At 33.2% G+C, this 72,089-nt stretch overlaps 2 protein-coding genes across 2 annotated transcripts in view; both read right to left on the bottom strand.

Annotated features, from left to right (window-relative positions):
* Window positions 1-13,725, bottom strand: part of LOC148955721 (uncharacterized) — a 49,157-nt gene extending 35,432 nt beyond the window's left edge. Inside the window, exons 1-5 of the mRNA XM_089103663.1 lie at window positions 13,580-13,725; window positions 11,356-11,467; window positions 10,478-10,703; window positions 5,503-5,738; window positions 1-30 (exon numbers count right to left, since the gene is read on the bottom strand). The exon at window positions 1-30 is cut by the window's left edge and continues 196 nt beyond it. Of these exons, the coding sequence (XP_088959789.1) occupies window positions 1-30; window positions 5,503-5,738; window positions 10,478-10,703; window positions 11,356-11,467; window positions 13,580-13,619 (644 nt within the window). The 5' untranslated portion in view covers window positions 13,620-13,725. The remainder of the gene's footprint in view (window positions 31-5,502; window positions 5,739-10,477; window positions 10,704-11,355; window positions 11,468-13,579) is intronic.
* Window positions 13,726-25,752: 12,027 nt separating this feature from the next.
* Window positions 25,753-67,913, bottom strand: LOC148955720 (uncharacterized). Its single transcript, XM_089103650.1, has 23 exons — window positions 67,813-67,913; window positions 63,298-63,409; window positions 60,680-60,905; window positions 55,456-55,691; window positions 54,312-54,537; window positions 53,381-53,616; window positions 51,858-52,033; window positions 50,607-50,785; window positions 47,769-48,115; window positions 46,878-46,998; window positions 44,647-44,771; window positions 42,652-42,877; window positions 41,348-41,580; window positions 38,656-38,827; window positions 37,034-37,238; window positions 36,086-36,176; window positions 35,132-35,357; window positions 33,567-33,811; window positions 31,381-31,612; window positions 30,274-30,518; window positions 29,400-29,622; window positions 27,119-27,244; window positions 25,753-25,889 (listed from the first exon to the last, which is right to left on the bottom strand). Exons 1-23 carry the CDS (start codon window positions 67,850-67,852, stop codon window positions 25,845-25,847), a joined length of 4,293 nt encoding a protein of 1,430 aa, XP_088959776.1. The 5' UTR covers window positions 67,853-67,913; the 3' UTR covers window positions 25,753-25,844.
* Window positions 67,914-72,089: the final 4,176 nt, after the last annotated feature.

Below are 72,089 nucleotides of genomic sequence, written 5' to 3'. Positions count from 1 at the left end.
TGTTGGTATTCTGGGTTAGCGTTGATCAATCTGACAAAAGATAGTAAGAAAGTTCTTGAAAGTTTTATCGTTCTAAAGCCTATCTGCGAACGGGCTTTATAAGTGACTAAGGAAAGTCTTAAAATAAAATTTAATGAAATAGTTTTATTCAGAAATAGAAATCAAGGACCAGTTACATGGAAGGCTCATGGCCACAAAACGAGGGAAAATGAACATATTATTTAAATACTGATTCAAGATCATAAGGAAAGAAAGGAAAGAGTGAAGAAAATGTAAATTGAAGAAAGGTGGTAACTTTGAAGGCTGCATGGTACAAAAAAGCCATAGTAAGAAACTACTAAAAATAAAACTTATTTGCCACCACCTCTCCTCTTAAAAATATTTTTGTATTTTTTCTTATCGTGGATCTCTATGGAGAGTTTCTAGTGTTCAGATGGGAGGAGGGAAGTTGATAAAAAAAATAACTAAATAAATATAAAAAAAAAAATAGCATGACCCAATGCCTCTGTAAAAGTTGTTATTCATGGTTGGAAAAAAAGGCCTTGGTCATTTATAACTCGAGTATAGTTTTTTCATGAAAATTAGTTTTGGTTTAGTTTTCAACGCACTAACAATTGCCTTGCGACAATCAAGAAAATTTTCGATCTTTGGACCCTTTAAGAACAACATTCAGAGCCACAGTTGACTTGACGGTAGTCACGCAAATATAGCAAACTACCGTAGTTGAGAGTACAAAAACACTCAGTTTTATCTTTAGTTCGCTCCCAACTATAAAGCGTAAATAGTTTTTTTTTCTAGACCCCCACTGTATTGCATTGTGTATAATTTATGCCATAACAAACCATTTTGTCTGCTATCAAATAGTATCAATTCCGCCGTTTTAACGAATTTTGAATTAAAAACAAGACATTCAAAAAGTGCCATCCTTTGACAGCTATGTTTATCCTGTAAAATAACTTTCTTCAGTTTCTAACAGATATATTTGTGCGATATAAAATATAGTGATTCGGAAAGGGACTTGACAACACTGCATCAAGCAACCAACGTCTCACAGCGTCTCCTTCTTTTCTTGTATGGATGCACAATTTCTTATAGAGCACCGTCGGCGCTTTTGTTGTTAATCATCCCTCCTCTCTTAGATTTAGTTTATCAGATTTAGTTATAATATTTCATGAAATATTAGAAAGGTACACTAGTTAGTCGAATTACATAGCCCCTCATTCCTCATGACAACAGCCGGTTCAAAATTAAAACTCCTCATGTTTCTTTAAATTCTAAAGATAAACAAATTTCCATAAATTTCTAACCCCTTAACCAAGAAGGTGCCCTGCTCTAATGGTATGACCTATCCTGACCTGGATGACCCTCTGTATACCTGACATGAATCCAATTTTTTTTTTCTATATGAAAAATCGGCTTCCCATGATTGTGGAGGATGAAATTAATTTTATGTATTGTAATCAGACTGATCAAAGTATCTAGCACATTATACCACATTTAGAAACAAGAAAAATAATCAAACAGTTCGTTGTAGCGTATTGTAAGTAAGGAGCGACCCGGCTCAATAGTAATCGAAACTCTAAAAAATGGAACTTTGATACCAATAGATATGTCAAAAGAATCTCCTTTTTAAACTAATTTCAAATATATAAATTTCATTAAGTTTAGTTTTACCCATCAAAGGTTACGAGCCTGAGAAACTTTTCGGAATTTTCGAAAAAAGGGGAAACACTCCCTAAAAGTCAAGTGATCTTAATGAAAACCGCGCCATCAGATTCAGCGTAGCAGAGAACCCTATCGGAGAGGTTTCAAGCTCCTATCTGAAAAAATGTGGAATTTTGTATTTTTGCCAGAAGAAAGATCACGGATGTGTGTTTATTTGCTTTTTTTCCCCTCCCTACAGCCCCAGGGGGAAGGTCTTTAAGCTAATTTGCCCATTATTTACGCATAGTATTTGTTGTTGGAATGTATGCATACATTTTCGGGAGGGGGAGCAAATTTACTGCTGGGAGTTTTTCTCCCAAAATTAATTTATTAATTTTTTTATTAATTTATTATATTCTTTATAAAAAAAAATCATAGCAAATTAACAATGTAATATTGTTTTCTAGTGTTAAATAGCTATAACTGAAATTCACAATAAAAACTTAGTCATTTAACTTCGACATTTAACTTTATTCAGAAAAATTAATTTATCTGAATCGTTATAAACTATCCATTCAACGGGCAACGATTTGCAATCATTGCAACGATTAATATGGTTATTCAACATTTTAATCGCATTTTAGCCCAGACCAGATAAAGTGTAAATACGTATTCCATTTGATGTATAGTAACATTAAATAAAAACCTATCCGACAAAATCAAGATAAAGTGATGACAAGAGTAAATAATAATGCAACATACAGGCTGTCGTCGCTTTTCGAACTATAACGTTTTATATTTAAAATTTCTATTTATATAGATAAAGTAAATTCTTTAAGTTGATATTACTTCAATAAACTAAGAGCATGAACAGCTTTATATGCACCATAATGAAGCATCGCAGTGTGTTGATGTGTAGAACTTCAAACACACAGATTAACCGGAAGGTTTAATAATAAACTGAACCAAGTTCTATTTTCGTTATCCTAAAAAATTGTTGCCCCAAAATGGCTGAAATTTATTTTTCTTTTTCGATGTTTAAAATAGCCTATTCACCAGCCTAAACCTGCTGCGGTGCTCCGGATATAGTCTGCCTTATTTCCTTTTGAGAATAGCAGGGGGGATATTGAATTGGCTTTGTTGTGGTTTATTGTTCTCTGATCTAACCAAACAGTTATTTTACTTATCATAGCAAATTAACAATGTAATATTGTTTTCTAGTATTAAATAGCTATAACTGAAATTAACAATAAAAATTTAGTCATTTAACTTCGACACTCTTTAATGCAAAGATTACTTTAATTAACTTAGAATAATTCAATTTTGAAGTCTACAAATAATTTGAGGTCAAATAATTTAATAGCATTTGTAATTACTTTAGCTTTCAGAAATATGGATGTTTTTCTCCATAATTTCTTATATTTTTAGTTTAAATCTGAGTAGTAATTCAATCACTTTTTTCTGAAGCATAAGCAACAACCATAAAAATGTATGATAATTTTTCTAAAGAACAACAGCAGCAATAAAAGAGATACTTCCACGTGAGCAAAGCACCAATGATGCTATTTAAATATTGCCTACCGCAACAGTGTTTTTTTTTTTTTTTTTTTTTTTTTTTTTTAATGTGAACCTTGAGAGAACGTTATCAGCACACATAGCGGGAAAAGTGATATCAGAATAAAAGAAAACGTTAAACTCAAGAAATATATTAAACCATGAGGAGGACTAGGCGTGCATGCTGAAAGAAGGCGGCTTTGTGCCTTTATTTTAAGCATGTTGGTTACATGTGTTTTTAGTCAGTAATTTAGCCTTTCCATGATTGGGTTGATCTAGATAAAAAAAAATATAAAAAAAATGCAAAAAATGGCTGATAGCCTGTGTATCACCTGCAAATTTAATCTTACACAATAGAAATTACAGACTTCCTTTCCTTCTTCACAAATGAAACATACAACTGGGATTAACCGAAGGCTAAAAATCATTGTAAGTAGTTCAGTCATCATCTTTTCTGGATTCAGATATTATACATACCTCAATTAATGCCAGATATCACCAAGCTGACTGAGGCCATCGCAGCTGCGCAAGTTTGTTTCCACCCTACTCTGTGCATACATAGCCTTACTATGTACTTCTTCCAATGACGTTTCAACTCTATGGAGCAACAAAGTATAAGCGATTCGACTTCCCGACAGAATTCTTGCACAAGTGCCAGTGGCTCTGACTTCTGTCCAAGTCAGATCTTTTACATTCAGTTAAGACTTATCCCGGTTGTGTACTAGGTTAAAACGCACCTTAGACTTGGCTCTGCACCAAGATTGAAATTATTGCTATATTCTTGCTCAAACATGGTGAAACATGATCCTTCTGCTGAAAGTTGGCTATTGAGTTAGAGGGGCTATGGATGCATTTTGGATGGCCAATCATAAACGCTAAAATCTCCTTGACGATTCAGGTTTTAACGAAGCGCAACATTTTAACGATCTTTAATAAAATGTGCAAAGAGCTGCATAGTTTTGACCCTTGATTCTGAGACTGTGTGAGCCACATCCCCCTCCCCCCAGACGAAGACACATTTCTTGGAGGTTTTGTTGTTCTAAATCAAATTGCTATTTCAAAAATATCATCAACAAACATAACTATGCAACTGAAGTAAAAATTTCATCAATGTTTATATAATCGGTAATTTTCCTTAAAGAGAATGATCTCTTGAATGGGGGCTATATATTTTTTTTTCTTTGTTTGAAGCTATTTATCAGATCCCCCTCAATTCTCTTATGAACATGAGTGGTTCAATGGCTGTGGTTCAGTGGTTTCTGTACATTTTATAATCAAGTAAGTGTTCGGTCTTCATTCAAGCGCATATTGTTGCTAATTCAGTTAGAAAAGAAACTCCCTTTGCTACTTATAACGCTTATGTTCTCTCTGAAATATGCAATTCTGCGAAAAGCTAATACCTGTATGCACTCCGAAAGGAATGAGATGAATCCATTATTTTTAGATCTACCTTTCAAAATGCCAGAATTGCAATATTATTTAGGCTGTTTCTTAGAGAATGATCTAAAGATGTCTAAGAAATTGGAAAATGTTCATTTTTCAACGATTTTAGACCATTTTTTTGCAGAGCAAATTTCAAAGTGTAAACCCGAACACGGTTAACCTGAATTCTACCAATCAAATAAATACACAATTCGTATCTTACCCAGGGGTGAAGCTAGGGCTTTGAGTTTGGGAGGGGGAATAAATAATATGTCAACAAAATCGTCCAGTGTGCCGACAAATGCGTCACCACACTTCGAATTAAGACGTCGAAGACAGTTAAATTTCAAAGGTGTTTTTGGGGGAGTCACCCCAACCCCTAGATGCGCCCCAGATCTTACTTTAAAACGTTAAAACTGTAGTACAGCAGAAAAATAACATGTCAAAACTTCCAAAGGGAACGGAAACCTTAAAATCCTTAATCCCTTTATTGCCTAATTATCTAAGTAATCTTTTTATGCTGGATTCTTGGTTTTCAGGTGGGACACCTACTCTGAATTCATTTGGATGCAAAAGTACATCATCAAATCGTTGGTCAATATTTTTATATAGACTTTTGTCGACTATTAAAATTGCTCGGTTCTTTTTGGTTCTCCAGTTTCAGCTTTAATTCTCCTCTTGATATGAAAATTGTCCAAGACTACCTATTTATGATCTTTTCCATTTATTTAAAAACAAATTCAACTAACTAATCTTCTTGTTAAAATTCTGTAATCGCCTTCTAATAATAATTTAGGTATATACTAAATGATATTCCATGACTTGATCAAGCCGCCTATCTGCAACCCCCCGGCTAATTTTCTAACAGTATTTTTGAATTACCTCTGGAAAACAACTGATCCGGTGGTTTTGAGGTCTCCACTGATTTTTGACCAGCTTTCCTGAACGTTTGTAACATCCAAACAACTAAGCCCGGTGACTTCGAGGTCGATCTGACGTTTTAAGAGTCCAGCCTCAAGAACATCGATGATGGTATCCCAGCCTCTTCTCCAAGCAGCAAGATCAGCTGAGTCAACTCCTCTTTGCTTCAATTCATCAATGAAGGCATAAGAAAAAGCCTAGAAAATTTGGCATCATAAGAAAAAATCACTAAGCTTTAAGAAATTTTTGTGTTGTTAAGATTATCCAATTTTCCCTCATATTGATAACCCTGATTAATATAATCTTAGAAGTGAGTAGGATAAGTGATTATGTTTGAAATTTTTAAATGTTGGTGTTTATTTCCACCATTTTCAGTTCAATATTGATCAATTTTGATAACCTCTGAACTTCCATCCAGGTTTACAACTATTCAGAAAAAAATTGAGCAGACAGCGATTAGTATTTTATCTTTTTGCCTGTTTAGAATCCATAAAACAAATAAAACATATATAACATATAAAACCCATAAAATATAAACCGGGAAAAATAAAACTAGGTAGACAAAATAAATATCACTGAAAGGAATCATAAATGGTGACGGCTAGAAACTTCGCGCTTCACACACCGATAGGATAGGTTTTAGTGTGATTTCTGAAGATTTTCAAATGGTTCGTGGTAACGAACCATAAGTAAGGAGCGACCCGGTTCAATAGTACCCAAAACTCTAAAAACGGAGTTTAGATACCCATAGATATATAAGAAAATCAGATTATTATGCGGATTTCAAATATATGAATTTCATTAAGTTTAGTTTCACCCATCAAAGGCTATGAGCCAGAGAAAAATTTGCCTGATTTTCTAAAAAAAAGGGGAAACACCCCCTAAAATTCATAGAATTTAAATAAAAAACACACCATCAGATTCAGCGTATCAGAGAACCCTACTCTAGAGGTTTCAATCTCCTATATAAAAAAATGCGGAATTTTGTATTTTTGGCCAGAAGAAGGATCACGAATGAGTGTTTATTTGTTGGTTTTTTTTTTGCTTGTTTTTTTCCAGGGCTGATGGTATAGACCCATTGGTCCTAGAACATTGTAAGAAGGCCCATTAGAATGAAAATTAATAGTTCTAGCGCCTCTTTTAAGTGACCAAAAAGATTGGAGGGCAACTAGGACCCCTCTCTCGTCCCTTTTTCCCAAAATCATCCAATCAAAATTTTGAGATAGCTATTTTGTTTGTCACAGTTAAAAGGCCCAATAGCTATGCCTTTGGGTAAGACGTGGCCCCCTCCCCACAGCCCCAGGGTATTTGTATTTAAGTTATAAAATCTGTCCATTGCTTACACATAGTATTTGTTTTTGGTAAGTATGCATACATTTTCGGGTGGGGGGGGGGACAAATTTTCTGCTGCGAGTTTTTCCACGGGGGAATTTTACATGGAGAGGGAAGTTTCCAGGGGAAGCTTGTCAAGGGAAATTATACACTGAGGTATTTGCCAAAATTTCTTTGCAAAATTCCTTTTTGTATGTCCTGCTTTCTCTTTTCCGTCCAGTGTAAATTTTCACTGAGATTGAATTGTTTAGAGGATATATCCGTTGGGAGGGGGATTTCTCCATGGAGGTGGGGCCAGATTTCCTGGCATTATTTAAAAAGCGATCAGAAATTAAATAAAAAACAAGTTTTTCCAACTAAAAGTAAGGAGCAACGTTAAAACTCAAAACGAACGGAAATTATTACGTATATGAAGGGGGTTTAACCCTCCTCAACACCTCGCTCTTTACGCTAAAGTTTTAATTTTGACCCAATTCTTTATGAATGATTCCTGAAACACAACGGTTGTTTAATTAGAACAATAAAAAGCTTTTTTAAAAGTACTAAAAAAAACTTTAGCGCAAAGAGCAAGGTGTTGTGGAGGGGGCAATCCCTTTCATATACGTAATGATTTCTGTTCGTTCTAAGTTTTAATGTTGCCCCTTACTTTCAGTTAAAAAAAAACTTTTTTTTTTATTTAATACATTTTAAAGCGATAATTTCTGGGATGGAAACAGTAGAAAAATGACCCCCTGATCTTAATAGAGTACTTTGTAAATCCTATTCTGAAATTCATCTTCTAACATAGTTGACATAGTTTTAAAATCACGTCAAATATAAACACAGCCATAGAAAACTTTGGGAAAGTTAGTATATTTTATTGGGGAAGGTGGTATCAAGAAATATTAAAATCCTTGATCCTGTTCTCCATTTCGTCTTTTAATATAGTTGATCTTGCTTTAAAACTGCTTCAAAAGCGATTTTGCTTTTTTGTTGTTTTTGTTTTTTTTTAATTTATTTTTTTTTGTTCTTGATGTACTCCGCTTCTTTTTTATAGTGGGTAATAAATAAATAATTATTATTTTTAAATGTGAACACAGCCATAAAATATAATGGGGGGAGATACAGATTTTTATGGAAGGAGAGGGGTTGCCACTTAACAATTCCTACTTCTAGGTGCACATTTTTTTTTTTATTTTACGTTTTAGGATTATGTCCAAGGATTTATCAAAGCACATGGGGTATTTGGGATGTATCCCAAGTTTTTTCTCTTAAAAAATATTTGGTGTTTATGTAACTCAGCCCCAGTTTAATCCAGCCCCGTTCAACACAGCCCCAAATTTCAACCGTTGCTCAACTCAACTTCTATTTGAATCAGCTCCAATTAAACTCAACTCCCGATTAAACTACTGTATATAAATTTATACAGTATAATCAAACTCAGTAATTTTTGGCTACTACATTATTGGCACGTACAAACAGCTCCTCCCTTTTAATCAACCATCAATGGTCCTGTGTATACTACCTCAGGACGCGTGTTTTGGCGGGAACTTTTTCAAAATGGCTTCGAAATCAGCTCGAGACTTCGAAATCTACTTGTAATTTCCAAAAATTCCTAATAATAACATTACACTAGTAATTACCGATTTTTATATATGTATTGGAATAAATTAATTTAAAATTAGATTCTTTAAAAGTTAGTGTTACAAAGATGAAGCAAGTTTCACGTTCAAGAGAAATCTGAAAAAATCTTATGTCGATTATGTTTCTACTTGTTTAATGTTCTCCGGAGCGCGTGCATCTCGGTCCGGCTTTGTCTAATGGTTGAAATAGGGAATGATTGTACTGTCTAAATCCATATACAGTGGTTTAAACTAACCCCCGTTTAACACAATCCCATTTAATTCAGCCCCTATGAAACCCAGCCCCTGTTTAACTCAACCACATTTTACTTAACCCCTCTGCAATTCAATCCCATTTCAATACAACCCAAGGTTCGACTGAAAATTCATTCGAATTGGTTTAAGAATAAGTTTGAACTAGAGCTGATTAGAAGCTCAAAATTTGCTTCTCGCTTCACCCGCAGTTCCCTGTTTATATTGCAGTGCCCTAAACTTAAGGTCAAATCTGACGTTTCAATGATTCTACGGGGTTTAAGCTTTAAGTGAAATGAAGATTTTATGGTTTTAATGGGAAATGTTTTATCGGTAAATTTATCCAAGTTTCAATTAATTTGCTAGCTGGATGACCAACCAATGCACGCCTTTATGTGGCAGGGGAAATAAAACTCGAATTCTGAGAACCTTAAACGGTCACCCATCTTAACGCCCCTGCAATAGTCCTGCCACCCTATAGAGCTAAAAAAAAAAGTAACGACTAGTTTTAAGCTCTTTTTAGAAATTCTGAAAATCCACTTCGCAATCCATTTCACTCTTGAGATGGAACTAATATATATCTGACAGTAACGAATCAACTTTGTATTCGAATAAGTTTTTTCCACGCATAGGCAGTATTTCCAAAACTTTTTTTCTTTTCCACTTTCAAGGGGATTGGGAGAGGAAATAATCAAAAGCGGTTTTAACACCCGATCAATGGAGCTTATTGTTTCAATCCTTTATGCTCCAGATATGACAGCAAAATTACATTTTTGTGCCATATGACATTTTATGATGGCTTTGTCATGACGAAATTATAAAAGGCACGTAAATGTGAAGCATTAACTTTCAAATGACCTCTTAAATTGTTCTCCATAATGTCCTAGCGCCTGGTTGCGGATGAAGAAATGAAAAAGAAAAAAAGAGACATCAGCGTTTCGAGCTGTTTTTCAAATTTCCCGTAAACTTTTTTCACAATAAACTTGTAAAGTTAAGTTCTTACGAGAAAGTTTTTTAAATCCATTTTTAAACTTTGTTTATGATGGGTCGTGGTTTGCTTTGTACTATGTTGCTGCTACTTCTGTAACCATGAAATTGAAGTGTGTTGGGGCTCTGTGCATGAAACTTTTTCTCTCTTGTGTTACAAATTCAAATAATCAAGACAAAAGGATAAATTATTGTTTTATTTAAAAATGGGGAGGGGATTATTATTACATTAAAGCAGCATAAAAGAAAATCAATTCCAACAGTGATAAAATCACTTAAAATAAACCATTCAATGAACAAAGACATTTAATTCGAGTCAACTTTTCTCTCTTTCGACAAAATAGGCTGGGTTATATTTTCTAGTTATATTTTTGATTTAAGGAGGATTGAGTTAAATGGGATTAGGTTAAACAGGGGTGGAGTTGCATGGGTTTGAGTTGAATGGGGCTAAATTGAATTGGGGTTGAGCTAAACAAAAAATGATTTAAACGGGGTTGATTTAAACGTGGGTTAAGTCAAACGGAGGTTGAGTAATAAGGGGATTCAGTTAAACGAGGTTGAGTTGAACTAGGGTTAAATGGGTTGAGTTGAAAGGTGTTGAACTAAATGAGGGCTCTGTTGCATGGGAAATGAAATAATCATTCAGTAAGATATTGTTTTTAATTCGTTCTGATTAGATGACCTCTCTTTCTTATATAGATTTCTCTCTATATAGTTCTCTTATTGTATTCTTTTTCTCTGCACAATCCAAATGGAATTCTTACCTCGAAGTGTCGTCTCACAGTGCCTCTACTGATATGTCTTTCACCAAGAGCAGTGAGTGTCCTTACTGCAAGGTCAGGTGTATCCATTGCAGAGATGACCTCATTAACGGATGCCAAAACGCGGCCACCATGGTAGAGGAGCCGCTCACTGTTGGCCAGCTCAGAAGCTGGAATGTTACGGAATTCAACGAACAGATTCTTGTACTCTGGTTTTGCAGCAAAAACACTATAAAAAGATGCTTGATTAGTTGTTGTTGAGAAAATGCGATTCCTAGGCTTCAATGAGAAGTAAGGATTACAATGATTAAGACAATCAATCTAATGGCGGCAATAACTAAAAAAAACTCTCTGTATATTCAAAACGCCCAATTCCATTTTCCTAAGAAATCAAGAAACAAAAATATTTGGCTAAAGTGGCATTCACATGTATATCTAGCAAGACTTCCATGTCTAGACACAGGTCCATCCATTTCAAAATAGGAAGAATTAGAAAATAAAGACAAAACAGTGAGGTTTCAGGTAACTAAAGTCCCGGCACCCTCTTGTTTTTACGAGTCTGTGGCATGCATATTTAATTTTGGATGATATCAAAACAAATTTTTATCAAATATCGTAGAAAAATAGACATGTGTAATGATAAAAGTTTGGTTGTGATTTGCTTGATCAATTTTGGCTTTTAAATTAATTTCTATACATAAAAATATTTTATAGAGCATAGGACAATTCAGTTGATGTTGTAATAGGAACCAAAGTAACCTAAACACTTAAGGGACTTTTTTTAAGATTACCCACAGATTATTTTTTCTAGTAAACAATTAAATAATATAACATTGATGAGCTAAAACATCCCGTTAAAAAAGGAAATAAGTAAAAGTTACCTAAGGAAAACGTTACGTCCAAAAGATGGCAAGTCGGTAACAACAGACCATGTTCGTGTGATAGTTGCTTTGTCACTACAAAGGAGCCCACGAATTTCGGCAGCAGAAGCGACTAAAAATTAGATATTTAGATTATATATATATATATATATATATATATATATATATATATATATATATATATATATATATATATATATATATATATATATATATATATATATATATATATATATATATATATATATATATATATATATATATATATATATATATATATATATATATATATATGTATATATATATATATATGTATATATATATATATATACTATATATATATATGTATATATATATGTATACAAATAAATTGCTTACGCATAATTTGGTTGTATTGACACATTCTCAAATGCTTTCTTACCAGTTATTTAATTTTCTATATATATATATATATATATATATATATATATATATATATATATATATATATATATATATATATATATATATATATATATATTTATTTTTTTTTTTGGGGGGGGGAGAGTATTTTAGGGAATAATACCGAAAAAAAAACAAATAATCGATTGAATATATTTTTCTATTTTCTGAGAATATCGTGACCATGTTGAAGCCTTAGGACAAGGAATAACCACCCCTTTCAAAAGGACATCCTAAATATTTAGACTAGCCTTGGAGTGCTTCTTTTTATATCGTCCTTTTTTCGTTCATTGAGATTAGTCATTTCTATGCGTCTCCCTTTTTTTCTCTCTCTCTCTCTCTCTATCTCTCTCTCTATCTCTCTCTCTATCTCCCCCCTCTCTCTCTCTCTCTCTTCCCCTCCCTCTCCCTTTTTTTCTCTCTCTCCCTCTTTCTCCCTCTCTCTCTTTCTGTATTAACAAAAATTGGGTATTTTGTACCCAGAAAAGAGAGACAAGATCAGTGAGAAGAGATTTGGGGAGGGGAGCGAAGAAGAAATGAGGAAGAAAGAGCAAGAACATTTTTCCTTATGTTATTTCCTTATGCTATAAAACAAGGTTTCTTTAAGAGATAGACACAAAGTTCCCAAGAAAATAGCAAGGGGCTTAATTCAACGTACGAGAAACTTGTGGGGAAGTTTATTGTCTACAATAGGAAATAGAGAGGAGAGGTGGTGCTAAACAAAGTAACACTAAAGGGTGACTGAGAATAAAAAAGAAAAATTAGGTCCTAATTTAGGATCATTAGAAAACATTACAGCCAAGCTGTAATGGCGTCAAGCTATTGTATAGTCAAAGATTAGATAAGCTATCCGCGAAATAGAAATTAATCAACAAAAATAGTTTAAAATATGTCCACAAATAAAACAAAAAACTAGCAAAGACACTATTCTTAAGGGAATTACTTTTGAGGCACAGGTTTTTTGTTTAGAGAAAACAGGTTTTTTGTTTACAGATATAAGAACAAGGGAAGTCAGTTATTTAAAATACTATTCTCCATGGCTTGTCTTGAACACAATTGTCCAACCCGATCAATTGCTTGAAAGATGAGATTCCTAGACCGTACTAACATCATCAGGTAAAGAAAGCGCAAAGAATTACTCGAGGGAGTGTGACTTAAGACATTTGAATTTATTTGTGAGCCTTTATTTGTGAGCTATTTAAGCGGCAATTATCACTACTGGCTCGGTGGAGAAAGTTGTGAATATAAATCCCTTTTCCCATTTCAGATCAAGTACGACTTTTAAACAGCTTTGAAGAGTTAAATTAATTACCAGGGCAGGGGATCGTTCCTCTAGATTTTTTGTCCCCTCCCTTAAATTTTGAAAACATTTCTGTTTTTTTCTTTTTTTGTATTTTCGTTGAAAAATGCGTTTTTCTCTGCATTGGAAACATAAACAGTAAAATTGACCACCTTGATCTTGAAAAAAAATTTCCCATCTCCCTACATTTTCGTGAATTTACACTACTAAATCAGAGAAAATCGACTGAACAAAGAGTTTTTCATAAGAAATTCTTCCATTGCACTTGACTTTTAATCGGAGCGTAAATTTTTGTAGTTGGTATTCAGGATAATCGAATCGTCAACAAATTATATATATTAAATATTTTGCAACGCAAGCTTTTAATCAGAGTTTAAAACAAAAAAAGTACCAAGTAATGTACCGTGTGGAGTACCATTGAAAATAGGGAGTTGGTTGAGAAAGAAAATAAGAAAAAGAGTAATGAAATATAAGGTCACTTACTGGCAGCAAGGCCTAAGAGTAAAAATGCGTAGTTCTTCATCCTGTACTGAGACGCTGCTCTCTACAGGCGTTCTGAAGATTCCAGAAAAAAAAATCTGTTTATATACCCATTGCTCTTATCATAGCCGGCAGCAATAACGAGTTTCCAGAGAGAAAAAAAATTATAAATGTCGTTGTTGCATGACCACTCATTGGATTTTTGGCCTGTAATCAAATTGACACACGACTTGAACGTGCTCTAAAAGTTAAGCATTTATAACACAAAAAATTGTCTATTGATTGGGTTGGGAGACATTTAATCTTCTTCTTTCTTTTAAAACCAACCCCAAAATATTATCATTTAAATAATTAGAATATTTATATTTAAAATATTTAGTGCTAATAAAAATATTAATATTTAAATTATTAATCGTTTAAATTTAAATAAAAGTGAAAATATTAACCGTGAGCCCTCATATTTTTTTCTTCAGTGCGAAAGTGTTGTTTATTTTATTTAATTATTTGAGATTGTTAAAAACCAAAAGTTGAAGTTGCTGTAACTAGTTATAAATTTACCTTACTTTATCAATTTAAGTAGCTTTTCCTCCTCCCTTTTTCTGTCTCAAATAGTTGAATATGGGGTTTAATAATTTGCTAAGCCCATTAAGTGATCAGCTGTTGGGGATTTTAGAGGGTCACGAACCCCTATCGATTGTGGCAGCGCTGCAGCAGAAACACTCCTACTTACACCATACTGTACACACTGAACAAGCCATACTGTGCTACTTTTTTACTTATATCAGACATACTCTGCTCCCTGAAAAATTAATTGAAAGTATTGACATACCGATTTATAATAAACTTCAGACAACGTGTATTTAGGTAAGCTTCTTGCACTATTTTTTTCATGATAGATTTCTTGAAAATTTTTGAATCTGGCAAAACTGTTACTTAGGTCTACCTTGCTATTGCTATCATTGTTTTAGATGCATGGTATTTGTATACCTGCCCATGCGTTGCAGTTTCTTTCTAACATTTTTTGTACATTTCTGTTTTACCTTACCAGGACAAAATTACAAATACTGTAGATGAGTTTTGGTACTGAGATTAATATTACCAAAAAATACTCTGATTTATCAACAAAGCTTTTGTAACACATGTTATAAGAAAAATGTCTTCCAATAATCCACCTTCCACCTACCAAGTCAATAAGTGCTTTATCACCCGAGTCTCTAAACATGCATTTTTATTTGGGATAATCAGTTCGACTTCTCAGATGCTCATTTAGCTAATAATATAAAAATATAGGGCCAAAGTGTTGTAATTTATTGACGAAACTTACTTCGCCAATGCATTAATTAGCATTCTTTTCTTCCCTAATAAATGCCTTTTTAAACGATCCTTGTCTTTCCCATTAAAACTGTGGCAATCCACTTTTTATATAAAAAAAGCTCAAACTTTCTATTTGATGCAAAAAAAAAAAATCGTCGATTTTTTCTTTTGATATTTTTTCTACACAAAAATATATACGTTCTTGAGGTTTTCTGAAATGAATGAAAATAGTTTACAGATTAATATCTTTGAAATTCAGAATTTTGTCCAAATGTTGGCACCATAGTATCAAATCAAAAGCCAGATATAATCGATATTTCAGAGCTTAAGGTCAGATCAATTTTTTTACGGCCAAGCCCAATTTTTAAGATTTTGGCTGTTGTAATATATTACCCAGTAATATGCGGTAAAAAAAACGGTATATTGCGTAACATTGATTTTACCAGAGATTGAAAAAGTTGAAAAGTTTTTAACCCATTGTATGATGCATTATCGTGTGTTATATTATCTGGAACAACTTCCTGCGTGAGTTCGTCGGAGTCACCGTATTAAAAATATTGTTAAAGATTCTCTTGCCTTTGATTACCTTTTTCTCTTTCTTCATTTCTTTTTCTTCCTCTATAGTGTTGAATTTACATTTTATTTTTCTTTCTTCGTTTTTTAGTATGCTATTATTAATTTTTTTTTGTCAGACAGTTGGTAGTTTTAATTTTTCTGTTCCCTGGTGTTTAACAGAGCTTAAACCTTAAGCTATGGTAAACAGCAGGGAACGTTTAAGCCTTGCGTTTACTTGTTGTTGTTTTTGTGAAATAAATTTAAAAATTGAAATTGAATTTCAAAACAAACATTTTTTTTGGGGGGGGGAATTTTCAATACGGAGGATCAACTTCGATATTTATTGTGCCATAACATAACAATCTGTGTGGGGAGGAAAATAAGATATAATATCTTTTGGAAAATGATCTCTAAATATATTTAGTGCCAAATAAGATAGGAAAAATTTGATGGAAGCAGCCAATAGAGTTTCCCTAGTTTGAAAAAGTCGGTGGTAAGTTTTACACAAGTCTAAGCTTTAAAGAAAGACAAAAAAACACCATTCAGTCATTGCAGCCGAGTTTCGGGTCTTGACAGGGGCGCCAATATGGGGGGGGCAGAGGGAGGCTCCACTTCCCCTGGCTTAATGATGCTGCCTTATATTTTATATTTTTGTGCCAATTATATTTTTGTGCCAATTATATTTTTGTGCCAATTATATTTATATTTTTGTGCTATTAGAAGTGCCAATTAGACCAGCTAAGCCACCCCTAAAACTCAGGTTATGAGCGCCAATGGTTCTCGACCATTTACTATGTAAAACATGTTTTACTATTTCGAAAAAATTTACTATCTATATAATTTCGGAGACCACACTGCCTTTCCATGACGATAAATAAAAGTTAAAATAGGGATAAAATCCTTTTAATAGACAGTGTTTCACAAACAGTGTTAGAAATTCACAAAAAATACCAGATATTTCATATCAATTGTTCTTTCATTGAACGCTAATGAACCGGGTCCAAGAAGGTCAAGAACGCTAGATTCTGCCTTTGCTTTGAAAAGAATTAGAGAATTAAACAATGTGTAGTTTTATTTTATTTCGTATATAAACTTTTGTGTTTCATTGTCTTAGTATAGTTTTACTACTGATGACGGTCACTGTATATGTGACCGAAATATCTGGTATTTTTGTGAATTTCTAATATTATTTGTGAAACACTGTCTATTAAAGTATGATATTTCTATTTGAACTTTTATTTACTATATATAAGATATATCTAGAAAATTTACAATTGAGAGGTTTACAAAATCTGTCTTAAGATCTATTTGGGGATTTAAATCCTTAGGGGGGGAAGAGTGGACTTTACTGAAGAAAATACAAATGAATGTGCATTGTCAGTTTAATATACATATACTGATATTTAGTAATCAAAACTTTAATATTATTTGATTTATTAAAGTTATAAAAGTGAAAACATTTATATATTTTTCAGTAAAGAGCAAATTATGTTCTGGCCTTACGAAGGTATAGGGGTTTTGAGCCCAACTTATGTTAATTTCTGCACGTTTTGAGTTTGACTCAGTTATTTATTGTAATTTCTGTTCGTTTTGGGTTTCATTTATTTATCGATGCTGATTTGTGGTAGTTTCACGCTTGGTAGATTATTTGATTTTACTTTTGCTGATTCTTTGTTTAATGGAGTTCTTTACTTTCCTTTGAAAAACTTATTTTGTGGAAAAAGTCTTTTTAATTAATCTTTAACAGTAACCATCTCAAAGTGTCTCTAACAGATTAAGTATCTCAAAGGTTTACTGTTTCCATATTCACAGGACTATATCTTGAAATCTACTATGTAAAACACGTTTTATTTTCCATAAATGTTATCTCTAACTCTAACTTCAAAGAAACAATTTAAAATCGTGAAAACGTAAAATACTTTTCGGTAATTTTATCTTTAAATGCCTAAAAGTGGTATTTAAAATAATAAAAAAAAGATTGGATAATGCCCCCTCTTTTATTTACCCTCTTTTAATTAACCATTCACATAGACAGCCATTAGTTCGAGTCAACTAATAAAATGGGAAGCTAAGAAACAGACTTAATTTTAGAATCAGAGTCCCATCTCGAATCCAAACATAACATTCATTTCTACTGCAATTTACTTTCCCGCCATATCCTCCCGAATGGTCCACCCCTTCCCTATATAAGGACTGAATTTTAAATACGTCACTCCATTCTTCAAACTGATTTAACGGTTTATCAAAACGACGGAATATTCATTGCATATATAAACTCAGGGTATATATTTGACCATTTGGCGGGGTTGTTGGTAAATTAAATTCGTGACAAAAACGAATATTAAAATTGGTTTCAAGATGAAATCCTGATTCTAAGGATAGGTCTATTTCTTAGCTATCTCAGTAAACAGCGAATAAAAACTGTCTACCCAATTTATACCTCTATGTCAATTACGTTCAATGTTTGTTTCAATTGTCCTTTTTCAAGAAATTGTGCTTTTTCAGCATTTGTTTTAATTGTGCTTTTCTACTATGCCACCAGCAAAGTTTTCAGTTTTTCAGTTTTCCGGAAGCATGCAAAACCAATTATTTAGGTCAACTTTCCTGTAAAAAGTCATTACATAATTTTTTTCCAAATAGTTTTTTATTTAAAAAAAAAAAACACAGGTGGATTTTATCAAACGCTGCTGGTGTATGATCGAGATTAATTCGCCCGAAGTGTCTTTTGAAAATAAATTTCTTAACAGTTGCGCAAACATACTGGTAATCTGTGTTGCAACTTAAAATCTTAGATTAGTCGGTCTGTTCATTCAATCACCAATTATATAATACAAGTTGAATACATATGTTACCGTGAATGTCCAAAATTGGTGAACGTCGACATTCTTCGGTGAATGTCCAAAATACCTTTTTCTCCTTGGATTTAATCAGCGTTGCCAGTCAGCTTTTGAGTTTTATGCAAGGTTTGATGGTGACAGGTTAGGTTAAGTTAGGTTTTAACATATTTCTGAGACTTATAATCTAACTCAATCTATTCTAACCTAACTTTTAACATCAAAGCTTGCATTAGACTGAAAAAGTTGATTCGCAAAGCTAATTGAATCTAAGCAGAGAAAAAGGAATTTGGACATTCACCATTGAATGTCGACATTAACGTTGAACTCGGACATTCACAGTAACACATACACAGAACACTATAAGAGGGCTAATTTTTTTTTTTGGGGGGAGGACAACTTGTTTTAAAAACAAAAAATAGTCATAATTTAGAAGTAGATCAGGTAATTGTGGAGTAGATCTAAAAATTGATGAGATGCTCGGAGACGAGGGCCAGGGCCAAACCTTGTTTGATAGCCTGCTTTTAGTTTACCATATTTTGAGTTTACCATAGTTTACCATATTTTTTAGTTTACCATATTTTACCATATATGGTATTAGTTTACCATATTTAAAAACCACCTTTAAAAATACTTGAAATATGAAATTTACTGTCTATTCTATAATAATTCCAACATTATATTATATAATATAATTATTATTATATTATATATTATATATAATAATTACTATACATTATAATATAATATATTATATTATATGATATTTCCAACAGCGTCTATTGTCTCAATAGTATGAATTTCATGATTTGGATAAGTAACTGTGCATAAAATAATTTTCTGTCCTAGAATGATGAGAACCTGGGAGACGAGGGCCAAGGCTAAACCTTATGTGATAGCCTGATTTATATCACGGTTGACTGACATCTACAGTAAAAAGAAAGGAAGTCTTGAGGTAACTTGAATTCAGATCCGTATTATTCCGAATTTAGGCCTAGTTAGGCCAAGCTCTAGTCCTTTATTTGCGTACGGGTTAACTCAAAACGTCGAAATAGCGGCTTGAATTGATTCTTACATCATATACATTAATTGTGAATTATTTACTTTTACATTAACCTGAACATCAGTACATTAGAAATTTGGCTTTTAGCGGGAATTCTGAACTGATTTTTTTTTTTTTTTTTTTTTACCTGGGAAAAAGCTTGGACCTAAAGTAGTTGGCATCTTTGTGTCAAATTAAAGAATTTTGTATGACTGTATCTAAAATTTGACTTGGCGTTAGCAGTTAAATTGTATAATGAGTTAGAATGAGATTTTTAAGCTTTTCTGGGCTACGTAACACTTTGAAAATATTGTCGAAGGCCAGCGTGGATCCTTTACCAAATGTGGATCAAAGTATCTTCCACAGTAGAGCGGAGGTGTTTTTTCTTTGTTACGATAATTCAAAATAATTTTTGCTTATTTACCTCGTCCGTATCCATGACTTTTGTTCGGTGGGGGGGGGTATTTATTCATGGGAGAGCTACAAAAAACCTCACTAAACGTAAAAAAATTATTTACGTGAGTTTTTGTTACTCTTGTACGAGTTGGACAAAAATTTTGGTGGGTGGCGGGAGGGGAGGTTAAAATCAGATAACTCCCCTTTCTTGGATGCTACCCTGCCTATTACTTTGAAGTACATTGACAAACTTATAATGTATAATAAAACAATCTTGCTCACCCTTCTGAATAGTTGAATTGTGAATGAACTCAAAGTAAAAAAAATAATCAAAATGAATTATAGCGAATTATAATCATTATTAATTACTTAAATAAATTTTAATGGCCGAATTATATGATTTCACTGAATTATAAACGTGACATGTCCAGCAATTTTAAAGAAATCCTTTCAAAACTTTCTTGAACTCCACAAGGTACGGTCTCTTTAGGTGGGAATCCCCTCTATATTAAGCAGATGTAAAACCATCAATCATATTTCATTGACTGATGGTTAATAGTTCCAAAGGTATCCTAGCAAAAACGAGGAGCTTGCACCCCTTCTTACGGTAACTTGAAAAATTGGCCGAACTTTAATGGTATATTCTAGGCCGTATCCAGGGGTAAGGGGTATTAAACCCCCTCCCCCCGAAATGTTTGTCCGACACGTAAAAACATAACAAAAATGAATACAAACAAATTTGTGATGCATTTTATAGTCTAAGCTATATCTTGATCCCTTTTTTCTTTTTCCTGTAGGTTTCAGTCAATCTTGCCGTAAATCAGGCTAGCATACAGTGCTCTCCCATGGTCCCCGTTACGCAAAATCTCATCATTTTTCAAGATTTCCTCATATTTGCCGGTAGTGTTCATATTACATGCAAGTTTTTGTTTTTGTTGGAGCAACAAATTAACCTCTCCCCCGAAATGAGAGTCCCTTATAATATTCTTTATGCAGCCTTACTGCTTTAATTGCTACTTGAATGAACTGATCAACTAATCTATCATGCAAAGTGACAGTAGCAGTTCTAGCACCAAAATCTTTTAAATATTGTAGGAGTATTTGATTATAGCAATCTTTATTTTTTGTATTTTTTGAAATAAATTAGTTATTTGTTGCCACATTTGAAAAGGCTTACCTCTCTCTCACTCTATATGTGCCTATATCTTTCTTTATCCTTCTGTCTCTTCCTCTACATCTTACTTTACAAGCAAAAAAAAAATGTTGTTACATACCAAAAAAGAGGAATATATTCTTCCCTATAAAAACTGTAAGAAAACTAGTGTTCAGACAATAGGCTCGACTTTCTATTCTGTTTTGAATCCATTTAGAAAGGCAAAGCATACTTCTTCGATTTTTTCTAAATACGTTTTCATACGTTTTCATGGATTTTCATTGAAAGGATGAAACTCATTAAAGATTAACATTTTTGAAATTCAAAACTTTAAGCCAAGGTTTCATTATAGCATTAAATAGAAAAAAAAAACATAGCAAGTATAAATTATAGGAAGCGACGTCACATCAACGCTTTAACGACTGTCTCCCAGAATGAACAGTTTGGCTGCACGTATATTGTGCTGTGATGATAAAGAAAAAAAAAACAAGTTTTTGATGATAAAGAAAAAAAAACAAGTTTTTTTTAAACTAGAGTAAGGAGTGACACTAAAACTTAAAATAAACAGAAATTATTCCGCATATGAAAGGGCCAGTCCCCTCCTCAATACCTCACTCTTAGCGCTAAACTTTTACTCTTTGTCACAGCTCTACCTTTGGAACAATAAAAAATTTATCGTAAAGAGTGAGACATTGAGGAGAAGAGAGCCCCTTTCATACACGGAATAATTTCTGCTCGTTTTAAATTTTAATGTCGCTCCTCACTTTCAGTTAAAAAATATTTGTTTTTTATTTAATTTCTGAACGTTTTTCAACCAATGCAGGTTCGAATTTGGCTCATCGTACAAGAAAAATTAAAACAAAATTTGCATATTAATTTTGCCAGATTTATACCGTGTCTGAAGCGTTGCGCCCTTCTCAACCTTGCTCTTTACGCTAAACCTGTTATTACTTTCAAAAAAGCTTCCTATTCTAATTAAACGGCCCCCGTGTTTTAGTAGACGCTCAAAAAAAATTGGGACAAACAGTCAAACTTTAACGTAGAGAGCAAAGTATTGAGGAGAGGCAACCCTTCATATATAGAATAATTTATGTTCATTTTTCAAATAATGCCAGTAAATCTGGCTCACCGTTTAGGAAATATACTCCTCCCCCTCACGGAAAAACCCTCCGTGGAAAGTTCATCCAACGTAAAGTGCACCCCCCCACCCCCCAAATTTCCTCCAGGCAGTTCCGTCATCGTTGAAAATCCTCCTCCCTGTAAAATTGCTTGCGGACGAAATCGGTTTCTCGATCACTCCAGAAATGCTCCCTTCCGTGGAAATTATTTCCCGGAAATCAAAGCACGTGGAAAAAAGACCCTGGATAATTCCCCCGGAACATATCCACATGAAAGTTTTGGCAAAAAGCATGTAAGATAATCAAAAAGAATTTTGTATATGTTAGTAATTATGTCAAATACCCCAGTTTAACATTCCCCCTGGAATATTCACCCCCCCCCCCCCAGAAATCTCCCTACCCAAGGAAGATTTTTCCTATAAAAATCCACCTCAAGCACATCCCCTCCCCCCCAAAAAAGATTCTGTATACTTCCCAATAACAAATGCGTAAACAAAGCGTAATCCTATGCGTAAACAATGGGCGAATTTCATAACTTACAGGCCTCTCCCCTCGAACTGTGGGGGTCGTTTTACACCTAAAGACATAATTATTTGATCTTTCATCTATACTGAATTAAATGGATGATTAAAAATTTTTTATCAGATAATTTTGAGGAAACAATAGGCGTGGGAGGGGGACCAGTTGCCCACCAACCTGTTTGGTCACTTAAAAAGGGCACTAGAACTTTTAATTTCTGTTCGAATGCACCCTCTCCCGATCTTCTAGGACCATTATTTTGAATACAGTCATCCCTGGTGGAACAAAAAAAAAAAAAACAAAAAAACAAACACGCATCCGTGATTTGTCTTCTGGCAAAAATAGCAAAATTCCACATTTTTGCAGATAAAAGCTTGAAACTTCTACAGCAGGCATCTCTGGTACCCTAAATCTGATTATATGATTTTCATTAAGATTCATTTAAATTTAAGGGTTGTTTACCTCCTATTTCACAAATCAGACAAATTTGCATAGGCTCGCAACTTTTTATGTGTGAAACTAAATATGATGAATCTTATATATGTTTGGAATGAGCATAATAAGCTGATTCTTTTGATGTATCTGCTAATATTAAAATTCCGTTTTTTAGAGTTTTGGCTACTATTGAGCCGATTCGCTCCTTACTTACAGTTCGTTACCACGAAGTATTTGACGTGATATTTTAAAAAGGTGGTATGTTGTATGAGCTTTATCTATGAGCGGAATAATTGGAGTGTATTGATTTTTTTTTTTTTTACCTTTATAAAGGACGTTGTTTGTACAAGAAATGCTTTTTACGAATATAATTTATATGGAAATCAGCTTTGATATTAGTACCTCCATTGCCAACTATTTCTGCAGGGGAATGAAAAGGAATCTATACATTTTAGAAAAAAGATCATCTAAGCACATTGAGAACGAAATAAGATAGGAGAAAATGAAAAAAAGAGGAAAAAAGGATACAATTTATAGGAAAAGAATAATAATAAGATAGGAGAAGAAGGAGAAATAAGATTAAAGCAGCCAATAGAGCCTGCTGAGTTTGACAGAGTTGGCTGTAAGTTTTATTGAAGTCTAAGTTTTAGAAATTAAACTTCACCCATCACCTTCTAGTTACTTTTATAGATAGACTAGATAGAGATAGGCTATTTACAATATTCAAAATTTGTTTATTGTCTCTAACTTTCTTTAATGGTTTACTATCGTCTAAGATTTACTATTGGGTATTTACAACATATTTTCTCAGAAATTTGCAATAGCTCTAACTATTTCTTACTATCTGTAGGTCATTTAACTCGTTGTAAAGTCATGAAAAAATGAAACTACTTTTGAGTTCAAATTCTATTTTCATTTCAAATTCTAATTTCAAATTCTATGTTTTATGCCCATGGTGATAAAATACTGGAGTTAAAGACTAACCTAATTAACTTTTTGCTAAATTAGCAAAAAGTTAATTAGCAAAAATTTCTCTGACGAGTTTGGTGGGGGGGGGGTAAAGTCCATGGTAAATTTGCAGTGGGCCATATAATTTAGCTAGGATGAAAGTGAGAACATCATTTGATGCTTTTTTATGCTCTTTTATAATTCATATAAAATACCTTCGGGCCCCTTTAATGGCTCAAGATACAATTTGCGACAGAAAAGAAATAATTTCTCTAACGATTTTTTTTTTTTTTTTTTTTTCCAGTCCTGGGTGAGGATTGTGACAAAAAATAATACGAAATCCATTGTTTAATATTTTCTTTCTCTGAAGCATAAATTTTATCTTTGGAACAGATCCTCCCACATGGATTGCGACGCACAAGGATAAAGCAATTAAAACTAAGATAATTGGAAATTAGTATCCTTTAGGAAGAATCTTTTTCCTAATCCTTTCCCATCCTTTGAGAAAGGTTTCACCTTCCTCAATGCTAGAATCTCAAAAAACATTTAGGATCTGATTCGCCCCTTACCTAAAAAAATGGAAAGGGGAGATGGCTTCTTCTAATTTACAGTGATTTTCACTTGTTTTCACTTGTTTTCACTTGTTTTCACTTGTTTTCAGTTTTCAGTAAATCCTTACTTGCGATACAACAGCGTTGCTCTTCGATTAATATTTCGTTTCATTTTAATCCGAAAACAGTTTTTCTAATCCAATTCTTATTTTTATCATATTCCTGGCATCCACTTTAATGAAATACCGTTCTATTTATTCTGAGCGAGACACCTTGAGCACGGGGGTGTTTGGGTCCTGTCCTCCAAAATCTCAACTTTTACAGTACAAAATCTTTACATTGTTTTTTTTCATTTTGTTCCTATGTTTAGCATTTATTTCACCAATATCATCTAATTTTTCCTTCCTAATTTTTACCCTCTTCTGAAAAACAAACCCTGTGAAAAAAAAATCTCTGCAAAAAACCCCACCCTAAGATTGAAATTTAGCCATGCTTCTCAAACCTCCATTTAAAAAAGAGTTATAACCCTTCCAGCACGATACCAATACCTGGTGGATTGATTCAGGAAAAGGCAGAAAATGTTCCAGGAAAAGGCAGACCCGTCCCTAAACAAGTTGTTTTTGAGCCCAAGCTTTTCATTGGGATTCTTCAAAGAGTTTTTCGCACGGAGGACGGAATGAGTAGTGTGCCACACACACGACTTGCGTATCCCTAAATTCATGTCATTACCTAATGCTCAGTCTTTTGTTTTTAATTTCATTTTTCTTCTTTCACCTAACTTTACTAATTTCTTCTTTCTTTTCTAAAATATATTTCTAATTAGTGTTCTTCCTTCCCACTCTTTTAACATTATTGAAACAGGGGGTTCAATAATATTGATAATTCATCGATCCCCTAAATTTTCATACGATACAATCAATAGTTGCATGGCATCAGTCGAAAAAAAAAGATTTATATCAAAGACAGATACACCACGGAGGTATCTTATATGTTTGCTGAAATCCGAACCCTTGAACTTCGATTAAATTTCGTATCGATGTATTTCTAAACATTTTATAAACATATTCTAAACATTTTATAAACATATTCTATGTTTGTTGATATTTAAGGCCAACAAGCAGAATCTCCAGTCAATTGCTCCCCTTTCTCTAAGAAAAAAGTTGGATTTTCACTAAAGGCTAAAATATTCTTATATTTTGCTAGAAATAATTATTTTCTAAAAATTTTAAGCCCGTTTCTCAATAATCAAGACTTGCCTTAATTCATACCCCCTATTATTCCACTATTTCTAGAGACTACAGCAATACATAATTATGATGCAATGGGTCTATTTGCACTAAATATCGTATAAAACATGAAATAAATTAAATCCATAATAGTCGATCTAATCACAGAAATTCAGTTTAGGCCACTGGGTTCGTCAAGAAGGTGGCAATTGAGCGGCGAGCCTGAAATAAAAAATTCATAGTGAAAATGCAGTTATTATAATCGAGAGCATCTCCGTGGAAGTGAGTTAAGATTTGGATCTGAACAGAAAGGTTTGGAAGATGTTATCAGTATAACCGAAATAAAACACAGATAATTTATAAATTTAATCTCCACACATGGCAAGTTATTTCCTTGTTACTGGACTTTTTGTGATTTGTTTACTTGCATTTAACAAAATTTGAAAATGATATATGCAAGGGTTATAGGCCACTAGGGGCACCTTTTCACGAAAAGGAGGAGGGCAAGGACTTTTAATTTGTTGTTTTAGTGTAGATACAATGAAAATGTATTTGTCTAAATCAAGGGAGGGAGAATTTTTTCTCGATTTCTTCACGAAAATACCAGAAATTGTATTTTTCAAAATTTAGGGGTGTACAATTGTCCCGCCCCCATCCAATTTGCAGCCCTGAGACCAACCAAACATAATTTTAGGTCATAAAATGAATGAAGAGAAACATAATTTTAAAATGAACCAAACATAATTTTAGGTCATAAAATGAATGAAGAGAAACATAATTTTAAAATGAACCAAACATAATTTTAGGTCATAAAATGAATGAAGAGAAACATAATTTTAAAATGAACCAAACATAATTTTAGGTCATAAAATGAATGAAGAGAAACATAATTTTAAAATGAACCAAACATAATTTTAGGTCATAAAATGAATGAAGAGAAACATAATTTTAAAATGAACCAAACATAATTTTAGGTCATAAAATGAATGAAGAGGATCTAAATCCTCCCATAACTGTTCATTGAAATTGAAAGAATAATATTCAGCATTGCTATTATGCGCGTGATATCCCTATGAAGACTTGTGTATGTGGAAATATAAAGTTCTAACTTGACTTTTTAGTACTAGTGAAGAAAAGAAGGTTCCGATAATTGTAATAAAATATGAATATTAGCATAATACTAAGTTTTCTACTAAAAATGGATGGGATCTGGCTTCCACATAACCTCTTAGAGAAACCTCTTCTCTATTAGTATCGCCACTAAATACTCATCAGAGCAAGCCATCTGTGACCAGTAGACCAGTAAATGCTCCTCCTCCATTAACATTACAACCCAAAGAATCCACCCCTGCACTTTTTAAGCAAATTTAGCCATTTATCAACATACCCTTTAAACGGCACATAAAAGTAATTAGCAAAATGGGTTTTGTAAATTTTCATAAGAAACTTACCCTTTGTCCTTGTTCAATGGTGGCAACCATCACATTGAAAGCTTTTTTCCAGGCAGATTCAGCCAATGGAGTAAATTCCTCACCAAGATTGGCTTTCATAAGTGGAACGAAGTGCTCTGCAAAGTCCTATTAAGAGGGTAATAATCAATTTTAGTAACTCTTAAACATAATAGACAAGGTATACGAAAAGGTCTAGGAACTTTTTTGGAAAATTTCAGGGTTTCAGTTGAATATAAAAAGGGTAAACAACTTTTGTCCCAAAAAAGATTTTCTATTTAATCTGTGCATTTTCTCATTGAATTAAGTATATGATGAATTATTCATACATATCAAGCATTATATAATTACATATTTTTTTTTAATATACAAGAATACATTTTGTATAAATTCAGCCAGTAAGGAGTGGCAAGTCTTGAGGCTTAAAAATAAGTTGAAAGTTATGGGAAACTTATAATACACTCGACATGAATATTTCCTGAGCAACTCTATATTTTCGGTCTGAGAGACATAGCAGTCCACGTCAGTCTTAAACATAAAACGAACAAGATCCTGAACATACACTGACAGATTCAGGTCGGTCACATACAGTGACCGACCCTCGGCCTTATCTTGAGTGTAGTTTAATTTCTTGTAGTTTGTCGAGTATATTAGATTTTTGAAATTGCAATTCTGATTTAAAAAAAAAAAATCTTAAAATTCCCTGTAACACACTCATTTAGATGCTCTCCTTCAATAATATTTTTTTCCAAATAAAGCAACTGCTTATGATTTAAATCATATTTCGAGCTAGGCTATGACAGGAGTCGAGTTTCACTTTGGCAACCAAATTTCGCGTGGCCCGATAAATACTTGTTCATGTCGGTGAAAACTGGGTCACCTCTGTTTTGGTTCAAAGTTTGAATATGTTTTTTTCCAACCAGCACAATATTAATTTTTTTTTAAATAAAAGGCTATTGTTGCTATTGATGCACGAGTACAAAAATTTTATATTTTTTTTCAAAGGAGTCTTTTTCTTCAAAATTCTCTATAAAAAACAGAGAATTTCGCTTTTCATTAAACGTTCTAGCCGGAATTTAAATAGAATCGTCAGTCGGTCGTATTTACTCGATAAAATTTAATGTCTTTAGCCAGAACTACAAACACCGCAAGCCAAGTGGGTGTAAGTTACAACATCAGCCAACGTAATCTGAATTAAAAGTTTGGAAATTTTTGTTTGATCTTACTCTCTAGTAACATATTCCTGTCGGAAAGAAATGTAATCCGTCTCGTTACCTACCACACCTAGGTGCTTCAAATAAATATGAATTTCATTGGTTTGCTTCAGCTTGCCTCATATTTTTCTTTTGACCAATAAATAAAGGCGGAATGAAACCTAAAAAGGTTGATTTCAACACTTCCTAGCGGAATAAATTAGCCCCGTGTTGAGGTTATATATACTTTAAGGGGCAAGGACACATGATTATGAAAAAAAAATCAAAGGAATATTATAATTTGCAGTTCAAGACAATTTTATTTCAAGTAAATAGGAACAAACTTAAGGCAAATCGATCCCAATTATAAGGTCCCAATTTATCTCAATTTATCCCAATTTAGGATCCCAATTTAGCTTGAAAATTCGTCTTTGCTCTTACCCTCCAGTGACATTAACGGCTAAGAAAACTATTTTATGATACGAAATCGAAGAAATACCATAATTTGTATTTTTAGACAATTTTATGTGAAGTAAATAGAAATATTGTATGACAAATTGAGCTCAATTAAAGGGCAAGCCAACGTAATCTCAGTTAGTAACTCGGAAAATTCGTCTTTGCTCTTACCCTTCAGTGACACTAAGGGGTAAGGAACCAAGATTAGAATATGAAGTGAGGAAATACCTTAATTTGCGTCTCAAGACAATTTTATTTGAGGTGAAAAGACAACTGAAAGGCAAATCGAAGAGAAAGGTAGGAAATTGTAGTTAGTGAGGAAATTCTATTTAATAGTAATTCTAGGGAGCAGTATGATTTTAGCGTGAAACTTCTTCATTGATACTCTGGGTTTTGTAACATTTAAACAGCTTTACTTCGGAGTTGATTTCGAGTCTTAAGAAGGGGGACATATCTCTTGTGAAGATAAAATGAAGATATGTTAGGATAGTAAACGAGTTGGAATTTGAGAAAAGATAAAATGTTAGAAAAGGCATAACTTGAAGATAGAAGGCTCTAGAAAATAATGCTTATTTGCAACGAATATGGATGCCTATTTATGTATTATATATAAATAAATTAGAATTAATACATACATCGAAATGGACCTTGTTAACTTTACGAGGTACGTGATCTTTGCCAAGTTGATTAAGAGACTGTCCGAGTTCAATGGAATTCTGGAGGCTTCCGACCAGAGTATCAAGTTGAGCCATAACATTCCTGGCGTGAGTATTCAATTCTGGGGATCCTTCAAGGCCAGTGACTTCATATTCAGCAAGATTACTGAACAATGGCTGGTAACCATGATCAGTGAATAGCCTAAGAAAAGAAATATATTTAAAAAATTCATTATGTTTCAATATATTTGACATATTATGTATTTATTTTGATCTTTTTTAAATCGGTATTATATATTGTATGTTTTATATAATTAATATTGTATTTTATTATGTTTATATAATAATGTATATAAGATATTCTGTATTTCATAAATTTATATTTATGTGAAAATGATTTAGCTTTAAGCCATAGTAAGTAACAAAAGAAGCGTAGTAACTAGAAAAAGAAAAGGGACAACATGAACACCGAAACAATCAACTAGATGAAAGACAAGGGGTGATACTATGAAACGGCGTAATTTTTAAAATAGCTAACTCAAACAGCTCCTCATGTAGCAAGGCAACTTTTGCTGTCATATCTGGAGCATTAAAATTCTGATTTGTTTTATGTTCTTTTAGGGAAGGTGAAGGTAGGTAAGGTAAATCTTTATTAATACAACTAATAACGACAACTTCAGCTTTATTTCTTGACAATCACAAATAATTCAATAAAATAACGTGTTCGCACTGAAGAAAAACCTATGAGGGTTATATATATATATATATATATATATATATATATATATATATATATATATATATATATATATATATATATATGTCAACCTGACTTATCAAAAGCTGTACTTACTGTTTGAAAACAATTGCTCCTTTCCCCATTAAGTCAGGTTTGGCAAGAGCCCATGTTTTCTGAATAGCTTCAATATCAGCAGCAGAGAAAGCAATCTGTGGATTTACCTCCTTTAATCCAAGAAGACCTTGGTCAATTACACCGATGATACGGTCGAGTCCCTTTCTCCAGGCTGCGACAGCTTCTGGTTTCAATTGGGCCTTAAGCTCTCGCTGCATGACTGGGATAAGGGCTTCGGAGAAGGCCTAAAATAAAAGAAGCTTTAAAATGAAATAATCACCAAGTAGAAATGAAATAGAAGATTACATATTTTATTTTCAGTAGGAATCAGATAGAAAGAAGTGTGTCATTTTATTAGCCCATTTACTTTCTTGAGTTTGTAACCCATTCCTGGCAAATCTTCTTAAAACTAGACAGTCTTTTATTGCCAGGTTGTGGCTGTAATAGTGGTATCCTATCATATTTTAAAACAGAACTTAGAAGAATTACACAACGATATCCCAGGTGATTATGAACTTTAGACCCATGATTATGGTTTGAGGCCCAAATAAACACTTGAAAGACCTTATTGGCCTTCTTGTCACAATCTGACAATGATGCAATTAATACAAAGTTCATTCATTTTAAAATTGCTTAAAATAAGTACCGTCTGTACACCTTCTCTACTTCTAACACTTAAGACAAGTGACACCTTTCAACCCTTAGCCCCCTTCCCTTCAATTCTCTTCAAGCCTTTGAGCTTCTGAAAATACCTAAAATTGAAAAATATTTGAAATGATATAATGAGTGGTGTCACTTCTCTGAATTTAACATTTTTATTCATCAACTGTTTTAGTTTAACTCCAGATCACTGCCATCTAATGGTACAAATTCACAAAATGTAAGAGGGAGGTTTGCATCTATTTAAATTTACACAAAAAAAAACACAGTAACACTGGACAAATGTACCTAAAACAGGGGGCAGCGGCAGCCAGCACCAATATTTTTAAGTGAGAAAAAAATTGCCAATTCCCTTAATAGAAATATAAGCACGTCACAGAACAAACACAAAAAAGATCCCAATATTAAGGTGCTTTTCCCGCTATAATAACTAAAGCTGATTCCTACCTGGAAATGACGACGTTCAACATTTCTAGCAATATGATCTGCACCAACGTTCTTCAAGTAGGCTAAAAGGGTCTTGGGTTTGCCCAAGTTTCGGATAACGTAGTCAAATGCCCTCATAACCTTAATTATGTGTTCACCAAAGGCAGGGTTATTGTCCAACTCAGTAAGTGGAGTATCTCCGAAGCCAACACGGGTGAAGAGGATCTGATATTCCGGGTGCTTTGTAAATATCCTGAAATTAATTTTCTGAATAAATCGACGGTATAGAAGATATGGAAATGGTTAATACGTGAGGGCCTGACTTTTAAGACATTTTTTCGGGTGAGTGTGGCTTAATAAGCAAATTTGTCCTTCTTTGGCTTGAGCATTCTTTAGGTTCTCTCAAACGATATTTGGAGATTCCCACTGCCCTCACTGTGTAAGATTGTTCAACAAATTCACATTCTTAGGGCTGGTAGAAATCAATCGCCTCAAGTTTGCACCCAACCTCGAAGGATAACTTATCCAAATATAAATTTGATTATTGCCAACCTACAGCTTGGACATTATGAGATAATGCTACTTGCTTTTCTAAGAATTCTTGTTTTATTTCAAATATATCTAAAATTGGATTTTTAGATATTAGTTTAAAAGGTTCTGAACAACCCAAGAACTAAATGAATAATTGAGAACCTGTTTTAACCAAATTTGACTCACTTTCTGAGAAATTTGAAAAACTTAAAGACTTTCAAGGGCATTTACTCGCCATTTGCCCCAAATATGCCTTGCAATAGTTTTAAATTTTAGCTGAAATTGAAGTCTTAAAAAACAGAAACAGAGCCCATTGTAAAAATTTTGTAACTCAAAATGTGTCCGTTCTTGTTAATGGCTTAAAATTTCACACCGGGGAACCAACCTAGTTTTAAAAAGGCAGGGCTTCCTCGCTAGATGGGGGAATTTTTCACTAGATTGGGCAACCAATCTAGTTGTAAAAAGGAGGGGCTTCCTCTTTAACCTGCACTTAAGAAATAACTTGACTGGCTCCTGATTATAAGTCACAGACTTAAACTAATGCATTTAGAGCGCACTTTTTACCACAGCGCTATTGGAAAGCAATCACTCATTCCTCTTTGTATCACCAGTAAACTGATAGTGACAAAACTATTTTGAATTTTTGGCATAGCAGATGATAAAGGACGCTGCAAAGAATACTTACAAATAACAAAATATAAATGCTTACAAATACATGTTATTCTTACAAAAATTAATGAAAAATATTTTGTTTTATATAATTATTGAAATATGGGATTTTCTGCCTAAGGCTAATGTCTTATTATTTGAGCATCAAATAGGATAAGGAGTTTTGCTTTAAGATAATGAAAATATATGAAAATAATTGATTTTAAAAATATTTAATACAACTAATGCCTGGATTATAATCGAATTTTCCGCTATAAATTTAATGGTACTACTTTATAAGATAATACCTAATAACCAAAGTAAAGAATATAATAATATATTCCATCTAAAAAAATAAATCTTATTCAGCAAGAAACTAAAAATTTATAAGTCTAATATCGTTTATATAAGAATATTCTTGCACAAGGAGAATCGATCATAATTGACGATAGAGTCCATTTATTTTATATTCAATAAGTATTTTATAATTATAATTTATAATTTAATTATAAATTATATTTATAAATTTTAATTATAAATTTTAATTATAAATTAAATTAAAAATGTAATTATATTTTATAATTTATTTTATAAGAATTTAGATAATTCTTGTTGTTTTTGCTTTGTTTAGCATCTTAAACAAATATTTCATAAACATTTTCTGGTTAGGAATGAAGTTGTCTTAGATTTCTATTTTTCTTGTTGGCCGGTATTCCTTTTTTCATTTGAACCACGTTTATAATTATTATGTTTTTTATATTTTGTCATGTGCTTATTATTTATTTAAGTTATGTTTATTATTATTTTTATTCTCTATATAAACCTTTGAGTGTTGCACCCCATATGTGAAATTTTACAAGGATGTTTTCATGTAGCCAAAGTCTCTTAAACTAACGCAAGGTTCTTGAGTCTATGAAAAGTTACATTTTTCAATGTCTATCTCTTTTTGAATAGAAAAAAAATGATTGCAAGCTTTTTATTTTCCTGTTTCTATTTCTTGCCTAGATTATTTATTGAAAACTACTTACACTCCAAAAATTTTTCTTCCAAGGCCTAGAAGATCTGGTTTCAAGAGCTCCCAAGATCTTTGTACCAGTACTTTCTCTGCATCGGTGATGCCAGTAACGGGATCCTGCTTGTAGCTCTGTTGAAGTCCTTCTTCAATATATTCTACGATGACATCATAAGCTCTGTGCCATGATTTGGAAGCAAAGTTGGAGAATCGTTGGCCCAGGTCGTTCTCAAGCAGACGGACAAGAACTTCTCCAAAACTCTGGAAATAGAACATTATTCGTAAGGTAATACAAATGATTGTCACGTAAGAGAATGATTTACCAGATATGTAGAGCTATTGGTTTGAAATAAAAACTATTAATATTATTATTGCCTGACTTGTATGTTATTACCTGATTTTAGTAGCTCTGGAATGTAACATTAACTTAGAAACACCTAGGCTACCGGTGAATATAAATAATCTTTGCATTAAGCTGTTTAAAGTCCCTTGGCTGTAGAATTATTTATTCTAAATAGTGACAACTATTAGTATTACAATTCAAAACACAATTTAAATTAAGTTAAAATTGAATTTAAAATACAGTTGTAATTAAAGTCAAATTCAAAATAAAAAGTGAGATATGGAAGTTTCTTTTGTTAATGAAGAAAAGATATAGCTATAAACAGACAATAATGAATGTTTGAACACCCGGAGCCTACTAAAATTTAGAGCCTTTCTTCAAAATGCTTCAAAAGGCTTTCTTTCTTTTCTTCAAAAAAGCAGGAAAACATGTCAAAAATAAATTTATCCTATACTCAAGTTTTAAACTTTAAACATCATTTACTCAAGTTTATCCGTTGGTGGTTTAAATGCACTGGTAACAAAATTATCTTGTAAATTAGGAGCTATGCTAATTAGCCAGACTCAAAATCAAGGTCTCTTGGAAAAGGCTCAAGGCCTTCTTAGAGATTAATTCTCTTGTAAAAGTTAACCAGGAGACGGATGACAGATGTTCCGACCATCAAGAAAAATAGCATTGAGTTAGAAATAGTCCTAAAATCCTTCAGATAGAAAACATGTACAGGCTTTGAGGTCTCAAGGCTCTGGAACAGGTATAAGTATTGACTGTAACTGTCTTAATTGAAAGAAGTTATCAACTCTTGCAATCATTTTGTTCTTATACGATGAAAAGGCTGGTACAAATTCTTCCGAGATTGGTCTTCCCTTGGAGAAAATTTGAAAATTAAATGTCAAAATATTTGCTGTAAGAATTTCTATTAAGCGGACTATCAGTTCCAAATATATATATATATATATATATATATATATATATATATATATATATATATATATATATATATATATATATATATATATATATATATATATATATATATATATATATATATATATATATATATATATATATATATATATATATATATATATATATATATATATATATATATATATATATATATATATGTATATTTCAATAGCAAATCGGACAAAAACTAACATTTCAAAATTTATATTATCTTATAGATCTTGATAGAATGTATCCATATAATGGACGTCCAATTATAAGTTGATAGTTACCTTGAACATGGGTTTGTTCACTCCTAAAACAATGTGATCTTCGCCCAGCTGCCTAGCAAGGAGAGCAAGGTTTGCCGGTTCGTCAAGGGTTTGGATGAGTTCATCAAGCTTAGTAGTTACAGAGATGGCGTGCTTACCAACAGCCGGAATATCCTCCAGTTTATCAAGAGGAACATCACTGAATTTGGGGAAGACGGCTTGATAGGCTGGGAAAGTCTCGAAAAGGCTGAAAAAGAATATATAAAACTTATCTATATTTTTAAACTCTGGAGAATCGTTATCTCTTGAAGATGTGGACTATTTATTCAGCCAGTACTTATTTAGCAAAAATTTAATTTTTTACCTCAGAAATTTAATTCATATAAATAATTATTTCATTGACAGGTCTGTTGATTTGTCATCACAGAACTTAGGAAAAACAGCTTGATAAGCTGGAGATGCCTCAGCAAGGCAAGGCTAGATTTGTGCCTTTGAGTATTTATCTTATGTATTTTATGAATTTTCTCTCTTAAGATATTATTGGCATTTTGTAAATAAAATGCTATGGATTATTACACTCTTGTCAAATTTTCAATGATACGGGTCGTTCAATGATATAGGTCGTTATAAAAATAAATGGTTTCATCAATTATAATAATTCTTGGTAGCCTAATTATACCAAAATTGGATGCCTGATATTATCGACATCAACACCGACATTTTGACGATTGACCGGTTAGACAGTTTATAAGGTAAAAACGTATACTAACTCTGTCCTGTGGTAGCGCAGTGTCATTGGGCCTCATTTGGTACTACAGGACCCAGAGTTCCATCTCAGCTGCCACAATTCGCCGAAGGGCTTATAATTTGATCATGGTTTTGATATTATACAAAATTGTCGGCGTAACAGTCAAAACAAGAAGAAGAAGAAGAAAAAGAAGAAATATGCTCTATTTTTCAATTTTATGTGCTTACCTTTTGAAAATACGCATGCCAACACCCATGAGATCGGGCTTAACCAAATTCCAAGTCTGTTTAACAACTTCAACTTCTCTAACAGAAAGACCTGCAAGAAATTTCTTTTTAGAAATTAGAATAGGAATATTTTATTACTATATATACTACCTATTCTCCTATTACTGCAGTTATACCTTACTATTACAGGTATTAAAGCCTATCACAGCGATACGCCACTTAGAACTGACTCACTAACTATAACACCTGCTTTCCTCCTCCCCCTTTAAAGCATCGTCTTTGGCCTCCTCAAAAGAACGGTCAAAGATATGACGTCATGTTTATGATCTCAGCACATGGGACGTCGATTTTTCCTTTTGCCCACTCACAGAATATTTAACAGAACTATCCTACAAATGGAGTATTCCATTTTTCAGTAGAGTAAAAGTGAGCCTCGGAGCAATAGCACAATCACTAATTGAGAGCAGTAATATTTTTACAGGAAGTAAGGAAAGGGTTCTACAAACCTTTTCAATAGCTTTTTCAGAGCATATGAGGTTCAAAAGAAGGGAGGATTTATCTCTTTTCCCTTTCAAAATTTTTCACAGAATATGAGATCTGAAACTCAGCCAAAGAAAAGTTATTTTTCTAATGAGATGCAGAAAAGTTCCTTCTTAATTAAAATACAAAAACATAAAAGGAGGGGTAAATAAATCAAAAGAAATAAATAAAGAATGAGTGAAAAAATAGAGGCACTTCAAAATAATATTATTCATTATTTGGACTTGAGTTTTAACAACAGGTTATAATTTTCTTTTAATACGTTTTTCCAAGACACAAATAGAAGAGACACTTTACCTCAAAATGGCAGAAAACTTTTACGGAAGCTGGCTGGAATGATTTCTCAGTTTATTTATTGTACATTTCATAAGTGAAAAATATCATTTGTTAAAAGCAATTTGAACTCACCAGTTATAGGGTCAACTCTTTCGAGCTGTAGAAGGCCTTCTTCAATGATAGCAACCATCAACTTGAATCCCTTAGTCAATGATTCACGACCCAGGACAGTTAATAGGTTAGGTACAATGTCTTCGGCAACTGAGAAAAAGGCAGTGGCGAAGTTGTCAAAATGAGCGCGAGTCATGCCAAGACGAGTGTGGAAAATACCAAGGTCCTTAAAAGTAAAAAAAATTGTAATGTATGAAAAATAATGCAAGATGAATATGGGGAGTCTCTTATTATTATTCTTTGGTGTAGGCATTGACAAAAACAAGGATTCATTCCCAATCTCAGGAGATATATGCAAGATAAATAGTGTGAATTTCATTATTTTCCTCAACACTGTAACAGAAAGAAAGAGAGGTTATGAGGAGGGAGGAAGGAGGTGACAAAAGTGGAGGGAGAAGGATATAGACAGAGAGAGTAGCGCTGAAGACAAAAGAGTAAGAAACTCCAGAGAGAAAGATTCTTTTCACGTTTGGTAGCAACAGGCATGCATGAGAATGGGTTGAAGACATCTTATTGTGGATTAATTGTGTTTTATCAGGGGCTTGACGCGTCCCTAGATGAGTAGCATAGGACCATTGAATAGAAAGGAGCCCAACTAGCTTAAGGGTTTTGATTTGCTTAAGGGAATTAAGGGTTTTGATTTAGAACAACGATATTTCATTAATCCGTAAGCGTGTTCACACTGCCATCTAGAAGGGCAGAGTAGATTATTTATAATATCCAATTGGTTGGTGGGAAAACAGTCCAATTAAGTCTATAAGAAGACAAACTAAGAGGAATCTCCTTTGCCCCGTCAATTTTCAGCTGGATTGATGCTTTAGCTTTAGATCCAACTGACTATAGTAACCAAAATTTTATAGTAGTGGTTTGGTTAATATATTGACTTATAAATCAAAGTGACTAAATTCTATGCGCTGTTAGGGTGAAGAAATGGAACAACCCCCCCCCCAAGTAAAAAGAAGTAATTATTTTTCTTAATAGGCAAATGAAAAGTATTCTTCTTTAGATCTTGATAAAAATGAAGCCCTTGGTAGCACATGCCTCCAACTGCAGGACACCTCCTCGCAACGCCCACGATGTTAATGTATATAATTATCATTTGATTTAGACCTTTTCTACTGAGCTCTAGAACATCTTAGCAAGACATTAGCTACCCGATACAAGAGCAATTAATAGCCATAATGACCACCCAAAAAAACAAACCTACGGAGTAAAAAGTTTTCAATACTTGAAAACAATAGTTATGAAAAAAAAAATCTTTACTAGCTCCCTTCCCTACCCATTTCCGCCCAAAAACTCCAAAATCTCGTTTTCACAACTGTTAACATATATGAAATAAACCAGGTTTGAAAGCAGACATCAATTGCTTTTTTTTGCATCACAAATAATCGGCATAATTTAGGTTTGGAAGGGTAAAATAAGACTAATTTAAGATAAATTAAGGGTAAAATAAGTATAATTTTACGGGCTGTTTCTTAGTAAAAATAATCAAAAAATTAAATAAAAAGAACGGACTAAAAAATGTTAATCTAAATATATATTGAACAGGGAAATAGTAAATATTTAACATAATTAAGCCTTACCTTGAGTTGACGAAGAAGGAGAGCGTTATTATCAAGACTAGTGATGACGATATCGAAAGCTGAAAGCACTCTGTGAAGATGGGCTCTAAAGGGGGCGTTTTCACTGATATTGTCAACATTTCCAAATCGTCCAGTGAACAAAAGTTTATACTCTGGGTGATCAACGAAAAGTCTAAAAAAGCAAATTGATCATAGTTATTATGATGATTTTTAAAATAAATCACTGTTATCTTTTGGCGTTTTACTGACAAAACGCCAAATGAATCAGCCAATTAAAAACTGCATTTTACTATGCCGTCTTGAAAAATGGCTCCCTCAAATTTTATTGGTTGACTAACTTTCCGTCATGACCAAAAAAGCACCACGCTGTAACAGGGTTTAAGCTATGAATAGGTGAATTGGTCATTGGAAAGAAAACACCACTTAAAAATAGTTTTCAAAAATAAAAGAAACAGCAAATTTTTTAGGCCTTGGCTAATAACAATATTAGCTAATTTGACAGTCAATTGTAGAAAGTGCAGGGCAACTTACTTTTTACCAGCCGGATATCTTTTCATCAGCACTATCTTATTCGCGTTTTTTTTTACCATCAGCTTTTGACAAATAATCATTATTTTCTTCTTTTTTTGGGGGGGGGGGAGAGGGATCGGTAAGCCACTAAATATTTCGCATCTAATCTTCTAAATTGCTTCAAAATATATTTTTTTAAGTTTCTAACACCACTCCTTCTCCAACTCCAGAACAGTGACTTCTAGTTTACTAAAAAACCTTAACAGGGCTCAAGCAAGTGCATAGTTGAATCGGTCGTTGGAACAAAAATAAAATTTTAAAATGATTTTATAAATAAAAAGAAGCTGCCAATTTCGAGCACTTTTAAAAATCTATATTAGCCTATTTAACGGTCAATTGGAGGAAATGTTGGACAATTCACCAGTTATATTAACCGCCGGGCGGTTATCTGTTCACCAGCAATATCGTCTTTCTATCATTAGCTATCGACGAATTATTGTCAGATATTGGCATTTTTGGGGGGTTCTTGGTCGTTTTCGGTGCGTATTTCAACACCTTTGGTTTCTAAATTGTTAGAGAAGATTTTTTCAGGTTCCCAATACCACTCCTTCTCCCCTCCATAGCAGTGACGCCTAGTTTACTCGAAGAATTGCCCCAAGGGCAAAAGTTTAAAGTATAGATCTAGAGCAAAAATTAGACTTTAGGAAAGTGTATCAGGGTTCACACTTTTTGGGTATAATAATAATAATAATAATAATATTTATTTTTAACTCACATCATATACAAAAATCATTATTGTGGAGTATAACAAAAAAAGGAGATAATACACTACATACATGAGTACATAAAACTTAAAAACTTCACAAGAGCAGAGTAACCAAAAAAAAGAAAAATATTCAAGATACAAAACACACACAAAAAAAATTAAACTATTTATAACAAATACACGGACCAAGACATGATACAGCGGACCAGGACTTTTAATGGAGCATCATTTAAAAATTTAGAACTTCAAATTTGAAATGTTTGAATATTATCTGTTCATGAATATAACGAATTTAAATTACTATTGCAAAAAAAAACTCAAACAACAAAAAAAAAGAACAGAAACTACAGCAAACGAGTAAGGCCACTGTGGGCTGGCAGATACTTATATGTTGGTACTTATATTTGGATACTTATATTTGGACCTACTCTCCCTCTCCAACTTTTTTGGACCAACTTATATTTTGGTACTTATATTTGGATACTTATATTTGGACCTACTCTCCCTCTCTAAGAAATAAAACGTTAAGATAAAACATAGCTTAATCTAAACTTGGCAGCATTTAACATATTCATACCGAATCATTTATTTCTTCACCTTGGCAAATTTGTTCTTGGTTTTGGTTTTAGTTTTGTACATACCCACAGAACTGGCAAATGTCAAAAACTAAATTTAACCAATTAATAAAATTTACTTTGTTTGAAGGGATTGAGAGTATTCGTTTTTAATGTCATAAAACGGCTATGGGATAAACCATTTCTGAGATTCGCTTTTATTAGCTATTTTTTAAATCATTAAAGTTTATTTTTTCTTAGTTTTAAATATCTAAAAAGCTATTTCCTAGAATAACTTACTACCTAGTGAAAATATTCTTGTCAAAAAATGTATTATGAAGGTTTTAAAGATAAAAGAAAACGGCAAAATCTTTGAATTTGGGCTTTCAAGTATATTGTGTAGCTTATGTGGTGCTAAAAGGTTTATAACTAGGATATCCCTTAGTTGTTAACTTTAAAATTTTTATTTTCAAAATTTACTTAATAGAATGAAATCAAAGAAAATAAAAATGTCCTATAAAAGGTGGGTATCCAAAGATCGCAGTTAAGTTTTTTTTTATTTTTTAATGTTTTTTTTTGTGTATAACACATAGAAATACTGATTTTAGGTTTTATAAGACGATCCTGTAAGAAAACAAATCTATTCTTTCAAAATTGTAATCTAAAACAAAAATAAAATTTATTTCAGCTAGAAAAAAATGTATACTTATTTACCTCGTACTAAATTTGTAAAAAGAAAGAAAAAACATTATGCATAACCTTACCTGAGAGAAAATTTGCAGTTATATTATAAAGAAATAAAAACAGGTGTTACAACAAAACAAAGTGACCGTCATAAGCGGGAATTAAATAACATAATCACCTTGTGAACATTTTGACAGCAAGTTCTTCGAGTCCAGTGGCACGGAGGCTAGTCCATATATCCTGAATAGATTGTTTTTCCAATGCACTTAGGGCCTTTGAGTCGACTTGACCAAGTTGGAAGAGACCTTGTTCGATTACACCAGTGGCAAAGGTCAAAACTTTTTCTAAGCCACTTCTGCCAGTTTCACTCAATTCAGGCGAAATTTCAGCAATATAGAGCTCAACAAATTGCTGGAAAAAAGTGTTTCTATTTAGAATATTAACTTTTTTTCTATAGCAGGTTAGCAATTATTATATTTTAAATTTAGATGAGCTTTGGTTTTAATTCTTTTGTTTGAATAAACTAAGCATACAATTCATTCTATTCCTCAAAAGTCACGTTCATTTCACAGCTTTAGAACACTTTACTATGATTAAAATTATAAAAGAGTTCAAGAATCTTTTTATTATTTACGAAAATAAGATAAATGAGATACTTGAAGAATAAGGAATTAAAAAAGTTTTTCAAAATTTAAAACAACTGTTTTTTATCTAAAAAAAACAATAACTAATTGTTAACAAGAACTTTCTCATGAGACGAAATTGAACAAATATGTAATTTTTTTTTATTTTATCTCATTTCCCTACTGCTAATTCTCTGAAAATATTATCTATACGTTCTTTAATACTTTTTTTTAAGGAGGCGGTGTTTATGTCATTCAGAAGTATCTTTTTCTTAAGCTCCGTTCAGAAGTATACTTAGCTAGACATCAATTTCTAGCTGTCATGCTTATAAAAGAAGAAGCAAGCTATGATTGGTCAAAATTCGTTATGCCTAGGCATAGACGTCTTCTTAAGCAAGTATATGAATTGACTTTAGAGGCAACATTCTTTGTATTTTTTTTTTCTGTTTACTTAATTTTCTCTTTCTAGATTATTAACCAACACGGTACCTGATCATTAAAAGTGCTTACAAGCTAGCATGGTACTCATATGCAGGGTTGCCACCACGGTCAGTTCTTGAAGTGCTACAAATTGCCCAAATTTAAGTGCTACACAGCGATTTTCGGTGCTACAGTTAAAAAAATTTACTATAATGGTAAAATAACAATTATGTGCAATATATGGCAACCCTGAGCACATGCGACAATGCTACACATAACAAAATAGTGCTAAAATAGCACTTTCCTGCTACAGCTAGCAACCCTGCTCGTATGACGGTACTCCAAGACACACAAATTATTATCCTTATACTTAGCAAATCTGAATCATAATAAGAGACGGCAAGCAGATATATGTAGAAAGTTCTAAAAAAGAACTCACATCGAATTGCTTCCTAGAGAGACCACGTTTGATATGTTCTCTTCCAAGTTTCTTTAACAAGTAGACAAATGAGACATTGTCATCAATGACCTTGCCCACGGAGCTAAAACGGTTCATGACCAATGAAATATGGTAGTCAAAAGCATCGGTAGATGGCAACTCTTCGACGGAATATTGCTCAAATTTCTTGAATAGGTTTTTGTACTCTGGGTGGGAAGTGAACAACCTAGATAAAACAAGGACGATTACCACTCGGACTTCATTAACAGGATGACTCTAGAAGGATTACATTAGTCTCCCTACCACTCAAATTTGAAACATAAATGCATCAAGACAATATTCTTAAAGGGCTTTTCGCCAGGCTCCATAAGGGTAGCTGAAGTGGTGCCCCTTCATTGATATTCACGTGTTATTTGCTTAAGTTGATCATATTAGTAATACTTTCACCTGTATATTCAGTCCAAATTCTAAAACTGAACGAATTCTCAAATATAATGACTATTAGATAAGGATTTGGAAATTTATCTATTAATAATAGCTCTAGAAAAACTCTGAAAAATGAATAAAAGCATACTGAAACTGCTTTAACCCTCAATAACAATCAAGCGCTGCCAATAATATGATCTTTAGTCTAGTCTCTCAACGACTATTGTTTCCAATATTAGTAAACAAAAATGAATGGGCAATATGGGCAATTTATGGGCAATAATAATGACCAGAGTAGGGGCTGAAACTGCTTTAACCTTCAATAACTACCAAGCACTGGCAATAATATGATCTTTAGTTTAGTGTCTCAACAAAGATTGTTTGCAATGTTTATAAGCAAAAATGTATGGGCAATAATAATGAGCAGAGTAGGGGCTGAAACTGCTTTAACCCTCAATAGCTACCAAGAACTGGCAATAATATGATCTTTAGTCTTGTGTCTCAACAAAGATTGTTTGGAATATTTATAAACAAAAATGTATGGGCAATAATAATGAGCAGAGTAGGGGCTGAAACTGCTTTAACCCTCAATAACTACCAAGAACTGGCAATAATATGATCTTTAATCTAGTGTTTCAACAAAGATTGTTTGCAATATTTATAAGCAAAAATGTATGGGCAATATGGGCAATAATAATGATCAGAGTAGGGGCTGAAACTGCTTTAACCCTCAATAACTACGAAGCACTCGCAATAATATGATCTTTAGTCTAGTCTCTCAGCAAAGATTATTTGCAATATTAATAAACAAAAATGTATGGGCAATGTATGGGCAATAATAATGAGCAGAGTAGGGGTGTTCCAGAAGGATTTGCTAATTTTACACTCTTTTTATGGTTAAAGTCACGTTTGTGACAATTCACCCCTACCTCATCTGATAGTCTCGTATATAGTCCTAGGCTATATACAAAACTAACCAAAAAATTTGAAATGGTACCATTAGATTCCTTATTTTGCTCCTTTTCAACGTACTAATCATTACTCCGAAAACGCCAACCCCTCCCCTTTGGTCGACCCATATATAGCCATATAATATATTTGTTTCTTGTTGTTCCAATTCTTTGTTCCGTTGTGAACCGGTTATGCTATATAGACTCGAAGATATTCAGTTTACTCTGAGTGATCGTGTTGAATACTGAATAAAAAAATACTATTTTAAATAAGTTAGAAATATAAAGATTAATGTAAAGAAACATGATAATCTAATCAATATAAATGTGGTTCATATTATAGAGTAAGAATTTATTCTTTTATTGTTTTTCTTTTAGTTTGATAGTTAACTTTAAAAAAGTTTAAAGTTTAACTTTAGTAGGCCAAAGGGGGACAGAATCATCCCCTGCATTTTAAATTACTATAAATGACAGGTATGCTGCAGTTTTGGGACAGACAAAGTCGTCAAAAACTAGCTGGTGCTTCCAATTTTTCTTTTTAAAACTTGCGCTAATGCCAACTCATATAAATGTCCCATGCTCTTTTGGTTTAATGTCAGAACAAGCCAAAGATACTTACTTGGCGAAAACACGCTTGCCAATTTCAACGTTGCGCGGGGCAATAGCAGCAAAAGCCTGACGAAGAGCAACAACCTCTTTACCATAAAGACCAGTAACTGGATCAGCCTCTTCGGATGACGCAACCTACAAATTAATTTATGTTAGCTGTTTTTTAAGGTGTAAACCACCCTAGCCGAATGGATGGCATGCTGGACTTGCAATCCCTTTCCTTCGGGACGGGGATTCGAGCCCTGGCGTCACCAATCCTTTGGCTTGAGGTGAGGGTCAGTGGGTTGACTCTGCAACTGCCATAGGTCTGGGGAGATTCCCACGTAATATCTGAATTTCAAATGACAAGTAAGGCGGTAAAACGTCCGATCCTGGGGCAAGCACAAAAACATGTAAGTGTTTTGTCCTTAGATAAAAAAAAACTACGGCGGGGGGGAGGGCATATGACGAATTCACTTTTAACGTTTTGCAGTTTCTATCCCAATGTCTAAAATATTTGATATTATCTTAATATTTTCGATCATGATATTTTAATTGTAAACAAATATTCCAATAATCTACTAGAAATCTAATTCTAAGCTCAATAAGGGTGTTTGAAGCCATCATTAAGAAAAATTGTAAACATTTTGATTTCCTGCTTTCAGTTTTTTTGTCGAGACTTCCGATCTTTTTAAATTGGTCTTTGATAACTCTGGGTAGGGGTCTCACTAAAATTATTTGGTGTCAGAAAGCAAGAAATAGAGTTCCATAAGAATATCAGTCCATTTGGATCTTCATATAATATATGTATTGTTTCTAATATATAGTCTCTGTATAGCAATAATCAATTATATTCTGGCTACTAGTTTCAATACATTTCAGAAAACAGGGTGTTTGTCAGGTTTTTAAACTTATTTGGCTTATAAATAGGGTTACGGTACTGTCGTTATTTTTTTGATACCTCCTAGATTGTAGAAAAGTTTTGTCAGTTCTTCTTATTTGTATAATGACATAGTCAGTTTATTTTTTTATGTTTTACCTTTGGGGGAGGGAATTCTAATATAAACCTTACCACTAATAAATGTATCTAAGACCTTTTTTTTCTCTTTCACAAGGTAGTTTTAGAAGTTTTAATATCTTTGAAATATACTAGTACATGGTTTCATCCTTTTCTCGATTTAAAGATCGACACTTTTTTAAGTCTGATCAGCAGCACTTAGCCTTTTCTTGGTATTGTAGGTATTTTGGTATTATAGGTATTTTGGTATTATAGGTATTTTGGTATTATAGGTATTTTTTCAGCTGTAAAAGTTTCATTTGTTGTAATAAATTTTCTCTCTTTTTTATAGTAAGTACAATATAATTATAGGTTCACCTAGATATTCTCTATGAAGTTAAGTTTTGGATATTGGGTCGTTCATTTATCAATCATTGTTTGCTATCACTAATCGTTATATCATTCCTTGTTGGTAACTTTAGGTGTTGTCTAACTTTTGATTTTGTTCACTTTTTTGGCGTTGCATCTGGTTGGTGTTAACTTTCGGTTTTTTTTTAATTAAGTTTACTTTCGAGCTTGGACTTTAAATTTACTTTTAATCTAAAAATTTGTACCTATATCTTCTCATCACTAGATCGATACAAAGCTATAATGTTATTTTTAATTGCACTGCAAGCCTTATAAGACGGCAAGTCAATTTCGATTTCTATTAATTTTATTGCCACACACTTGTTTCATTGCTTTATTATTATTCCTTATTGATCATTACTGTATCATTCACTGTTGCATCGTTCATTGTTATGAATGCTGCAGTTTTGGCTGTTTTATTGCTTTTAAATTTTTCACATTTTGGGTATTATATTTGGGGGACTGCCAATTTTGGGTATTGAGATTAAGTTTACTCTTTTTGACAAAGAATTTTGTGCCAATCTTTTCACGTTCCCAAATAATGATAAAAAGCGTCATTTTACTCATAATGACCCACCACACAACTCCTGAGAGACTGAAAGCCAGTTTTTTGTATTATTTTTAGTGGCACCTATTTATTTTTACAGAAACAAAGAATATTAAGAAAGTCAGAGTTCCCCCTATCAATATTTTTGTAATTAGAATCAATCGATGTGATAAACAAAAGAGATAAACATAAATTATAGGAATTAGTAAAAAAATTTGAATAGTAATGACAGTGATTTAAATATTTTAATTTTAGGTAACTACTCGAATGAAACAGGAAGCAAAAGAGAGAAAAAAGACTTTCGCCCTACCTTAAGACCTTGTGCAATAACACCAATGGAAACATCGAAGAATTTTTTCCATGCTTCCACTCCAGCAGCATCAAGACCTTGAGATTCTTGGAGGTAGGGAATCAGGATTGCTTCGAAGCTTCTGCAAATAAATACATATTGCCTAATTTCTTTTTTATTATAACAGGGACAAATTACAATGCTATTGCATGGATATTTTTAAGGGTTGGGAGGACTGAGCCTGTTAAAAAGCATAATTATTAAGACTCATTATTACGACAAAGAAACAAAATTTCAAATAGGGCTATTACAAGGCTGTCTTTTGCGATAAGATACGAGGAGGTCGCAATGGTTGAAAAGCTGTCAAAATAGAAAATAAACTGAATTTCCTATCTAACAAATTCTCCTTAACAAAAACATACATTTCGGAGAGTTTATGGAATGTTGTGTAGTATCCTAAGGGTCCATGGACACCATCTTTCCTTTTTCTCTTCAAATATTTAGCTAGAATAGCAAGAAAAATTGAACACTATTGAAATTAAAGTTTTATCAGAAAGTATAAATAGTGTACGAGTTCAAGATTTATGATTTTGACTGAATATCTAAAAATAGAGACTTTCATAGTATAACTATGGTTCTAAAATACTACTAATTAAACTAGGTGCATATATTTACTTATATTATTAGTTGAGCTATTATTAAGTTATTGTACTATTAATATATATATATTATTATTATTATAATATATTTAAATAGTTATTCTTATTATTTGTGATAATTGCTTACACTATACATTTATTATGTAATTATTACACATATTATTTAATTTTTATATTACATAAGAAATAACCATAATATAATTATTATAATACTTTAAACTATGGATATAATTAAACTTAATATTATTCTTACCTGAAGTGTTCAGTTCCTGCTTTACGCTGAATGTGAGCATCACCAAGATTGCGAAGAGCATACACAAAGTAAGAAGTGTCGTCAAGATTCTGAAGAAGTGTGTCGAATCCGCTAAGAACGTTGGCCATATGAGAGATGAAGCGCTCGTCTTCACGGAGGTTCACGAGAGGAACATCAGCGAAACCTTTGTTGACAAACAATGATTGGTATTCTGGGTGGACGTTGAACATCCTCATGAAAAGCTCCTGGCCGAGGAAGCGGAGATCTGTACGGGCAACGGACCATGAAGCCTTGATGGCTTCCTTTTGACGGCCAGTAAGGTGTGTAACTGGGTCCACAATGTTAGCCTTGAAAATCATAAATAAACTTCGATTTTCTTCTTAGAAATCAAAAAAGATAATTTTAAGCTTCAAAGCTATTCAAGTTCGAAACGGTACTTATGCATTTTGCGGGCACCGGTATATACTGTATGTGGAATATCAAACGGGAAACGCAACCGTCAACCGACAAAACCCGTCAAACGGCTACATGTAAGACCTAAATTGATTGCAAAGCGTTGTTTCTCATGGATTTTACAATTTTTAAACGATTGTTTTGTTTGTTTTTTGTTTTTTTTTGGGGGGGGGGGGGTTTAGGGGGGGTACCTAGGTTAGGTTACGTATTTAATATATGCTATGCTTTACCCCCCCCCACACACACACACACACCCCCCCCATCCCACCCCACCTACTTAATGTGCAAATATATAGCCCAAATTTATTATTATAAACCTATTATATATTCATCCTATTTTATTTCATTAGCATTAACCAAACTTGACAGCTTTTGTGGTGCCCGCATAATGCATAAGTACCGTCGAAACTTTTTATTAGAAGAAAATGGTTATGCTTTTAATAATGTGTTCTATCCGATGCCGGTCAAGGAAATAAAGCCAAAATTCAGATTCTGTTTGAAGAAAACCTACTAAAAACTCACTGTATTAATAAGCCCCGTCAGTTTATGGCATCATTTATCCAAGGGTAGCTACTCCTCAAGGGAGAAAGCCTTGCAATAAACACGTCTGAGGGTTATCCTCACAACTTCCAGGTCAAAACAAAAAGAAGCTTAAATAATAAGGAGATCTAAATTATCAGTCTCATCTGCTTATTATGAGCATATAAGGTTAAAATTGAAGAAATTACTCATTTTAAGATTAATTTGATTTCAAATAATTAATTTTTTTAAATTCAGCCAAAATTACATTGTCCACTGAAGAAAAAAACATACGTTAAAATCAATTTCAACGATATGCCAATTTAAACAATTTTGCAAAAATACTCTTCTGACAAATTACGATTTTGTTTATTGTCATTACTAGGGTTAAAATTGAAGGTTTAGATGTCTAAATGAAAAAATTATAATTACTTTGGTTCTAATTAAAATAGGGTCTTCGGTACCTTGGTTGGTGCTCTTTGGGATCTAAAATTGGGGTATTAATTTGCAAATTTTAGGACCCAAAGACATTCAAAGTCGAGACAGCAGCTTCCTAATCCCGATACCTGTACCGATACCCAATAGCTTCGAATTTTGGTTCTGGCATTTTTATGCGTAGTTCCGATCAATAGCAGGAACTCACAAGAATAGAGGAGGGGAGGGGAGCAAACCTTTTCTGATATTTTTTTTTATGAAGACACAACAGAAGTGTTTTTCAAAATCTAGGATGTTTTTTTCATTTTTGTGCTAAATGAAGGTAGAAATAAGGCCGTACCCAGGATTTTTTTTTCGGAGGGGGTTTTACTCAAAAAAAAGTTTTGGGGGCGGTGGGATTACACAAAAAATCCTCAAAAACGCATACAAAATGTGTTTATATCCATTTTTGTTACGTTTTTAAGAGTCAGACAAAAATTTCGGGGCGGGGGAGGGGTTCAAACCCCCTTACCACCCCCACCCCCACCCCCCCCTCCGGATAGAAATGAAAGGTATTTCTCAAATCTTGCGTACGGTTGCAAGTTCTCTCTAATGGATGATGTAATTATGCGAGAGGGTAGCACAAGGGAAGATTTTCCCTGCAATTGTCCTTGATTAGAGTAACCACGGGCATTTTGAATAAGACATAAATGCTTCATTCTTATAACCTTACATTTTGGCCCTTAGGAGTGGGGGTTGAGATACTTTATCAAGGAAAATTTATTCCCTGTTTTTCTTCATTAAAATCATTGAATAATCTTTTTCAGGTCAAACGAGTTGCTACAAACACTGATCTCAACGGTACCCATTGAAGGTATAATCATGCCATTTAAGATCACTTTATTGATTTCTCTTACCACCAGAATAACCTATCAGTATCCCCGATTTTAAAGAGTTTCAGCTTCTTATGCACCAACATTAGCAATCAAACTGCCCCAAATTTAGATCTATACGTTCTTAGGTTTAAATTGTGTGTTTTTTCATGAGAGGTCTGTCATATAAGAGACTGTAACACATTATCTTAAAAACTGGAGAAAAATTGATGATTGATCAAATTTTTCCAACAGAAATTTATCCAATAGAGACGACAGTGTACAGCCATATAAATCCTCAGATGAATTCATTTACAGGATTTTATATATATATATATGCAAACAAAAAAAAACCTTAAAATAAGAACAAAAACTGACATTTTTGATTTCTTTTCATTTTTAATATTTTTTCTTCAATCCCACTCTGCGACACTTGTCTTACTTATATTTCAAATTTATCATTCATGTTCAGGCCATTCACAACATAACTAGCTCTAAAAATAAAGTACCATCAATCCTTATTTCTTTCCAATAGGTAATTTTTTTTTTAAGGATAGAAAGGGTCTATTAAAGTTCTTACCTGTCGAAGACCTTCGTTCAAGAAGTTGATGATGACTTCAAAGACATGATTGAAAGATTTGACGGTGAATTCATCCACACTTTCTCCAAGAGTTTCCTGGAGGTACTCAACGAAAACAACTTGGTAGTTCTCGAAATGACTCCTGTCAGTGCCACGGTTGATATGGTCCAAACCCAGTTCTTTCAATAAAGAAAACTGGGTTAGTTTTTTTCTTTCTTTAAGTTTAAACAGAATAAATAAGCTTATTCAGTTTATTTGAGAGATATCTCATGATTTCTCTCAAAATATATTCATTTTTCCAAGGAAGGGTCGCTGTGCCATGGTTGATGTGATCCAAATTCATTTTTTTAATTAAAGGAATAGGGCTTAGTTGTTCTTTTTCCTCTCTAAATTCAAACTGAATAAATTAGAATAAACTGGCCTAGGGCTGTTTGGTGCAGTGGTGAGTTGCACCAAAACAAATTTGGCCTCAGGATAAATTGGTCTCAGGCAGTTGTGAGTTATCTGTAATACTAGTAATAGTAGCACGTTGTTTTTATGTAGCAAAGTAGTTTTGATAGGTCTTTATGAAGAAATTCCTTTCTTAGGAAGTACAACTAGGCGTTTAGCATTGCACCAAAAACATTTATATACTTCATAATATCTGTGTATTTTCAGTAAAGCAGAAAAAAACATTCCACTATCGATCATGAATAACTGCTCAAATTTTGTATCATTTTTTATATTAAACGCAAATATGTCTTGTTACCAAATTTTCAAAACCTAATTCATTCAGAAGATATTACTCATCATATTTTCTAAGCAATAAAGGGTACAGTTGCAGCTGTTTGTAGTTGATACTTCTTGGTTGTTTCCAGCTTCCTGAAGCTTTAACTAACTTCCAACCCCAGTCATATATATCAAAGCATCAAATCTTTTTCATAGTATGCACGCTGCTTAGTTGCAGCTTCTAGAAGCTGAAGCTTTCTTAGAATAGAAGTAATAAATATTTAAGCTTCAAATAAGGATCACGGTATTTACATTGCTTAATTACAGCTTATCGAATTCACAGCTATTTTATAATTCAAGTCATTAATGTTTAAGTTTAAAATCGGTATCACAGTATGTACGGTGCTTGGTAGCAGCTTCTGGAAGTTGAACCTTCTGAAAGTTCCAGCTAATTTAGAGCTCAGGATATGAACGTTTAAGTTCCAAATTGATTTAAAGGCATGGACTCTGCTAACGTTAAACAAGATAAAAATAAATATTCACCTTTGATCATGTACACAAAGTCAGTTGGTCTGTTCAAGGCCAAAAGAGTTTGATCAAGGGCAGAAACCACACGCTGGGTGTGGGCAGCAAATTTGGGAGACTCTACAAGTTCAGCCAATTGCACACCTTCGAAGAAGCGGAACATCTGCTGATACTCTGGATGGGCAGCAAAGAGTCTAAAATTGTATTTCCTTAGTAAGTACGTAATAGAATGCGTAAATAATTTTTTTTCAAATAGTATTATTCTCCCCTATTCATTTAGTTGTCCACTAAATTAAGTTTTTTTGTGATAATTCCAAAATGCTTTAATATTTTCAATTCAATATTTTGATCCAAAAATCACAAAGTACTGATTGTTTTACCAGACTTAAAAGTTTCCTGCCAAGAGCGCCATATATTCCAACAATGAAATGGAAGAAACAATCAATTTGTAACAGGGTCTTGAAGGCAATCACCCTACCTTACTTTTGCTCATAATCTAAGCTGCTAAATTTTTTTGTTGGGAGGGGGTAAATATACTAATTCATACGTTTTGTCAAGATATAAGATAAGGTTTATTTCTGAAAAATAGCTATTATAAGTCCAGATGGGCCGTATTCACACTTAAAAGTCAATTAAACGGAGGGGGAAAAGTTAATATTGACGAGAAAAGAAAACGTCAAATACCAGAAAGTTAAAAACAATTAGAACTTGCAGGATTTACAAAGGAATTAGACCAAACAAAAACTCAACGACAATTTATTATTGTAACAAAAAAAAAAAAAAGTAAAAAACGACTATAAAAAGAAGTTAAAAATTTGTATGATGAAAATTAGGAAGCGATTGATAAAAGAAAGAGGTGGAGATTAGCGCAGTTAACATATCAACTGTCTCCAGGATAAAATTATTTCTATATCTATATGTGGGTAGGACCGTTCAAAAAAGGGGGCGACCGGAGCAAGCTTCCCTGGTGCTCTGTAGTGTGGGGCACCTCTGCTGGGGCATCTGTTTGTTTTTTTTTATTTATGTTTGAGTCGGGAGGGGGTTAATGTTGCCCTGGGTGCCACCAACCCTTGGAACGGTCCTGTATGAGGAAAATTATATTTTGGGAGAAAGGGGACTTTGTCTGAAGCAGAACAAGGGAGATAAGGTAGAAAAGGGGAGGGGACTAAGGAAAGGTGAATTTGCCAGGTTAATAGATTCTTGTTGCTCCTTGATACCCCTGTTACCCCTGTTGTTACGTTGACAACCTTGGAAGTAATCTCTCCTACCATTCTTTCACAAAGGTCATATTGATTAACACAAATCTAGATAGCTTAGACAAATTGAAGACTTTATAGTAATAAACAAAAAAAACATAAAAAAAGTTAGATAAAAAAGTAATAACTTTAAAGATTTACATTAATTCAAAAGGTACTAATAAGATCATTTATAGAAAAAATGGGAAGATCCACACACTAATTATCTATGAAGTACAATCGGAGCAACAAAAAGCTTCGGAAAGGAGTAGCACAAGAATTTTCATTTTTTGACTAGTTACTTACTTTCCAAAGGTAGCTTTTCCAACTTCTTGGAGATTTCCACGGACTTTGCCCCAGGTATTAAGGATAGCGTTCTTTTCAAGACCTGATAATCCAGTGATAGGGTCCACTCGTTCCAAGGACTTGAGACCGATTGATATATATTTCTCAATAGCATCAAACGCTTTGCTCCATGAGGCTTCTTGTGCTTGGTTCATACCATTTTCGTTGAGATATACCAAAAGGGTGGTACGGAAATTCTAACGAAAAATAAAAAAATTCTTGTAATTCCCAAATACTAAGGAAAGAATTAGGCTCAACGCACGGTCAAAACTTTAAGCTAGAATCAAATTATTCATTTTAATTTGTTCTAAGTATATTTTTGAACATTACTTTTTCATAAAAATGCATATTCATTCTTAATCACTGTTAATTATGCTAAAGAAAATTACTTATGTGTACTTAAGTAAGAGATAGGAAATCAGTTAATTATTTACATTGGACAAAGTTATCACTACAAACTAAATTCCTAAATAATACAATATTTTCTAAGGAAAAACATATTTTCCTGCTGTTTGTATATATATATATATATATATATATATATATATATATATATATATATATATATATATATATATATATATATATATATAGCCGATTTTTAACTAAGTTTGGAAAGTTATTAAAAGGTTTTTGCTGCTCACTGACAATATATATGTCAAGCTGAATATTGACCAGATATGCTTAAAATTCTGAACTTGGAATATACTGAAAATTCAGCCAATCACCGAATTTGCAATTCAGGCATGTTCAATGGTATATTGAATATAGACTACACATTTTCCGTCATTAACTATTTTTGGTGTTCATTTGAAGAATTAAACTTGGAATCACGAATATGAGCCTATTGAACGGGGAAAATGATTAAAAGTTTCTGAGCAAAATTTATTACCTGGAAATGGCTGATATCAGTACCGCGAGCAATGTGCTGCTCACCAAGTCTTTTAAGGGTAGACACAATGAATGGGTTGTTATCTAGCTCTTTGATGATACCGTCAAAGGCAGCTACGACTCGGAAAACATGAGCAACAAATCCATTGCTTTCACCCAGCTTGGCGAGTTCAACATCACGGAACTGTCTGAAGAGTTGCTGGTATTCTGGATGATCGTTGATCAATCTGAAAGAAAAATGTCGTTGGGACCATGCCTGCGATAAATTAATGTGTATGAGTCATTGATGCTACAAACATAGCATCAATGACTCATACACAATTTCTAAAAAATTGGGTAAAACAGAAAAATAAATCAAAACACTTGACAATCCTCTAGTTTCTTCGCACAAAGGAGTCAACCCCCCTCCCATCAGCCTCTCTCGATCTCCCCCATTTTAAAACATTCAATTAGATCGTAGAGGATTAGCTAGGCATTTTTCAGAATGGGTAGGGATGACCGACCAGCTAGAGGAGGGGAATTTGATGCCTTCTATTAGCACTTATTTGTACCCTGTTGGATAAGCTCAAATGGCAAACATGTAGAAACAAAGACGTCAGGTTACCTGCAAGAAGAGACTCCCTTTGTCCTCAGAGCTTAAGGAATAGCTCTGTAGAACGGGGCTATTTTAAATGGTTTTACTACAGAGGGTATCCCTGAAAACTCGTCTATTTGATTCCTTTTATATGAAGTTAGACTGAAAGACTAGGTAATATCACTAAGGAGCTACTTTTCTCTCTCGCACTCACTCTCTCTTTTTCATTATTTCTCTTTTTTCTCTCCCCCTTCTCTCCCTCTCTTCTCTCTAACTCTCTCTTTCTCTATTTACTTAAACTCACTATAAAATTATTTTGGCATCAATAATATTCTGCGGGACAAGGAAAAAGTAAAATGATTAAAGATTGGTCAGGGTTATTACATAACCGCATAAAAAAATATGAAAGAACATTAATGCAGGATATTACTTAAAATAAATACAAGGATAGTGGTTGTATTGAATGCAATATAACACCGCTGTGTTTAGCATTAAACACAATAAAGTAGATTCTTCACATATGAGCTAACTTGATACTGTAGGCAATATCTTATTACAAGGGTAGTTTTACCTCTGGAAAAGGATTGAGCCAGTGTTTTTGAGGTTTCCACTGATTGTAGCCCAGCTTTCCTGAACATTTGCGACATCAACACAGCTAAGACCGGTGACTTCAAGGTCAATTTGACGTTTCAGTAGGCCAGCTTCAAGGATATCAACAATACTATCCCAACCTTTTCTCCAAGCAGCGAGGTCAGCAGAGGCAACACCTCTTTGTTTTAATTCGTCAATAAATGCATAAGAAAAGGCCTGAAAGATGAAAATGGGTGATTATGAGATGCATAGCTAGAAAAAGAAGGGAAGATGATCTCTTTTCTTTTTGCATTTCTTTACTCCACTTTTTCTTGTTGTTTAAAGAGGATTAGAAACAAATTATTAATTCTATTATTTAAAGGAAGGGGAAGATATTTGGACCAATAGCGCCTAACATATTCAGTGCCTAATAAAAGTGAATAAAAAACACGAAAAACTTAGGGGACAAGAAAATACTACAAATTATAAGATACACAGTACATTATTTTTAGCTGCATTAGGAAGAAACAAAATAAAATCATTTTTCATTTATTGATACTTTTTTTTTTTTGCTTTAAAAGTTTGGATGCTTCGGTGTATTCCGTGCAATATAAATTTTGAAACGTGTTTTTTTTATAAATTCAAATAAAATTAGGCAGGGATTCTATAGAAATCACAGCAGCTTCAAAATAAACTATATAGGAATTACAATTTACAAAAATTACATGTTTAATCACAGGCAGCGCACTCGTGATGCCTAAGTAAAAAAACGATGTTGGCACAATGTATTTGTTTTTTTTTCATACCAGGGCACTTTGTATTGAAGGAGTTGTCGTAGAAACTTCGAAAAGGGCTCATTGGATTGGAAATTGAAATGGCTAGTGCCCTTTTTAATAGTCAAAAGTGACTGCAGGGCAACTAGCCCCTCCCCCCCCCCACTCCCATCATTCCCCCAAACACAACCAATCCAAATTTTTAGATAGCCATTTTGTTCAGCGTGGTTGATTTTCAGATAGGAAATACGTTTTTGAGGAGGGCGATCCCCCAAAACCCTCAGTGCAAGGGTTTTAAGTTATGCCCTGGGGGCATTTAAGACCTATTTTGGCGTAATGTATGATTAATTAATTTTTTCCTTTTGACCAGGCTACTTCGTATTGAAGAAATTGTCCTAGAAACTTCAAAAAGGACTCATTCAATTGGAAATTGGAGTGGCTTGTGCCCTTTTTAATAGTAAAAAGTGATTGGAAGGCGACTAACACCCCTTCCACGCCCAGCATTTCCCGAAACACATCCAATCAAAATTTTGAGATAGCAATTTTGTTCAGCATAGTTGATTTTCAGATAGAAATTATTTTTTTGCGGAGGACACTCCCCCACAGACCTCAGGGCAAGGGTTGTAAGTTATGCCCTGGGGGCATATAAGGTTTTTTGTAGAAAGCGTTGTTGTAGAAACTTCAAAAAAGGCTCATTCGATTGGAAATTCAAAGGGCTAGTGTCCTTTTTAATAGTCGAAAGGGATTGGAAGGCAAGTAACCCCCCTCTTACGCCCAGCTTTTCCCCAAACACATCTAATCAAAATTTTGAGATATCCATTTTATTCAACGTAGTTTTAAGTTTTGGAAATTAGGTCTTTGAGGATGACAGCCCCCCACAGTCCTCAGGGCAAGGGTTGTAAGTTGTGCCCTGGGAGTATATAAGGTTTTTATAGAACCGTTGTCGTAGAAACTTCAAAAACGGCTCATTCGATTGGAAATTGAAATGGGTAGTGCCATTTTTAATAGTCGAATGTGATTGGAAGGCAACTAACACCCCTTCCACGCCCACCATTTCCCCAAACACATCAAAAAATTTTTTTTAAGATAATGATTTCGTCCCACGCATCTCAAATTTTTAGAATTTATATTCCCATGCTTTGTACTCCACCCCCCGGAATTTAAGCCCGCTGGATCAGTCTTGCGCTGGGGGTAAGAAAGTTTCTTATTGAAATCTGTATTGCGCGCAACATAAATGGGGCTCTTCTATTCTGAAATTCAATGGATTATTGCCCTATTTAGTAGTTGAAAGTAATTGCAGGAACGATAATTCCCTTCTCACACCCATTATTTCCCCAACCACATCCAATAAAAATTTTTAGATAGCCATTTTGTTCAACGTAGTTGAAAGTTTTGGAAATTAGGTCTTTAAGGATGACAACCCCTCTCCCAACACCCCTCAGGGCAAGGGCTGTCGGTTATTCCCTGGGGACATATAAGGTTTTTATTGAAAGCGTTGTCGTAGAAACTTCAAAAGAGCTCATTCAATTGGAAATTGAAAGGGCTAGTGCCTTTTTTAATAGTTGAAAGTGATTGGAGAGCGACTAACGCCCCTCTCACGCCCAATATTTTCCCAAACACATCCAGTCAAAATTTTGATATATCCATTTTGTTCAACGTAGGTGAAAGTTCTTGAAATTAGGTCTTTTAGGATAACCCCTCAGAGCCCTCAGTGCAAGGGTTGTAAGTTATGCCCTGGGGGCATATAAAGTTTATATAGAAAGTTGTTGTAGAAGTTTCAAAAAGGGCTCATTTGATTGGAAATCGCCCTTTTTAATATTCGAAAGTGAGTGGAGAGTAATTAACCCCCCTCTTACGCCCACCACTTCCCCAAAAACATTCGATCAAAGTTTAGAGATAGCCATTGTGTTCAACGTAGTTGAAAGTTCTAGAATCATGTATTTAAGGATGACAAACCCCCCAGAGCCCCGAGGGCAAAGGTTGTAAGTTATGCCCTGGGGGCATGTAAGGTTCTTATAAATAGAGTTGTCGTAAAACTCCAAAACGGGTTCATTCAATTGGAAATTGAGAGGGCTAGTGCCCTTTTTAATAGTCAAAAGTGACTGGAGGGTAACTAACCCCCCTCTCACGCCCACCATTCCTCCAAACACATCCAATCAAAATTTTCAGATAGACATTTTTTTCAACGTAGTAAAAAGTTCTGGAAATTAGGTCTTTGAGAATGACACCCCCTCCCCGTCAAGCCCCCAGGGCAAGTGTTGTAAGTTATGCCCTGGGGGCATATAAGATTTTTATTGAAAGTTTTGTCGTAGAAACCTCAAAAGGGCTCATTTGATTAGTAATTGAAAGGGCTAGTGCCATTTTTAATAGTTGAAAGTGATTGGAGAGTGACTACCATTTCCCCAAACACAACCAATCAAAATTTTGAGATAGCCATTTTGTTTAACGTAGGTGAAAGCTCTGGAAATTATGTCTTAGAGTATGACAACAACCCTAACAGCCCTTAGGGTAAGGGTTGTAATTTATGGCCTGGGGGGCATATAAGGTGCTTATAGAAAGCGTTGTCGTTTCAAAAAAGGCTCATTCGATTGGAAATTGAAAGGCCTAGTGCCCTTTTTAATAGTCGATTAGAAGGCTTGACATTTTATAGTAAAGATCGATGTGGGTATAATGTATTATTTTATTGTTGTTGTTGTTTAGACCAGGGCACTTTGTATCGAAGGAGATGTCGTGGGAACTTTGAAAAGGGCTCAATCGATTGAAAATTGCAAGGGCAGGTGCCCTTTTAAATAGTCAAAAGTGATTGTAGGGCAACTAATCCCCCTCCCCCTCCCACCCTCCCATTTGCCCATTATGTTTAAAAACTAAATGTTGCGTTAAGATGAAATCAAAATGCACTGCGTTAATGCGAATTCCAATAAGGCATCTCAGCAATATCCCAAAAACGACTGAGGGTATTATATTCAAACTTTTGGGGCTACTTCTGCTCTTAAAATTTAACCAAATCAAAATAGCGTAAGTGCATCAAAGCCATAAAAGAAATTAAACAGATTTTTTTGTGAATAGTATCAAGTTTTCTATTTCAGATCAAGTAGAGGAGGTATGAAACTAAATTAAACACAACAATTCGTGTCCTGATCTTTAAAAGGGTGTATGGTTTTAAAAATTGCTGAAAATTTTTCTCCAGAATACAAGTAGCACGCCAAACTATAAAGCCTTAAAAAAACGAAAAGATTTAAAGTATTATTTTCTTTTTCCATGAAAAGACTATGTCAATATAATTCGAACAGAAATTAATTAAAAATACTCTTTCCACAAAATAAGTTTTCAAAGAAAAGTAAAGAACTCCATTAAACAAAAAATGAGCAAAAATAAAATCAAATAATCTTCCAAGCGTGAAACTTCCACAAATCAGCATCGATAAATAAATGAAACCCAAAACGAACTTATTACAATAAATAACCGAGTCAAACTCAAAACGGGTAGATATTAACATAAGTTGGGCTCAAAACCCCTATGCCTTCCCAAGGCCAGAACAAAATTTGCACTTTACTGAAAAAAATACAAATGAATGTGCATTGTCAGTTTAATATACATATACTGAAATTTAGTAATCGAAATGCTAATATTATTTGATTTACTAAAGTTATAAAAGTAAACATTTGTATTTTTTTCAGTAAAGTGCAAATTTTGTTCTGGCCTTGGGAAGGCATAAGGGTTTTGATTTTTCAGGCTTAGGCTTTTGTAATAAGGGCAAGATTTTATCTTAAAATTTACAAATTCTTACAAATTCCCCTTGAGGGATGAACAAACGAATTTTTTTAGAGGGGCGGAATTCAAGGAGTCGTAGAAATCCACAAAACAGAAAAATTATTAAAGATAATAAGAAACTATGCAGAAAAAGGCTCAACAGCAAAATACTGGGCATTTAGTAGGATGTACAAAGTTATTAAAAATGTATGTGTTTTCAGTAAAGCAAAATTGTTACTTCCTCAACCCCTTTCCATGTTACCCGAATATTGAATTTGTCAAATTAGTTTCAGAGATGCTTTATAGCAGCCCCTTGTGAGCAGATTTCTTACTTTTCAGCCATCTCTATGAAATTTTGGCTGTCCTGTGTGCTAGTTCTACACGGGTATGCTTGCTATATTTCTCTCCAACGTAAAAACTTTACACATTAAAAAAAGTAAAATTGCTTAAGGGAGAGTTAGCAAGACAAAAAGTTTAACAATACAAAAGCTTAAAAAGTTTAAATAGTTTTAAATACATAATGTAAAAGTTTAAAATTAGAATCTAACATATAATTGGTTTTGATTCGCCGTCCTATTTATGTAAAAACTTTCTTATTCTATTTCAGTACAGCTCTATTTTATATGATCAATAAATTTCTCATATGCATTAATGAACGCTTAAAGTTCCTTTTTACGCGCATATTTCGAATGGAATTCTCACCTCAAAGTGGCGTCTTACAGTGCCTCTGGTGATATGTCTTTCACCAAGAGCAACGAGTTTCTGTGCAGCACTGTCTGGCGAGTCAATTTCGGAGATGACCTCATTAACGGATGCCAAAACGCGGCCACCATGGTAGAGGAGCCGCTCACTGTTGGCCAGCTCAGAAGCTGGAATGTTACGGAATTCAACGAACAGATTCTTGTACTCTGGTTTTGCAGCAAAAACACTATAAAAAGATGTTTAATTATTTACTGCAAAAAAACGTTATTTCCTGAGAAAATTACTAAAATAATCTAAAAGTTTAATCTATAACTTAAATAAAATCTTGAGATATCTAAAATCCCAGATTTTATTTATAAAAAAAATAGAGGAACGAAAATAGTCGGTAAAAGCGGCATTCACATGACACTTGTCTGTCTCTAGGAAAATAGAAAATTTGCAGCCCCAAAACAAAATGAGATTCTTTTACTCTTTGTATTCAAGCAAAAACACTATTACAAGATGCATAAATAAATATTATATTTCAAATTAACTGCTCACAGGCTCAAATGGCCAAGTTTTCATTCTCGGCAAATATACATTAATATTACAAAAAAAAAACAAGTCAATATTTTCATAAAATACTGTCATACTGTACATTCTTCAGTATAATATTCACAAAGAATAATTTAACTACACAAGTTTATTGTCTGTAACACTAAGGGGAATTAGTAAATATAATAGCCTAAAAATAATAAAGAACAGCAATAGTTCCTTCCCACTATCTGCTTGTATCGTACTATTTGACAAATGTTGATTAATTTTACAAACAAGAAGATGATGATTTGCTAAGTTATTGCAAAAACAATACAATTTCTTATATTTTCTAAGCTTTTTTGGTCTATTTTACTATTACATTCCTTCCCCTAGATTAATTAGATTAATCCCTATAACAGTGTCAAAATCTTTAGTATAGGACGATTGATTCGTCAAGATTTTTAAACTCGAAAAATTGAACCCTGTTTTTTTAACACTACATATTCAAATTATGTTTCTAGAGCTAATAGAAATAATTTTACATTTTATAAGCATAAGAAGAACGCCAATGACAAAGTTGAGTTTCGATAACGAAATGACGCAGGACTCCCTGCTGGATAGATTTGGTTCGTTTCTATGCCAATATATATGATTTTTTTTACTCAAAATTTTCACCAGCTTTCCCTTAAATTTTTCTTCAAGGGGGAGGAAGGGCTTAGGATATACCCAACTGGAATTTTTGTTTCTGCAAATTCTACATATTATATGAACACCCTGTTTGATTGTATATACTCGTGCAAGATATTGAATTTTATGGTGTAAATAGTTTATGGGGAATAAGCGCAATATATTGCCAAACCTTAAAGGTTGGGCAATTTGAATTTATGGTGTTAAAGTCGTTAGAGTTTATTGGCATCAACGTTGAGGGCCTTGTTTATTCCTACTTGTTTGCCCATTGACGACCTAATTTACTCCTACAGAAGTTGGAGTCGTTGGAAATCAGGGCCTTGACCTCTTAGGTGATGAAAATAGACAAACTCTTAACTATGACTTGACAATATTGTTTTAACAAAAATTTTATTTACATATTACTATGCCAGAATTACGCCAAATTTACTTTGATTTCCACCGAATTACTTTATGATAAATAAATAATTGACGAACAAATTAAATTAGGATATATATTATTACTTTTATTTGTCAAAATAAACTAAATTTTTAAATTTTCAACAGGCTTATAGCAATTACCTATGGTTTCTTTAATTAAGGTTGGTTTGGGGTGGATTTCAGAACTCATAGATTATTAATGTTATTTTAGTGCAAAGACAACGGGTAGCCAGTTGCAAAACTCTTTTTTTACGCTAAGAGCAGAACGAAATGCAACGTTAGCCCCTTTTATGTATTACAAGCGTTTTAGGGGCTACGTTTGGTCTTATCTGCCATTTTAGTATGAATATAATAATAGACTCAACAATTAGCGGTCTTTATTGACAACTGAGTTTTGGAACACAACCTTTGACTGGAGGGTGATTGCTATGGCAGAAAAATAGAAATATCCTCTCGATATTTCTGTAAAAATATATGGAAAATATAAGCCCTATTTCCTATGCCTATTCTGCTATCCTAATCATATCCGAGATGATATTATTGACAAATTCATGTATTGAATTCTAAATAGATATTGACCAAGGCCTCAGTATTAACGTGGGCTAAGTCCAGAATTCAATTTTCGACTTTCATTTATCATATTGTAAGACTAAGAAAGAATTATAGCACTCCAATAAGAATCTTGTAATTTTCTAATTCTTATAGTTATGAGACCAGAAAACTAAAACAAAACCAAGTGGATTTGACAATAAAGCTGATAGGATTTTGTCATTATGGAAGTATATTAGTTATTTTGAAATCTTATCAGTTAGTTTAGATATCTGCTTTAAAATTTCGAAAAATTAACCGCTAATTTTAATATTCTAATTCATGAGATAGCATTTTATTGAGTCATTGAGTAAAGTTTATAAATATCGGAAAAGCAAAAAAGGCTCCAGTTTAAAAGTCAATTTTTAGGCATATATGGTTTTATTATTAAAAATAATTAAAATTACCTTAGGAAAACGTTACGTCCAAAAGATGGCAAATCGTTAACAATAGACCATGTTCGTTTGATAGTTGCTTTGTCACTGCAAAGGATTCCACGAACTTCGGCAGAAGATGCAACTGAAAAAGAAAATATTTAGATTATATACAATTTTGCAATTTTAGATTACGTAATATATATATATATATATATATATATATATATATATATATATATATATATATATATATATATATATATATATATATATATATATATATATATATATATATATATATATATATATATATATATATATATATATATATATAATTTTCTTAATAAGAAAATGATTGAACTTGAACTTGACTTTATTCAACAAAATGCTATACATAAATCAAACAGTTCGTGGTAACGAACTGTAAGTAAGGAGCGACCCGGCTCAATGGTAACTGAAACTCTAAAAAACGGAATTTTGATACCAATAGATGCAATAAAAGAATCAGATTTTAATTCTGATTTCAAATATATAAGTATCATCAAGTTTAGTATTACCCATCAAAAGTTACGCGCCTGAGAAAATTTGGCTGATTTTCGAAAAAAGGGAGAAAGAATAAAAACCTAAAAGTTATAGAACCTTAATGAAAATCACACCATCATATGCAGCGTATAAGATAACCCTACTGTAGAGGTTTTAAGCTCCTATCTACAAAAATGTGGAATTTTAATTTTTTGCCAGAAGAAAGATCACGGATGCGTGTTTATTTAATTTTTTTTCTTTTCTTTTCTTTTCCCCAGGGGTAATCGTATTGACCCGGTGGTCCTAGAATATCGTAGGAGGGCTCATTGGAAAGAAAATTAAAATTTCTAGTGCCCTTTTTAAGTGACCAAAAAAATGGAGGCCAACTAGGCCCCCTCCCACGCTCATTTTTTTGCTCAAAGTCACCCAATTAAAATTTTGAGATAGCCATTTTGTTCAACATAGTCGAAAATCTAATAAATATTTCTATTAGGATGACTTAGTCCCCCACAGTTCCCAGGGGAAGGGCTGCAAGTTATGAACTTTGCCCATTGCTTACATATTGTATTGGTTATTGGGAAGTATACAGACATTTTCAGGAAGGATTTTTTTCTGGTGGGGGGGGGGGCTGGAGGAGGGGGTTACTTGGGCGAATATTTCCGTGGCTGATGTTTCTTTGGGGTAAGGGACATTTCTATGAAGGGGGCGCCGGATTTCCAAGCATTATTTAAAAAACGATCAGAAATTAAATTTTTAAAAAACAAGTTTTTTCAACTGAAAGTAATAATCAACATTAGAACTTAAAACGAACAGAAATTATTACGTATATGAGGGGGGTGACCCCCAAGTCAATAACTCGCTCTTTAAGCTACAGTTTTTTTTTTGTCTGTGCTTTCAAACGAGCTATCTATTCAAATTAAACGGCCTTTGTGATTCAGGGGTTTGTGAATTAAAAAAAAAAACGTAAAGAGCGTGGTATTGACTAAGGGGAGAACCCCCTCATATACGTAATAAAATATACGTAATAAAAAAAAAACAAAAAAAAAACAAGTGATACTGCTCAATAGTAATCGAAACTTTAAAAAACGGAATTTTGATTTCAATAAACGTATCAAAAGAATGGGCTTATAATGTTGATTCTAAATATATAAATTTCATTAAGCTTAGTATTACTCATCAAAGGCTACGAGCCTGAGAAAATTTGCCTGATTTTTTAAAGAGGGGGGAAACATCCCCTACAAGTGAAAGAATTTTAATGAAACTCACACCGTCAGATATCAGAAAACCCTATTACATAGATTTCAAGCTAATATCTGCAAAAATCTCCAACTTAGTATTTTTTGCCAGAAGAAAAATAGACGAATATAGAAGATCGTTACGTAAGTTAATTTGTAAATTACGTCAGAACCAAGTTTACAGACAGCCATTTAGCAAAAGAAAAGTAACATTTTTATGCAAATTTTGTTTACTTATTCAATGACGGTGAGCCAAAATAAAAGCTGCATTAACTAAAAAACGATCAGAAATTAAATTAAAAAAACAAGTTTTTTAAACTGAAAGTAAGGAGCGACATTAAAACTTAAAACGAACAGAAATTATTCCGTATATGAAAGGGGTTGCCCCCTCCTCAACCCCTTGCTCTTTATGCTAAAGTTTGACTTTGTCTCACAAATTTTTGTTTTAAAACAATAAAAAACTTTAGCGTAAAGAGCGAGGCGTTTAGGAGGGGACAGCCCCTTTCATATACAGAATAATTTCTGTTCGTTTTAAGTTTTAATGTCACTCCTTACTTTCAGTTTAAAAAACTTGTTCTTTTTTATTTAATTCTATACAAAGAAGACAGAAAGCCAACTCGTTATGTCTCCCTTAATATTGAATATTTTGTTAATGTATCTTTAATGTCTCTTAATATATATATATATATATATATATATATATATATATATATATATATATATATATATATATATATATATATATATATATATATATATATATATATATATATATATATATATATATATATATATATATATATATATATATATATATATATATATATATATATATATATATATTATATAATATATTATATATATATATATATATATATATATATATATATATATATATATATATATATATATATATATATATATATATATATATATATATATATATATATATATATATATATATATATATATATATATATATATATATATATATATATATATATATATATATATATATATATATATATACAAGACTTAGGAGTGATTAGGACCTATATGATTAATTGTCGTAAATAGCTGACATTGTGGTTGTCATCGACAACTGTCAAATCCTCACTGGAATTCGTTGAAAACTAAAAGGTGATTCCGCTTTCCCTACCTTCGCCTAGTTGGAACTCTGTTGTTAACGATCCTATTTATAATCAATGACAAATGAGTATTGAAAGAACATTCGTCGCTTTAAACTAATTATTACTACCCCTCTTACTTTCCATAGTAAGAAAAGAATAATATCAGAAACGGGGAAATGCCCAATATAGGGGAAATAATTACCAAAAAACGTTTTGGATATTTTGACTATACATGTATGGGCTCTACCAAGAGAGCTAGAGGGCGACATCCTCTTCCTCATGGGATAGTATACAACAATAAAAGACTTCACTTTGAAACCTATGCTCCTGTGTACCCCACCCTCTTAGTCCTATGATCTCCTTAAAACCCAGGCATATTCATTTTAATGAAAATATTACTCGCTATTAACATGTTTAAATTGTATTTATTTACAATTATTACACCTATTTATTGGAAAAATATCCCTCCTGGTAAAAATCTCTGATGGCGTTCGTGTATGTAGGACAAATAATAGTCGTCATTACCCAACGGTATTTAAAGAAATAAATATATTTTTTAAAAGAGAAGAAAATATTAGTCAAAATATCGCTTCAAACAGAGAAAAAAAGAAGCCTTAGACTTTACCAAGGAAGTCCACCAGAGGACACTAATAAGAGTCAGTTAATTAAAAAAAAAAAAAATGAACCAGCTCAAGAATTTATCAAAATATTAATTGTTATTTTACTCAAAATATAATGTTCAAAGAAAGTTCTGTATATTTAGAATAGGTATGTCTATGATATTTTATTTTTGGGGACGTTAGAAGTTCACAAAAAAAAAAAAAAAAAAAAAAAAAAAAAAAAAAAAAAAAAAGAACTGCGATAAAATTCATGCGGTTTCGAAGGGAAAATAAACCCTTTATCCTACTGCAGGGTTGATTCTGATGCATTAGAAAGCGGAAAGTATCACTATTAAACGACCATTTCATTTCACTTCAGTTATTGCTAAATTGGAAAATATTTTATGGAAATAATAAAAAATGAAGTAATCTTGTTGCAAGATTCCCTTCTAAACTGTCTAGAATAACAACAAGTTTCTGATTTCATTATTATCAACGAAATCCTACTTAATTATTATATTCACTTTCATTTTAATTTGATAATTGCATGGATATGGCCCTAATACATAGATGCATATCTTCCGTAACGCAAAGATACGGGCCAAATGCATATATGCTTATCCTCCCTAATGCATGGATATGGCCCAAATGGATATATTCTTATCCTCACTTACGCATGGATATGGCCCTAAGCTAAACACTAGGTTTTATTATTTCATTGTTTACATTTTTTTTGTGCTTCTTTCCCATAAATAGTTGGTTCATAATGCCAATTTGAAGAAAACAAAATGAGGAAAGTGTTTAGCCTAATATGATGTTTACTCTAGTGCCATGTCTAGGCATTGGGGAGGAGGGAGATGTGTGATTCAAATAAGTTGAAAGTGAATATTAAAAAAAAGAACACAGTTTCTCTGATCAGAATAAAGTCAGAAGTTTGTTGGTATGGTAACTAGTTTAGATGGGTAGTCTTTGCACAAGATAAACGGTTCTTCTTAATGGTTAGGATCAAAAAGTTATAAAGCAGGTGTTATAAAAGCACAAGGGTACAATTTTACTTACTGGCAGCAAGGCCCACGAGAATCAACGCACAATTCTTCATCCTGTACTGAGACGCTGCTCTCTACAGGCGTTCTGAAGATTCCACAAAAAAGTTTGAAATATATACCCATTTTTCTTATCATAGCCGGCAGCAAGAACGGGTTTCCAGGGTCATAAGAAATGGTAAAATTACAAAATATTTTGTTGTTATGTGGACACCTCTTAACATTTGGATGGAAATTACATTTGGCACGCGATGAGACGTGTCTTTCTGTTTAAGGACAAAGTACAGTGAAACAGCAATCTAATTGTTAGAATTGGTTTATTTGAAGTTGAAAAAAAAAAACATATGTATCTTAAAAAATTGGCAATAATAAAAATCATTGATTTTTATATAGAAAGAAATTCATATGCAGTTATGTTGTTTTTGGTGTTAGCGAGTGTCAAATCTAAAAAAAAACATGGGTAAAAAATCTACATAAAATAAGCTAAAAACATGTAGTACCAAACAATTTAAGAAGGTGTTGTTTTCCTTTGAAGCTTTAGTTTTCTTTGTATACCAAACAATTTTTAGTGTTTGAATATTTACAGACAAAAAGCGTTGTCAAAGGCTAAGGCTGTGATTGTTATACCTCGTATGTTTAGTGCCTTCTCTTGTTTTGTAAGGAGAACTTTTCTTTCCTAAGGATTTTAGGGTTTATTTCGACTGTGTTTATATTATTTAAGGTTATATTATTTACTTAAAAATTTTTTTTTGTTCAGTTGCTGATAAATTTGTAAATAAATTGATTCAATGATAAATTTTTTACCCATGTTTTTTTTTAGATTTGACACTCGCTAACACCAAAAACAACATAACTGCATATGAATTTCTTCACGGCTCAACGTGACAACACAAACAGAAATATGATAATACCCTAATGACTTCATAATTTTGAAACAGCCAAAAAATGAAATCGTGGTTTCCAGGTATAGATGGATCTAAGATGGGTTTAGGGGGCAAAAACTGTTTTTGTTTTGATGTCCTTGGTACATTACAAGCTCTATAGTCAATTGAAATTATGGTTAAAGTATCACTTATTTTCTATTATTAATAATTGTGTGCCCCAAAGAAAGATGAGAAAGATATACTAGAAAGCTTTTATAAAAAATAATTTTTTTTTTTTTTTTGAAGTAAGGTTGGCAACGTTATAAGAGAAAGCTGATGCTATATTAAACAGTTCGTGGTAACAAACTGCAAGTAACGAGTGCGTCAGCGCAATAGTTACCGAAACTCTAAAAAACGGAAATTTGAAAACAATTAATGCATCAAGAGAATATAATTTTAATGCTGATTTTAAATATATAAAATTCATTAAGTTTAATGTTACCACTCAAAAGATACGAGCCGAATAAATCTGTCTAGTTTTTGAAAGAGGGGGAGAAGCTGCCCAAAATTGAGCTTAATTAAAATCCCAGCATCGAATTCAGCATATCAGATTTCTGTGCGGTAATTTTCCACGGGAAAAATTTTTGAAAGGGGAGGAGGAATCTTCCAGTGGAAATTTTCCCAGTGGCCGGGGGGAGATTCCTCAAGTTATGGAAAACCAATCAGAAATTAAGTATAACTGAAACTGAAATTAACAGTGAACAACTGGGGGCTGCCCATTCCTAAATCTCACTCTTTACGGTAAAGTTTGACTTTTTGCCCCAATTCTTGAAGAATGCCAAAAGAACTATATCATAAAAGCAGGAAATAATACTGAAAATCATTTTGGGAATGACATAGACCCCGTGATGATAGAAAGGTAATTTCTATAGACTAGAGTCAGCCAAAAAAGGGGGAAAATTAACTGTCCCCCTCAATGCTTAGCTTGACGCTCACTCTTGAGGATATAATTAAGTAGTTTCCAATACTTCTGACTATTTCTACCCCCCCCCCCTGTGGCCATGGCCAATGAATTTAAACTTCATATTGAGTTAAAACATTTGGTAAGTTACATAACTATATTAAAAAAATCATATGTTTAGTGACGCATCTGGCAAAGTCGTATACAAGTTGCGTAAGCGGTAGCTTGCGTAAAACAGGCTTAAAGACCTTTTTTTCCGTAGGCAAAAAATGATATGACATAAAGTATCAAAGATATGCACAGACTGGCATATGTTAGAAAACTCCCATTTGCCCAAGAAGTAAAAACAAATTTGTGAACAATTTCAAATTTCAGTTCCTTTCCAGATAACTTCTTATTACTTGTTGAATAAAGAAAAAAGTTTTTCAAAGGGCACTAAAAAGCGACCTAAAATTCGAAACCATGAGGTATTGTTCTGTTTTTGAGGGAGCCAACCCAATCGGCTGCTCTTTATAACCTGTCTTCATTGTGTCTTTTTTAGGCTAAATAAGCCGAGCTTTTCACTTATGGATTTTGAGTTTTAGTGGCAAATGCCACTTCAAACGTGCAAAATTTGCCTTTTCAGGCTTAAGAAGCACCAATGGAGACCGGAGCTACCAGAAAGTCAAAAAGCACGGGCGACTTCACCTGAAAAAACCATAATGAGACCTGGCTCTGAAGACCCTGCTTTAAATAACACTTCATTCTTCCATCCACCTTCCAAAATATTTCAACTAAAAATTGTACGGCGGAGAACAAATATGCACCAACAAGCCCTCCATTCTTGAGGCATTGTGAAGAAAAAAAACTGTTCATCCCATTGCCTTTGCGTTTAAGCATTCGTTCTTGAAGAGCTGGGGAAGCAAAACTTCAGTGTGAAGAATGAGGGGTGGAGGAGGGATGGGACACCCTCATTTGCAAAATTTCTGTTCATTTTAAATTCTATTGTCACTTTAAACCTGTTTTCTTATGTAATCAGTTTCTCTTTTTACCCCCAAAATTAAAGTCACACCAAATTTGAGGGGGATAACACCCTCATACCCCCCCCCCTCTTTCAACAAAAGTTCAAATCTTGCATAACAAAGCTTCGATAAGAACGGCTCATAGGAGTAGTGACAGTTCCATTCATTTGAGCACACAGATAGCAGATTAACACAGGGAAATTAACATATGGTTGTTGGTTGCTGTTTGCTGGTTATAGTTGCCGGTTATGTTTGCTGGTTGTTGGTTATGATTGCTGGTGCTGATTGTTGGTTATGTTTGCTGATTTTTGGTTAGGTTTGTTGGCTATGTTTGATGGTTTTGGATATGATTGTTGTTTGTTGGTTGTTGGTTATAATTGTTGGTTATGTTTGTCGGTTGTTGGTTATGTTTGTTGTTTGTTGATTGATGATTAATGGTTGATGGTTATGTTTGATGGTTATGCTTATTGATTAATGGTTGTCGGTTATATTGGTTATGTTTGTTGGTTATGTTTATTAGATGTGATTTTAGGTTGCTGGCTTTGATTGTTGGATGTGATTGTTGGTTTGGATATATTTGATAATAAAAGGGGCTACTAGCCCGTGCCACCACTGTTTTTATTTCCCCGTGATGTTTTTCTATTAAAAACCTTAGAAGTTTGTATGAAATCGTGTCTAAACATGTTTCCAGGTGGTGGAAGCTATGCTGTTTTTCCAATATAGATGTCCAGACGAATGTCCTAGAATCCAGGTGTTTTTATTTCCCTCTATTGTTTTGCTCTTAACCACTACTTAAACGGTACATCACGGTACACACCCCTTTGTTTTTCAAGCGGAGCCCTGTTACGTCACGCGAGACACCCTCGCCTTTAAAGGGTCAGAGAAGTGGAACTATCAAACCCTCAAGCCGTCACACCTACGCAATGTGGTCATCGGTTCTATTAAAGGGAGCACAGTTGGCAAGTATCCCAAGACACACCCCTCCGGACTCCAATGACGTCACAACACACCCCGTTTCAAACGGTCAGGTGTAATATGTTTGACGCAATTTTATGTAACCTTACGACAGGAACCCATGGGGGAATCCCCGCTTGTAACGTAACAACAGCTCAATCCTTACTTAAAGGCGGTGCCCACTTTATGTAAGGTCACCTAAAGATTGCGCAACCATCACTGCCAGATAATATCCTTTTTGGCATTTTATTTTTCACCCAAAACGTACTATGCTTTTATTATTTCTTTTTTTTTCATACTTCTTTGACCCCGCCAAGACTCGAAAAGTCAATTTTCTTCCAAGGGGAACGTGTTCTACGAAACACGACTAACGGGCCATTTCCAATATTTTGTCCTACTCATTTCATAATAGCCATTACCATGCAATAAAACTCCTCATGTTCCAATCGATTAAATAATATCCGCATCAGCGCACATAAGCACTACAAGGATATCAATTTTTATCAGGACCTAG

Source organism: Artemia sp. Qi Xiang Cuo, chromosome 2, assembly GCF_049724085.1.
Source record: "Artemia sp. Qi Xiang Cuo chromosome 2, ASM4972408v1, whole genome shotgun sequence".
Taxonomy (NCBI): domain Eukaryota; kingdom Metazoa; phylum Arthropoda; class Branchiopoda; order Anostraca; family Artemiidae; genus Artemia; species Artemia sp. Qi Xiang Cuo.
The sequence above is the reverse complement of the archived record's forward strand: the minus strand, read 5'-3'. Positions and strand labels throughout refer to the sequence as shown.

What these genes read in the sequence shown, in the direction of transcription:
- LOC148955720 (XM_089103650.1), bottom strand. Translation starts at nt 67,852, where the DNA reads ATGAAGAATTGTGCGTTGATTCTCGTGGGCCTTGCTGCCA. An exon ending in GGACGTAACGTTTTCCTAAG is followed by an intron (nt 60,906 to 63,297) that starts GTAATTTTAATT and finishes ATCTTTTTATAG; the next exon opens with TGTTTTTGCTGCAAAACCAG. An exon ending in GGCTCAATCCTTTTCCAGAG is followed by an intron (nt 54,538 to 55,455) that starts GTAAAACTACCC and finishes TTTTTCTTTCAG; the next exon opens with ATTGATCAACGATCATCCAG.